Source organism: Amblyomma mixtum, chromosome 3 (genome assembly GCF_055824585.1).
Source record: "Amblyomma mixtum isolate Tamu chromosome 3, ASM5582458v1, whole genome shotgun sequence".
Lineage (NCBI taxonomy): Eukaryota > Metazoa > Arthropoda > Arachnida > Ixodida > Ixodidae > Amblyomma > Amblyomma mixtum.
The window spans coordinates 9,088,720-9,160,808 of NC_143014.1; the positions used below are offsets into that span (position 1 = coordinate 9,088,720).

The following is a 72,089-nucleotide window of genomic DNA, read 5'->3' on the forward strand; positions in this document are numbered from 1 at the left end:
AAAAATCAAATAAGTTTGATTTGATTAAATTTTTGGAATAAAAAAATCACTTTTTTTTATTCGCTCTAGGAATTCACTGCCGCAGTGCGCAGCTGGTGTCTGCTTCATGGAGATCGCGATACAAACGCAAAAGATTAGCGCAAGTGCATTCGCTAAACCGAAATTGTGCTCAGTTTTGGCAACGTCCAGAAACGAAGCAGTCGCCTCGTAATTTCGAATTATGCGTTGCGCTCGTGAAATATTAGGCGGGTGCTTAATAAACGCACGCGGACACGTGCTAAGCGATTCCTACGCTTCCCTACCTCGTGCCCTGTGATCGCGCCTTTCCCGTGTTTTCTGCTTTGCTATTTCCTTCCTTTTCTGCGAATCGTAGTGTTGGAAATTGTTGTTTTTGACCATTTTATTCTTCTGTTGCGTAATTTGCATTGGGGGCAATATAGCTCTTGCTCACGTCCTTGCATATTTACTCGCAAGTTTTTTTTTTTCTTTCGAACATGACCTTTATTGATGAAAACCATCGAAAGTAGTTGCGAACCACAATTCAACATGCCTTTGTTTGTTTTTGCTTTTTTTGCGCGAAACTTCCACACCAACAAACAATTTGAGGATTCTTCGACGACCACTGAATAAATGCACTGACAACTGGCGTTAGACGCATGTTAACCTAGCTTGTTTGGCGTATGTACGGTACATGAAACTATGAAAGAGCGCGCATTCTGCTTGGATATTTTTTTTTTGCTTGATATTTTTGTTATTATGTGGTAACATTTTAAGCTATCTTGAACTAACAGAAGCCATATCATACGGCCCCACAAAATACGCGAGTGTCTGAAGTCGTTTGTTTTGGCGAAATTCATCTTGAAGCTCCAAGTTTTTCACTTCAAAATTTTCAGGTTTTGCTGCAGCTTTGTAGCAATACTTTGACGCTTCCGTGTTTCCCATCCACTTGTTCCTTGCAGGTATTGCTTTCCGTACTGCCTGTGGCCATGTGACTCGTTCTCCAAAAATTCCAAACCCTTTTCACGTGTTTTGGCCCCTTTCCCTCTCTCTTTCAAGTCTTCCCATATCTCCCCACCTGTTCTCCCGGCCGCGCCCTTTTTTTAGGTAGCAGGCTAACCCCCCACCCCGCGAAGCGCTTTTTTTTTCTTTTTGGTCGTCACTTCCTCATTTTCCATCGCCTGCAGCTACGCGCTTTGCTGTTCGTGCACCCTTCCACGATCTCCGTGTCTCCACCTTTCAGCTCGACGACTTTTCTCGGAACCACAAAACCTGTGTAAAGGAAAATGACTCTATCCCCTCCAGCCAACACCTCCCCCCCCCACCATCGTCTCCACTGCTCGTCTTGGAAACGCGCGACGCATCACAATAAGACATTCTTGACTCCACGGCGGAGCCCAACCACATGCACAACCAACACGATGAAAATGCATGCACACTCGAGCTAGCACCGTTCATAGTCTGTGCACGCGAAAAGCCACGCTCATATATTAGGAGAGCTCCGACGCTGTTCGTACCGCTTGCAAGATCTTATTTGTAAGTACTAAAACTATTTTATCTTGATATAGGTCTGGAAGTTAAAGTGGTTTTTGTAGTAAACGTTGCTTTGACTACATGCGCCTTTATTTTTTCGGCAGGAAAACAGAGCGAGCCAAAAAGCACGAGGACGACTTCTGTGTACCCACTCTCATTGCGAAATGGCTTGCTTGACGTCGTGCGCAGTGGAATTGTGGCCTAATGGTGAGAATTTAATTTTTCGTCTTTGGTGAGATGAACTCACTGAAGATTCACTACTTTGGCTAACAGCGGGTTTGAACTTATATGACCTGAGATGGAATGCATTCGGGAATATGTCCTTTACCGCTTATGCACGACGGAAATCAGAACCGCTTAATTAATTTTCCACTGCAGACCAGTTGGTAAGAACATGTGTAATACTTCCATACGGTTTCTTTTTGCCTTCTACACTTTCAGACTCAATAGAAAATCCGCAATTTCTGGTTAAAGCTTTTGCCCAAGTTCTCTCGCAAAGAAAAAGGACATTACTCTGGACTATCAGACTAGTATTTTTGTGTGGTTTGCAAGTCGCAGTTTCGAATCCAATTATAGCATGCATGCGAAGCGACTAAGGTAAAACAAAGGTGCCCTGAGTTCCTTGCGTTCAGCGTATTTCGCAAAAAATCGCAAGCCGTATTTTAACCCTATTAAAAAAAAACTAATCAAAAATGTTGTTTTGACGTCCATGTGGAAGAGACGCTACAACCTGTGCATATTTACTTGAATAAAAAATTAGCTCGCAATTTAGAGATAGGTTATGATATTGTCACGTATCATTGTAGTGTTTGTTCGTTCACGCTCAAGGCTGCAGGAAAGGGTTGTTATCACTTTTGTTCGTGACGCGAGAAGCGACCAGACTAATCTCGATTCATCGCAGCCATGAAAGGCTGCATCTAGGTTTTTCTAGATTACTGTAGATGATCTTGTCCTGTTATCTGGAAGTTTCCTTGCCGCCTTTAAATTGAGCGATGCCGCGAGCAGCGGACATTCGTAGTTCGACGACCGACGAGCACGTTTGTTGCTTACGCCGCCGCCGAGTGATTCAGTTATTTTGCGGGCGCAAGTCAGCCCAAATAAAGAGCTTCGTTTGCAAGCCTTGTTGCTGTATTCCTCACCGCTGGCCTGCCGTCACTGCAACGTGACATCTGGTGGAGGTGCTGGGTAGCCTTCCATGTACCGGACACCCCCTACAAGTCGTGACGCCAGCCCCCTGAGTCATCTACCGCAGGACCTGAGTCCAGTCCACCGCGCAAGCCGACGCCTGCAAGGGGACACACCTGAGTTCGGGATTCTGCCGGACCCTACCCGAAAGCGAAAGCCAGCAGCAACGTCCACCATGAACTTTCCCCAGGCGACGGCTCCAGTCATTATTCAGCAGCCCCGGGTGCCACCAACCCCGACCCGGCCAGCGACCAGCGGAAATCGAGGAGTTTTTGCGTCGGGAAGAATGCTCACCGCCCAACCGCCTATCACGTTCACCGTCGCCATCGTCGCCGCGCTTTGTATTTCCTAGCCGAGGCTACGTAGTGCGTGGACGCTCCCCCAGGCCCCGAAGGTTAAACCGAATGAAGCAGCCTCTGGAGGTGAGGTTGCTTATGAGCGCAAGAACTAAGATCCTCTATGAACGAAAACACAAGACTATGCCTCAACTAGGACGACCCCTAGGATGACGACCCCAACGACAACGACGACCCCAACGACAACGACGACCCCAACGACAACGACGACCCCAACGAGAACGACGACCCCTACGACGACGACCCCTACGACGACCCCTACGACGACGACGACCCCTACGACGACGACGATCCCTGCGACGACGACGATCCCTGCGACGACGACGACTACTACGACGACTACTACGACGACTACTACGACGACTACTACGACGACTACTACGACGACTACTACGACGACAAATACGACGACAAAAACTACGACAACACCGACGACAACACCGACGACGACGACGACACGGCCAGACTAAAGCTTTTACCGCTGCCCTTACACCTTATTAGGAACGCTAAAGGACTCTAAGTTCTCGAAGCATTCTCCGTGTTTAATTTCATTATAAAGCATCGAGACGATGCTTCTTTGGAAGGGGGGTAATGTCACGTATCATTGTAGTGTTTGTTCGTTCACGCTCAAGGCTGCAGGAAAGGGTTGTTATCACTTTTGTTCGTGACGCGAGAAGCGACCAGACTAATCTCGATTGATCGCAGCCATGAAAGGCTGCATCTAGGTTTTTCTAGATTACTGTAGATGATCTTGTCCTGTTATCTGGAAGTTTCCTTGCCGCCTTTAAATTGAGCGATGCCGCGAGCAGCGGACATTCGTAGTTCGACGACCGACGAGCACGTTTGTTGCTTACGCCGCCGCCGAGTGATTCAGTTATTTTGCGGGCGCAAGTCAGCCCAAATAAAGAGCTTCGTTTGCAAGCCTTGTTGCTGTATTCCTCACCGCTGGCCTGCCGTCACTGCAACGTGACAATATTAAAACAAAATAATACAATAATCTGTTTTCAATATCACTTTAATTTGCTTATCTCGCATTGAATATATTTACTGGGAGTGCGACACGACGCATTGGACTAAATTAAACCATTTGGTATAAGAGAAGTTTAGTAAATTAAATTCGACTTTGTGCAACTAATGTGGTGCTGGTTCTTAAGAATAAATTTAAAATTATCCTGTAAAATATGTTGCTAGTGTCTTCACGATGACTGTGTTTCACAAAATTCGGTGTTATTTAATCATTTTTGTTTTTGTTCTGTGATGGCCATAATTCAACTTACCATGACATCATGCATCTCCATCGTTGCAGGCTTGGCGCTTCGTGAGGCCATCGTGCAAGAGCTGGGCGAGGAATTTGTTTGAATGCAGTCCAGCAGCCCTCTTGCAAGTGGAGTGCAACGATTACTTCGGATATGACTGATCAGTTCACTGGAGGACAGCTCCGTTGAGCATTTTATGGATGCCTTAGCCGTGGCGCAGCAGCTTGCCCAGATGCTTTGCCCAACCTGATCGGCACGCACCAAACTTGAAAATAAATTGTTTTCCCACAGCCTCTGCCACCATGCTCTTGGGCCCCCTTTCTTTACTCCCCAGGGTGGCTGGTGGTAGCGCAAACCATCCTGTGCGGGCTAAAAGCGTGATTCTTGTTACTCAAAGCAATAAACGGTTTTTTTTTCTGGAATTCTTTCGCACCCTCTATTATGAATATTTGCCAGGTAGAATGGTATGTACATCCATCCACAGTGCCGGTCATTGGCGAATGGGTTAATTGCATGTGCCAGCGTTCGAAAGGTGGATGCCATTATTCGAAAGCTCGAAACCATTATTCGAAAGCTGGATGCCATTATTCGAAAGCTGGAAACCATTATTCGAAAGCTGGCTACCAATGTTTGAAAGTTGGCTACCAATGTTTGAAAGCTGGCTACCAATGTTTGAAAGTTGGATACCAGTATGAGACCTTTGCTGGCCCATGCTGCAGAACGAACATCGGTACTGCGTTGGCCGCTTGATCGTCCGAACATTGGCCCAAAACTGGCATGAAAGTAGGTCCAATGTGTAAAGTGGTAGCGCTCGGCCCAAATGCCAGTGTAGGACCGATGTTAGTGCCAATTTTTGCCAACAGTTGACCGACCTTCGGCCAATGTTGTTGTGCTGCCTGGGTACACCGCCGCGCTCGACGGGCTGTAGAGTAGCTCTAGTAATATGCTTCGCATAAAACCGAAGAAGAGCGGCAGCTTCGAAAGCAAAGGAAAGACGCATAACTGGCCCGCTGGGAGTTCACACCTCAGTCGTGTTTAAGCTAGTAAACCGAAGAAGGGCGGCAGCTTCGAAAGCAAAGCAGACACATAAATGGCCCGCTTGGAGTGCACACCTCAGTCGTGTTTAAGCTCGGAAACCGAAGAAGGGCGGCTGCTTCGAAAGCAAAGGCACATAACTGGCCCGCTGGGAGTGCACACCTCAGTCGTGTTTAAGCTACGAAACCGAAGAAGAGCGGCAGCTTCGAAAGCAAAGGAAAGACGCATAACTGGCCCGCTGGGAGTGCGCACCTCAGTCGTGTTTAAGCTAGGAAACCGAAGAAGGGCGGAAGCTTCGAAAGCAAAGCAGACACATAAATGGCCCGCTTGGAGTGCACACCTCAGACGTGTTTAAGCTACGAAACCGAAGAAGGACGGCAGCTTTGAAAGCAAAGCAAAGACACATAAGTGGCCCGCTGGGAGTGCACACCTCCGTCGTGTTTAAGCTACGAAACCGAAGCAGGGCGGCAGCTTCGAAAGTAAAGGAAAGACACATCACTGGCCCGCTGGGAGTGCACACCTCAGTCGTGTTTAAGCTACGAAACCGAAGAAGGACGGCAGCTTCGAAAGCAAAGGAAAGACACATCACTCGCCCGCTGGGAGTGTACACTTCAGTCGTGTTTAAGCTACGAAACCGAAGAAGGACGGCAGCTTCGAAAGCAAAGGAAAGACACATAAATGGCCCGCTTGGAGTGCACACCTCAGCCGTGTTTAAGCTACGAAACCGAAGAAGGGCGGCAGGTTCGAAAGCAAAGGAAAGACACATAACTGGCCCGCTGGGAGTGCACACCTCAGTCGTGGTTAAGCTACGAAACCGAACAAGAGCGGCGGCTTCGAAAGCAAAGGAAAGACGCATAACTGACCCGCTGGGAGTGCACAAATCCCAGGCAGCACAAACCGTTGGCCCAATATTGGGAGTCTGTTGGCTATGTGTGGCCCTATACAGGACCAATGTTGCCTTCATTGTCCCCATATTGGCACTGCCACAATGTGCCATTTCCAACATTGGCCCTACTTGTCCGATGTTTTTCCCATATTGGCAAAGCCGCTTAGTTGCACCTCCAACGATGGCCCTACTTGTCCGATGTTTCCCCATATTGGCAATGCCACTTAGTTACACCTCCAACGATGGCCCTAAATGTCCGCTGTCGTCCCCATATTGGCAGTGCCGCCTCATTACACCCGCAACTATGGCCCTACTTGTCCGCTGTTTTCCCTGTATTGGCAGTGCCGCTCCACAACACACCAAAGGATGTCCCTGTGATTATATGTGGTTATTTCTCTCAATCCGTTTTTTTAATATTCGGACATCTTTATTTATTTATTTTTTATGACCAACAACAGCGCTAGCGTCGAACTCTGACGCGAAATTACAATAAAAAGCGCGATGTAATTGATTGCGCGAAAGTGAGCAGAGGTCAGATTCATTCACGAAGGTATACGAATTTTGAAAAGCGGCGTCTTTTGTAATTATGGTATGCAAAAAAAAAGAAAGAGAGAAATAGGTGCCACAATCAAGAAAATGAAATTTCGATTCGAGGAATGGTATAATAACGCACTAATTAACGTACTGCCTCGCATCTCTCGCATACCTCGCATACCACAGCCCCCGATTATAGGTTGCCGGTTCAAATTCGTGTCTCAAGATATAGGCTCAACTTAACTAATAAGTTTATGCTGCACGAAACGCTGAATCGTATTACACAATCCGGAATACAATGCCTCACCCACAGGATGCTCACCCTAGAAAAAAACAAATAAATCGCTTTTTCCACTAGGTCACAAATTATTGCGTGGCGCATTTTGAGAGAAGAAACGATGTGAGTAAAACGGGATTTTGGTTCTATCGCAAATAAACAGTTGACGTGAACAACTTGCTGCGCATTTACTGCGTGAAGAAGCAGCATACGAGAAAGAAAATGTAGATGTATGTTAAATTAAAAAAATAATAATAAGCGAACAAACGGCTCTGCTTCCTGAAGCCGCGAAGCTAAGGTGGCTAGGTTTTTTTAATGTCGCAAATTGTTTTTTTATTCTGCTGTGCTTTTTGGGTATTCTATAACGACGGCTCTAGTATACGTTCTTGCTTTACATTATCACGTTTATCAAATTAAAGATCGGAACTTTTTCCCAGTCGCATTTCCACTAGTTTTTTTTTTGCCTTTTCTTTGCGCGTATCCTTAATACCAATGAGCCATAACAGGTGCATTGCTGATTAGCGCGCCGCGTCATTTCGAGCTAGCGCAGACACGCACGGGTGGGCCGCATGACGGCTTAGACCGACCTGCCTACACTGGTGTGTGTAAAATGTAGGGTATTCGTCGCTCTAGAAGCGAATCATTGGATTATATTGATGAATGGTGTTGCTTGGACGTATGTCATCCTACTTTGTCCGCCACAAGTATCATATATGAAACACTCAAAGAACACGCATTGTTCCCGCTAATTTTATTTATTGTTTTATATTTCCGGTATTTTCATAGTAACACGTTTATCTCAGCTTCAACCAAAGAGGCACACGACCGCAGAGATTACGCTAATGTTTGGAGCCGTTTTGACGAAATTCATGCCCAAGCTCCACGTTTCCACTTCCAACATCTCCGCATTGTCGTTTCCTTGCCCCTTTTCACGTGCTCAACGCCTATGGCGCACCCTCCGGACATTCCGGAATTCTTTCACTCATTTCACCCCCCCCCCCTCTCCACCCCCTTTTTGAAGTCCCATACAGCCGCCTTTTGCCGGGCCGAGCCTCTTTGTTGGAAGAGCGCTGGCCCTCACCATGCTAGGAGTTTTTTTTTTCTTTGTGATTTTAGGTACACTGACCTTCTCTAACCTGTTTTCCCCTCGCGCCCAACTAAGCGCAACGCCGCTCATCCACCCTCCCTAGATTTTCTTCTACCCCTTTTCCAGCTGCCGTTTCTCTTGCTGCAGAAAATTCTCCGAAAAATATAAGAAACCTGTCCCATCGTGGTCTCCTCCTTTCCCGAACACTCGCCCAACGAGTATCGCCTGTAGCTAGCAAGGCGGCGAAAAGCCACACAACCAGCGTGCCGACGAAGCATGCGCGCTCAAGCTGACGCCGTTCGTTGTCGAGAATCCGCACCCGATACGATTTGACAATTATGACGGAATTCAGTAGCCTGGCCTGCAAGATTCTATTTGTGAGTACCACCATACTTTTATATTGAAATGTGTTCGGAAATGAATATGGTTCTTGGCGTAATTGCCGCTTTGAATCAGCGCCGACCTTTTTTTCTCCGGCAGGAAACGAGAAAGCGACAAAGCACTGGCGCCAACTTCTGAATGGCAACTTTCACAGCGAAATGTCTAGCGCAAAGGCATGCACAGAATGGTGAGAACTTTATTTTTCAGCTTTGAAAAAATGGATTTACCGAACGTTGACTATCTCTTCAATCACCGTGGCGGAGTGTCGTGTGGCCCGACTCATGTTGCGTTCATTACGACATTGGTCGTCTATCGTTTGTGCAAGATGAGTACCAGAAGCGCTTATTCTTTCACTGCAGCAGTTTTCTGGCCGCGTGTAATATTCCCGTGCCGGGTGCCCTTGTCTTGGCCAGTTGCAGGCGTACGAGAAAAAGCGGAATTCCTGGTCCCAGCGAACTTTATCCATGTTGTCTCGGAATTAATCACCCATGGACTAACGGAAGAGTGATTTCGTGTGGTTTTCAAGTAAGATTTCCGTCTGCCCCGTTACATGCATGCCAAGGGGCATCGATAATCTGCTTACTTTAAAAAAAGTGTATTCGGTCTCCTGCGTTCAGCGCATTTCGCAAAACTGTGCAAGCCGTCTTTGCATGGAATATTATATTTCATAGCGAAAAAAAAATTGCTCACAGCTGTTCAATAGGGAGGAGCTGCTACCACCTGTGCCATACTTTGCTGGAACAAAAAGGCAAACAACCAGCTCGCAATAGACATATAATTTTGATAGGAAATATAAAAATAGATTGATTTGTATTAAACACTATATTTATCTCTTTTTGTGACTTTTAATATGCATTTGAGGGTGTGACACGGCAAATTGGGATTAGAAATTAGCAATACGGTGGGAAAAAATTGTTAAATTCAATTCAACATTTTGCTATTAGTGTGGGGATTTATATTAAGAGTCATTTAGAAATTATACTTTCAACATATGTTGCGAGTACCTTCTCGCACACTGCGCGCCACTAAGATCAATGTGTTATTTTATTTATTGTCTTTTTTCTGCGATGGTTGTACTTACACTCATGATCACATCATGCACCTCTTTGCAGCTGCGATGTACAGCCAGGTCATCGTGCAAGAGCTTGGTGAGGAATTTGTTTCAAGGCACTGCAAAAGTTCTCTTACAAGAGGAGTGCAACGATTAGTGCCGATATGACTCATCGATTCAGCGGCTCCGACGCAATGCATTTCACGATGTACTGGCACCGTAGATGCAATAAATTTTGTTCTTTGAATCCGTTCTTTATTTTTTGTATGTCTGCTGACTGCTCATATGTAAAATGTTACACATACAAGCTCCGGCTGGTGGAAAACAAGCGGTATATGTCTGCATTGTTGCTGGCCAGCAAGAGGTGTGGTACAAAACTAGGTGGGACCCCCGATCGCGTACAATTTCCCACTGGCCTTGCAATTGATATGCCACCTATAAAAGTTAGATCAAGGGTGGAAAAGTGGGCACAAGTCGGAGCAAACCTGGGGCTATTATTGATAGTGGCGGAATGTGGGCATACTATTGGCGCGAATTTCGGGCCATTATTGACAGATCGACTGAATGTGGGCATACTATTGGCGTGAGATTGGCTGAATATGGGCATAGTATTGGCACGAATGTCGGGCCATAATTAATAGATTGGCTGAACATGGGCATAGTCTTGGCACGAACGTTGGCCATTTGTGGATAGACTGGCTGAATGTTGGGTCAATGCTGGCAGCTAGACTGGCTGAGTATAGGCACAATCTTGGCATGAATGAAGGGCCATTGTTGGAAAAAGTCTCGGATTGCTCAAATGCCAGTGTAGGACCAATATTCATGCCAATTTCCGCCACTCTTTTGCCACTGTTGGACCAATCAATTTGTGCTGCTTGGGATGAGTCGTGTTTAAAGGGAAGCTGAAGAGATTTTCGAATTCATTAAGATGCTCACGTATGGATGAGGAAACCTTAAAAATCATGCGGGTGAAATTTTTTTCCAGATTAATCACTTAGGAGCGACGTAATAGCCGTTTAAAATTGCGCGGTAGCTCCGCCCCCCGCTGTCCGCCGAGCGCTGCTGATGACACTGACGATGCGAGCCCAAACCGGAAACCGTGGGGTGGTGACGTAAACATTGGTGTACCGTCGCCTCGCAGCCTCCGCGACCATGCTTGTTTCTGCGTGCGTGCCATCGTAAGCTGCTTCGATCTGCCGTGTCTTCCTGTATTTGTGCGTTTTTATGTTTGTGGTGACGTACAGAAACGTGTGCAGCATCGAGTGAAGCGGTGGACCACCATGCCGGCGTTCTGCGCAGCCTTCTGCTGCACTAACACCAGCGGCTGCGACGATGTGGACTTTCATTATTTCCTGCGAAATAAGGAGCTTTCAGCGAGGTGGGTCGCTGCTGTGAAGCGAAGGGATTTCAAGCCCTCAAAGACTACAGTGCTATGCTCTGAAAACTTTCGTGATGAAGACTATAACCAGGGCCTGTCGATAATGCGTTCATTGGGCCTGTCAACAAAGTCATCTCGACTGAAACCCGGCGCAATACCGCCTGTCTTCGCGCACAGGAGCTCGTCACCGACACCGAGGCCAGCTTTCGCGAAAAGGAGGAAGCTCGAGGTAAGAATTTGTGTATTAACACTATGAGAATTTGACTGCGCGAACCGGTGTTCTGTGTAGTGTACGGCGTGTAATTTCGTGGATGCAAGAATTTCGGTAGTAGTGAGATGAACGGCGCTGGAATGAGAACGTCAGGACGGCAGCAAACTGCAGCTTACAAAATAAGTGCTTTGCAGTTATGCTTGCAGGAATGCTGTCGTGTCCGGTCGCTGTGTTGAATGCAGCGAAAGACGCACACGGTACTTTAAGACTTCGTTTATTTAAAGCCGATGAGGGTGCGACCAGCGTCGACCGAGGCAGGAGCCGAACTGGCCGCCCGAAGAAAGGAGGGAGCGGAGAAGCGTCCACGGGAGGGAGTGGCTTCCCAAAACAGGAGGAGGATGCGGGGGCGCACCATGGGGGGGCATCTGGCGACAGCGTGCGACGAGGGGCAAGTGGTCGTTAGGAGGAGGATGCGAGTGGTCGTTAGGAGGAGGATGCGAGTGGTCGTTAGGAGGAGGATGCGGGGGCGCACACACACAAATGCAATAAGGGGACACAACACTTCCTTCCCCCTTAGAAAGTTGCCTGGTATCGTGCAGGGGGTCGGCGCTCACGCGTGGAGGCGCGCTGGCTTTGTGCGCTCGGGGGAGAAACACTTGTAGGCTGGCTGTTGTTCGCTGTGTCTCCTAGGTCTGTCCTGGGCGAAGTCTCTTCTTCCGGGAAGAGGTGCCAGGCTATGTGGGAAGATGGTGCACGTGCTCTCTCCGCTGGCGGACAGCTCTCAGACGGCGTCGTAAATCTACGCAGCTGGTTGAGATGTCGGCGTGCTACTGTGCCATGTATGTTGACGAGCCAAGAGCGCAGGCCTATGCGTCTGACAATTGTAGCTTCCTCCCAGCGTGGCTTTTTCAGAAACTGTCGGGCGAGGACGCGCTGCCCCTCATTAAGCGTGCCGCAGCGCGGAATTGCTTTTTCTTCCCGGAACGTCTCTGCCTTTGGCTCGGGGAGGATGGCTGTGAGCTGGGTTCGCATTTCACGCTCGAACATCATTTTCGAGGGGGTCTCGCCTGTTGTGCTCTGAACCGTCGTGTGCTGCTTGAAGAGAAAGCGCGCAAGGCGGCGCTGCAGCGAGCCTGTCTGATCTCTTTCAAGGGCGCGTTTTAGCTCGGCTACGTAGCGCTCGGCTTGTCCGTTTGTCGCTGGGTGGTAGGGGGCCGATGTAACTGATGAGATCCCATTGTCGCGATAAAACTTGAGGATCTCCGCAGACACAAACGGTGTTCCGTTGTCCGACACTACCTTGCGCGGCAGGCCGAACGTTGCAAATAGTGATCGGAGGTTGTCAATGACTGCTGCCGAAGTCGTCTGTCCCATTTGCCTTATCTCAAGCCACTTTGTGTAGGCGTCTACGACCACAAGGAAAGTGCAGCCCTCAATTGGTCCTGCAAAATCAATGTGCAATGTGTGCCATGGTGTGTCTGGCTTTTCCCATTCTGGGACAGGAGCTTTCGGCGGGGCGCTCCGGCTGCTCTGGCAAGGCTTGCATTCTCGCACCACTGTTTCGATGTCGTTGTCAATGCCAGGCCACCACATGTAGCTTCTGGCACACTTTTTCATTGCAACGATGCCCCGATGTCCGGCGTGGATGAGAGACATAGCTTGTGCGCGTAGTTCTCTCGGCATCACAACTCGGGACCCAAATATTATGCAGCCGCGATGGGTGCTCAACTCTGTAGCTCGCCTGAGGTAAGCGTCGAAGTTGTCCCCTTTGAGTTTATGCACGTTGCCTTGTTGAACAGCTGTGTAAACTAGCCGGAGAGCTGCGCACTTCTGCGTAGATGCTGCAACTGTGCCTGCTGTAAGCGGAGGTTCTGGCAGTGCTTCGAACATCAGAACGTCTCCTGGTGGAAATGGTTCGTCAACAGTTGCGTCTAGTGGCAGACGGCTTAGCGCATCGGCGTTTTGATGTTTACTCCCATTGCGGTAGACCAGAGCGTAGTCGTACGCTGAGAGTTTGATGCACCAACGTGTCATTCGCGGAGACAAAGTTGGTGGCATAGGCCTTTGTGGTCCCAGAATGCCCAATAGCGGTCGGTGATCGGTTATAAAGGTCACCTTCCGGCCGGCAATGTACTGGTGAAAATGTGTCGCCGCGTAGACGATGGCTAGCCCTTCTTTGTCAAGTTGCGCGTAGTTGCGTTCTGCTTGCGACAACGTACGTGAGGCGAAGGCGATGGGAGCTTCCCTTCCTTGCTCGTCAGTTTGCGATAGAACCGCGCCGACTCCGTACGGTGATGCGTCGCAAGCCAAAAGCAGAGGCTTCCTTTCGTCGTAGTGGCGGAGGACTGTACATCTTCGAATCAGGTCTTTCAGGGCATCGAATGACTGCTGATGGCGTGGCGACCATGTCCATGTCACATCTTTCCGAAGGAGTTGGTATAAGTCGTTGGCCACGGTAGCTCTTTGTTCCAAGAACCGGTCGTAGAACGTCAAGAGTCCGAGAAAAGCCTGTAGCTCCTGCTTGTTTGTTGGAGCTCGTGCTTCTGTGATCGCTCGCACTTTGTCCTCGGTAGGGTGAATGCCTTCCGCATCAATTCGGTGTCCCAGAAATTGCACCTCTGGCACCGCAAAACAGCACTTCGATTTGCTTATGCACAAATTAGCGTTTGCTAGCCTTTCGAGAACGAGCTCTAGGCGCACTGCATGCTCTTCAGTGGAAGTGCCACTGATGATGACATCGTCAAGGTAGACACAAACTCCGGGGATGCCCTGAAGCACTGTCTCCATGAATTTTTGAAATATGGCCGGGGCTGCAGCTACGCCAAAAGGCAGTCGCTTGACTTTGTACAAGCCTTTCAGTGTGTTAATTGCCAATAATTCAGCAGTTGACTCGCTCACCTTCAGCTGCTGATACGCCTGGGTGAGGTCCAATGTGCTGAAGACTCTTGCGCCACGCAGTACACTGAATACTTCTTCAGGTGTCGGTAGCGGGTAAGAGGACGCTTTAGTCGCAAGATTGACGGTGCTCCGGTAGTCTCCGCAGAGGCGTATGGTTCCGTTCTTCTTGCGAACTACGACAAGTGGTGTGGCCCATTCTGAATGCTGCGTCGGCTCGATGACACCTTGCTGCTCCAGTTTGTCCAACTCTTTTTCAACTGAATCTCGGAGAGCAAATGGCACCGGCCTGGCCTTCAGAAATTTGGGTTGCGCGTTGTCCAACAACTCCAGTGTGACCGGGGGCCCTTCGTTTCCTGGAATCTCTTCCGAGAATACTCTTTCGTATTTCTCTTGCAGTTGCTCAACCATGTTCTGGCTCGGCGTCTGGTGTATGCCGCATATCATCACGCCTAGTGGAGAAAACCAGTTTCTCCCTAGAAGGCTTGATCCTGTGCCCTTCACAACAAGCAGAGGTAGCGTATGGGTCTGGCCGTTGTAGTTAACCTGCACGTTGGCAGAGCCCAATAGTGGCAGATTCTGTCCTGACCACGTTCGCAGGTGCGTGTCGTCTTGTTGCAGGGCGGGTGCGTCAGATGGCCATGAAGTTCGGAACGTGTCCTCACTGATCAGAGTACAGGCTGCGCCGGAGTCCACCTCGAACTTAATCAGCTGGTGATGTACGCTTACTTCTGTAAAAATCTTCGGTCGCGTGCCGAGATTCATGGTGTTCAGGTCGTACAACACAGATGGTGTTGCTGATGTTGTTCCATGGAGATCAGATAGCGGCGTATTCTCTGAGGCGTTGACGCTGTGATTAGGCTGGGAAGGTGACTTTATCTTGGCAAGTCTCCGTTTCGTAATGCATGCTCTTTCGATATGCCCTCGCTTGTGGCAAAAATTACACGTGGCTGACTGGAATCGACATCCCTGGGGGTTGTGTTGGTCGTCACACCGCCAGCAGCGTTGTGCCTTTTTGACCGATTTTACAACAACAGAAGGCTTGCGCACCTGGTTGCTTGTCTGGTGTACCGGCTCGGTGTTCCGGCGAATCCCTCTCTGCTGGGTGACCGGCGCTCTCCGCTCGAACGGCGATGTCGTAAGCTTTGCTGAATGTGAGGTCCTTCTCAGCGAACAGGCGCTGCTGCAGTGACTCGTCACTCAGTCCGCACACAAATCTGTCGCGTAACATCACGTCCAAGGGAAGCATGGTGGTGTTAGCAGAAGAAGCTGCGTCTCCCTCCTGCCCGGTAGCTGTTGTCGACAGCGTTCCAAAATTGCAGTCGGCAGCGAGCTTCTTGAGCGCGGCTACGTAGGCGCTCACAGTTTCTCCTCCCAGTTGATCTCGTCGTTGGAAGCGAGCCCGGCTGTAGACCTCGGATGGCCTTGGGTCGTAGTGCTTTTGCAGCGCTTTTACGATGTCGTCGTAAGACACTGCCGCTGGTGTGCTTGGCTGAATAAGGGCGCAGACAGTATCGTAGGTCTGCTCCCCGCACAGCGTCAGCAGGTTGGCCCTCTTCAAGGCTGGGTCTGTGATGTTGTTAGCTTCAAAGTAGAACTGAAGGCGTCCAACCCACGATGACCACGATGAGCCGTTGAACTCTGGTATCTGATTGGGAAACCCTCGCGTAGCCATGGCTTGTCAATAGCGTTGCGTAGCGCGGGTCGAATCCACTTTCTCGTCGCCACTGTCGTGTCCGGTCGCTGTGTTGAATGCAGCGAAAGACGCACACGGTACTTTAAGACTTCGTTTATTTAAAGCCGATGAGGGTGCGACCAGCGTCGACCGAGGCAGGAGCCGAACTGGCCGCCCGAAGAAAGGAGGGAGCGGAGAAGCGTCCACGGGAGGGAGTGGCTTCCCAAAACAGGAGGAGGATGCGGGGGCGCACCATGGGGGGGCATCTGGCGACAGCGTGCGACGAGGGGCAAGTGGTCGTTAGGAGGAGGATGCGAGTGGTCGTTAGGAGGAGGATGCGAGTGGTCGTTAGGAGGAGGATGCGGGGGCGCACACACACAAAAGCAATAAGGGGACACAACAAATGCATCATGCATCTCGTACAGCATTACTCATATCAGAGCTCGGCCCTAAATTTTTTGGCTGTATAAAAATTTTAAACTGCTACTAATACTGCAAGAGGTGGAGCGACGCGAAGTGCGCCTCACAACCGGAGACTGCGCGCCGCGCGTGAGCAGAGAACATCGTTCGGTAAGCGAGCTCGTGAAAATACGTTATATGCAGCCTCTTTACTCAATTATGTTGGAGCTCAGATATTCTAGGATTCATGCGCAGCCCTCAGTGGCGAGAACATAGGGAGTAGTACGCGGCACATTTTTCTTCGGGCTCGGAGCGCCGAGAAAACTCTTTGCAGATGTTTCTGGTATACGGGCGCGCGGCGTTCCGTTTTCAGTTTGGTTTCGCCTGGAGCCTGGCTGATAGCCGCCTCGTCAGCGCCCAATGTGCGCAGTCATGGCGCTTGCAGTCCGGCCCCAAAGCGTACACTTTTTTTTTTTAGCGATCTACGTCGGACGCGCCCGCTGGCGCTGTGTTAGCGCGTGAAGTTGCCTGTCAGGGTGTAAGTTTTTAAAGAGATCTTTTTGCTTGGCTACAGTATTTGCAGGAGGTGCTCCAAATCTACAAATACAAAAAAATTCAGGGGGCACTTTGACTGTCTAAAGTGGGTAGAGGCAGAAGCGTTTTCCGCACCACCTTCGCTGTTTCTGTGGCACTGGTGGCGTCACATATATTTGAGTACTAATTACTAAGTGATGGCAAATCACTAATTAATTGTTAGTTACTGATTAATGCCTGAATGCTAATTAACTGGTAATTAATGACGCTTAAGCTTCGAATTTAGGAGTGGAACGCGACAGCGCGTTGTAGCGCTGCCAGGGAGTCCACGGAACGCCACCACCCGTTCGGCGCGATGCCCTGCCCTTTGAACGCAACGGTTTTTGAGGAAAGGAAATGGGGCTGTAATTCTCTGTCATCTCGGTGGACACCTGAGCCGCACCGGACAGGAAGGGAGGAAGTGTGAGTGAAAGAAGAAAGAGGAGCCGTAATGAAGAAAATGAAAATTGTATTTGAGGAAAGGAAATTACGCATTAACTGTCTCACATATCTCAGTAGACACTAGTCGGAAATTGTATTTGAGGAAAGGAAGTTGCGCAGTAACTGTCTCACATATTTCGGTGGACACCCGTCAAAATTTGCGCGCAGTGACGTCACGACAGTTTGAACCAATCTGAAACGCGGACAATTACGCCTTGCTCGGCGGTAAATTGGTTTCTGAGGAAAGGAAATGCATCTGTCTTTCATATCTCAGTGGACACCTAAACCTCACCGTAACGGGAAGGGAGGAAGATGGGAGTGAACGAAGACACCGTATTCACTAGACGCACCTTTGTTCATTCCAAACCATCGTGCTGGCATGACGGAGTGGTTGCGTGCTCGACTCGCACTCCGGAGACCGGTGTTCGATTCCCAAGCTCGGCCAATTTCTTACTTGGTTTTATTTATCTGGTCGGACTAGAAAGGTTAATTAGACTAATTGGTTAAGTAAGCAATTAAATAAACTCAAACTTACTTGGAGCATCACTATACGACCCCTTTAATTGGTTGCATGGTTAGTAGCCCAAGTACAATTGGCCCCGTTTGAAATTCGCGCACTGTGACGTGACGACCGTTTCGACGAATTGAAAAGCGTGACATTTCTGTCGACAGCTGCTGCTTACAACGATGAGGCATTAAAGGCTTCCGCCTTAATATGGCTTATGCCTTTCAGGTTCTTGCCGAACTGCTGCAAGATCAAGACTGCACACCAGACGATAGTGCAAATCAAGAGTGCATGGAAAATGACATCACACCTGGAGGCTGCACACCAGACAGTCAAGAATACACACCAAACAGCAGTACAAATCAGGACTGTGCAACAAGTCGAATGCCACTGGCAGATGCTGCTGAGGACCCTGCATCAAACTTTTCTAAAAGTGATGACAAGGCTGACAAGTCTGTTCAAGTTCTAATGCAGCCAATACCAGTAAAGTGTTCTGCCAGGAATACATTTATGATAACACATGTAGTCGTAAAAAATTGCCGAGTGCAGCATGGCTTCATACATTAATAATAATATTATATAATTGTACGCCACGTGTGCTCCAGCCAGCCTTGCGATTCGGCCTGCTCGGTTGCAGCACGAGGCCATCGAGTTAGTGAAAAAAATCACTCTTCGCTTGATCTGAGAACAGCACGATAAAGGCGGGCGCAAACAGATGGAAATATTCCTACAAGCGCTTGCAGTATGAAGCAACTCGCCTAAACAAGGATTTCAATTTACTGCCAGATCCCATCTTGGCACGCAGAACGGGAGGCACACGTTTGTCACCTCGACAAGTTCTGCCGCAAAGCGCCGCGAACTTCAGTTTTACGCGTGCGTTATGAACCCAGCCGGCACGCAGCAACCATGAAGCGATGCCAGCATAAACTTTGTGTGCAAAAAAGAGCCTGATAACTTCTTGCGCATGTCAATGGTCTGTGTGGATTACAAGCAGATTTGCGGCAGCACCGACAAGCTGCAAGACAGCAATGCCGACGATCGCATCGCGCTTACATTGCATTAGGAAAATTTCGTGGAGAAGTGCTATACTACATTTGCTCGCTTCGAAATTAATTTATTGTATCTCTGAATGAAGTTTGGCTAGAAAAGTGTGCTTACCAAAAAACATTTCCAACACATGGAGATGCTGACACTTCGCTTTCGTTCAAGCCAAAAGCACCGCTTGCGCCAGCATCGTTGCTTCCTTGGAGCGGTTTGCTCTTTGCGATTGATTCGTACATGTAGGGGATGACGCCAAGATCCTCCAGGTAATCTTCGATGTGTTCCATCGTGATATAAGCATCAAACCAACAGCGAAACCAACAGCGCCGCGCTTGTTGTACTTCATCAGCGGCGACCGTGCCGAGCTCACCGAGCCAACGCCAGTGTTCGCGTCACGAGGCGCCCAACCAATCACAGGCGGCAACGAGGCGCGCGAGCTGGGCCGATGCTGCTGCTGCACTTTTCGCCAAAATAAAATAGGTTTGCGCTTTCCTTTGCCTAATTTCGAAAAGAAATTCGAATTCCGAGGGTGGAAAACGGTAAAGTGCACCTCTTCACTCAATTTTTTGGGGAAACCTTTCAGCATCCCTAGCTGAAATATTCGAAAGCTGTAATATATGCCGATGACACTGCATTACTTTTTACAGGGGAAAATTTAGAGGCACTTAAATGTATAATTAATGAAGAGCTTAGTGAAGTTTCGCAGTGGTTTAAAAGTAATCGGCTAACCCTTAACACTGAGAAAATAAAGTACACCGTGTTTCACTCGCGCAGGAAGAACATGAACTACGAACATATATCTCTAACAATCGACAACACGACTCTTCTGAGGGTGCCTCAATACAAGTATCTTGGTGTCCTGTTCGCGTCTGATATGCACTGGAAAGAACAAATTAATAATATTTGCTCCAAATTAGCCTATGGTTGTCATATTTTACTAAAGGCCAGGGACTGCTTTGATCTTCCAATTCTACGCATTCTGTATTTCGCCTTTGTGCACAGTCAATTATCTTATTGCCTGGAAGCATGGGGTGGTACATATAAAACATACCTAGATCCTGTTTCTCGCCTTCAAAAACGAGCTATTCGTATGATAACTTATTCAAATAATACATACCCCAACAGGCCACTCTTTCAGCAGCTTCGTATCTTACCCCTATCAATGGCATATAAACTGAAGATAGCTGAAATAGTAAACAATGTAATAAAATCTAACAACCCCCTGCCCCTTAGTTTATTTAGATTACCAATGAAACAAACAAGAGCTGCAACCAACAATCTATTTAATTTACCACCTTGTTACAATATGTACGGCCGGAGACTCCTAGAATACAACGGAGCCCATGTGTGGAATGAAATCCCTAATGAAGTTAAAGAAAAAAATAACTTTTCGGCATCTTTAAAACACTATTTAATTTCCATGGAAATGTAGGAATGAATTCAATTGTGTGTGTTAATCTTGAAGTTTTTTTTTTATTTTACACGTTCTGCAGTAATATTGTACTTGTTTTGTATTTGGACCCCTCACTAGCCGTAAAGGCTATGGGTCCAAACAACAGTTTGTGTACTGTTTCTGAGAATAAATAAAGAAAAAATTCAAAAAAAAATACGAAAACTTAGAAGAGCGGCAGCTTCGAAAGCACAGGAAAGACACATAACTGGCCCGCTGGGAGTGCACACCTCAGTCGTGTTTAAGCTACGAAACCGAAGAAGGGCGGCAGCTTCGAAAGCAAAGGAAAGACACATCACTGGCCCGCTGGGAGTGCACACCTCAGTCGTGTTTAAGCTGCGAGACCGAAGAAGGGCGGCAGCTTCGAAAGCAAATAAAGGCACATAACTGGCCCGCTGGGAGTGCCCACCTCAGTCGTGTTTAAGCTAGGAAACCGAAGAAGGGCGGCAGCTTCGAAAGCAAAGGAAAGACACATAACTGGCCCGCCAGGAGTGCACACCTCAGTCGTGTTTAAGCTACGAAACCGAAGAAGAGCGGCAGCTTCGAAAGTATGTGAGCTGTACTAGCGGTGTCAGGAGGAAATGCTACAGCACAGAAAATGTGCGACTTCCAATGCTCAACCAAAAGTTTTGTTAGAAGCTATTGCTTAATTTTGTTTTGCTTCTGCCGACAGAGAATATTTTGTGTGCATTCTGCATGAACCTTTTGCTGGGTTATTGCTTGAGGTTGTGGTCGGAAAAGTTTTTCACTCACGGCAGCAGGCACTTTGCACTATTCTGGGACAGTGGAAGCTGTGTGCAGATGTGAGAGGGTAATGTCACATTCACGTAACAGCTTTCTCTGCAGCACTAGACATCATTTTAGACTTGCGTATCACTAGTCGGGCATTAGTAATACAAATAAGCCTGTGCTCAGTTCTGTTAATTCCAGCTTCAATAAAATGTGCATATCCCCTGTAATGTATCTAAATCTTTCTAAAGACAAAGGACGAAAATATGTGCTGCAAACTTTTTTATTTTTGCTCCCTGCTGTACTTTCGGGTGACACAAAATAGGCATGCGGACGATTTGGCCTGCGTATACATAGACATTGCTACTCTGGTGTCAGAGAGCGCTTTGAGGGAACATTGAATGCAAACTGAAGTTGACCTTTGTCGAGAGGTTATTGTCTGATTGCAAAGAGACTGAAATGTTGCTTTTATAAGCTGCAGAAAATGAAGAAACAAAGTACAGGTGTTGTCACCATTGCTTCATTTTCTAAGTAGACTGCAATCTCCTGACACGTCAGATTTCTGGGTGCAGATAACAAGGCCCTAAGCAGCCCCGCAACTAACTTCAAAATGTGGTCATGGAGTTCTTTTCGACGTATACGTCAGAATTTGAATTGAGTGATCGGCAAATTTTTAAATTTAGTTTCCTCAGCAATAATCAATTTCTTGCTGCCACACAGACATCAACAAATTGGTTTGATTTGATTTGATTTATTGGAGTTTAACGTCCCAAAGCGACTTAAGCTGTGAGGGACGCCGTAGTGAAGGGCTCCGGAAATTTAGACCACCTGGGGTTCTTTAACGTGCACTGCCATCTCACAGCACTCGGGCCTCTAAAATTACGCCTCCATCGAAAGTCGGCCGCCGCGGCCGGGATCGAACCCGCGTCTTTCGGGTCAGCAGCCGAGCGCCGTAACCACCGAGGCACCACGGCGGGCAACAAATTGGGAAAGTGCAGACAAAATGGATTTTCCCCAGGAACAACAGGTTGCATGCAGCTGTTTTTGCATCCTGTTAAAACCTGGTGATGGAGTTCAGTGAGCAGCTTTCATGCAGGTTACAAATCACTATGGTTGTTAAAAACCTTATTGAAGTGAACATTTAGGAAAGGTTCATTTTGGCTTGAAGTCCGGTCTTGTACTGAATGCTAAAGATTACTGAATATATTCACTTGTGCACGCAATGAAACTGAAATGTGGGCTTCAAAGGAAATAAATTTTGGGGGAGGAGAAGGGTTTGGGTTTTGGGTTTTGGGTTTTGGGGGTTTAACGTCCCAAAGCGACTAAGGCTATGAGAGACGCCGTAGTGGAGGGCTCCGGAAATTTCGACCACCTGGGGTTCTTTAACGTGCACTGACATCGCACAGTACACGGGCCTCTAGAATTTCTCCTCCAAAGAAATTCTAGCCGCCGCGGCCGGGATCGAACCCGCGTCTTTTGGGTCAGCAGCCGAGCACCATAACCACTGAGCCACCGCGGCGGCGGAGGAGAAGGGGCGCAGTCTTCTTGCAATGTCTTTTATTTCTTTGAAGACAATATAGATATGCTCACTGTCCGAGGAGTAACAACGCTCTGTCCTTGTTTCAGGACCATTGCAGCTGTGAATCCTGTCCGGGGAACGAAGGCAGAGCGCTCGAAGAAGAAGCAACACTGCCTCCCTTCAAAAGTTGCTTCCCTCCTCATGCAAGACTTTAACTTTCAACTGTTCTGAAATTTTATAACTTTTTAAGTCAATATTTTTTGTGTACACTGTGATAAAACCAAACAGCCTGTGGCATGCCTATCATGCTGTAGTCACAAGAGTGGATGTAATATTTATGGAGAATCAATGTTATACGGTTATACTTATAAGTTAAACAGCTTGTGGGATGCCTTATGTCCTGTTGCTTGTATCTCACTGCTTCATGCCATGCTAGTGTCAGGGAAGACACAATTTTCTTAAGAGGCCTTATTTATGTGGCTACTTGCTGTTACACTTTAGTGGCTGTTTGTATGAATTGTAGCACTACTTTCTATATTGTGTGTTACCATTTTCATTTCAAAGTTATTGTAGTCTGAAGATAAGACGTACTAACTGGTGTGAAAAAATGTTTTGCATTTACACTGTGATAAGGCAAACAGCCCGTGGCATGCCTTATGTCCTGTTGCTTTCATCTTGCTGCTTAATGCAGCACTAGTCACGAGCAAAGCATATTTTTCCAATACTCTCCTTTTGCGTATGCTTGCCATTAGTTTAGTGACTGGTTGTGTTCATTGTTCAGGTATTATTACTCCGTGTCGTATTCATTGTATTGCATTACTGTTTTAGAGTGAATCATGCCATTCTGTATGACAAAGGCTCAGGTTTCGTTTCTACTTTGCTTGCCATTAGTGCATATTTTGCATGTTTTTACAGTATGCCTGTAATGCAGGCAGGGCAATGTAATTTTCTTTTTTTCTTTGGCCACCCACGTACCGTTTATCTCAATTCAGTGATGCAGAAAGACATTACTGTATAGTAAAATACCAGCCATGATCGCAATGTTTCACACTGCATATTTTCCAATATTTTTTAATTCTAACTTGTCATTGCTTGTGATTGTTTAAAAGCGGTGAAATATTTTATTCTGTTCAAATGTAGCAGCAGTCCTAATGTTCTGTATCTGCTTTTATGTCAGTCATTAAACGATGATGTGAAAGAAATAAAGTGTGAAATGACAGAATATAGAGCTTCACACATAATTTCTCTGAGTAATGAAAAAAAGCTGTTAAATGACATAAAGTATGGTAAGAGAAAATGGAACATCATATAATTTTTCTGTTAGCAGCAAACCGAAAGAAACCTGTGAAATGACAGAAAACAGTAAATACAGAATATTTTTGTCATCCTCACAGACATTTTCTGTTAGTTGCAAACAAAAAACCTGGTGAAATGACAGAAAAAGTAAAAACAGAAAACATGGAATAAAAGAAAATTTCGGTCATCTTAACAGAAATTCTTTGTTAATCGAAAACAGAAAATATCTGTAAAATTACAGAAAAAGTAAAAACCGAAAACTTAGCATAACAGAAAATTTCTGGCAGGCTAGCTGCCAGAAAATTTGTTTTTTTTTCAATAAAACTTTTTTACAGTGTAGGCATGCAAATGATTAGTGAAAGAGGTTAGCTGAGTTTCACAAGAGAAATTTTTACAGAATCCATGCTGCACACTGGAAAAAAAGTTGCTATCTTCAAGAAAGCTAACTAGATGCGTGTATATTATGTGTTCCATAATTTTACACGGTACAGATGTAAGGGAAATGGGCCTGTAGTTGAGCGGATTATGTGTTGGATTTTACTTGTAGATGGGGATTACTATTCCAGTTTTCCAGTCATGAGGTATACTGTCAGAGTTATACGACTGGAATAAAATGCAGTGTAGTATGATTGAACAGTATCCCACGGTATGTTGGAAAAATTTAACATTGCTCCCGTCGACTCCACAAGAGAATTTGGGTTTTAATTTTTTTATTACGGCTTTGATGCCAGTTTCTTCAAATAATATGGGCTCCTTGAGGTGATAATTTGTACCATTTATAGTTGGCATCTGATTGGTAAGCACAAGGGATGAAAATGACTGAACGAATGTGTCGTTAAGTACTTTGGAACAAAGGCGAGGCGGTACTGATTCCCCAGAACTTGTGAGTAGTGATAAGCCGTCCTTATTAGTACTTCCTCGTATAACATTCCAAAATAGTTTTGGATTAGTCTTTAATAACTGTGGGAGAGTATTGTTAAAAAATGAAAATTTAGCAACCCTTAAGGAAGTATTATAAGACTTGGCCGCTTTTTTATACGCTAGCTAAGCTGTTGGTTTTGAAGACTGTTTGGCTGAACGGAATAAACGTTTTTTTTGTTGGATAACTTCTTTAAGTATGTGTTATACCAAGGGTATTTACTGCTGGTGTAGGCAGTTCTAAGGGGGACGTGTCGGCTGATTAATTCTGAATTTTTTTCTTTGAACATGCGCCAGTTAGTTTATATGGGCCGATCCTGACAGAGTGGCAAAAAACATCTAAAAATGAGTAGAGTTCGCTGTTGATGGTGGTGTAACCAGCTTTTTTATAATCACGAAATTTTCTTTTCTGTCGGCTAATTTTTGTTTGAGTCACAGTTATCGTGAAATGTAAGATTTCATGATCGCTCACCCCGGGCAGGTGTGAAACGGCGGATAAGTTATCTGCTGATGACGTAAGAATAAGGTCAAGTAGTGATGATGTGTTTTGCGTTACACGTGTGGGAAGACAAACAATCTGTGATAGGTGAAATCTGAACAAATGGAAAGAAACAAGTTGAATTCAGCGGACGAAGGGGTAGAAAAGGGATTGTTATGTGATCAGACAACATTCGGAAAACTGAAGTCGCCTAAGAGCAAGATTTCAGCTGCAGGGAAACGGGTGACAATGTTATTTAACGAATCGTGTAGGAACATGCACCTAGGATTATTTTTTAAAATTAAGATTGATGCACCACCAGCTTAGCTCTAAATTCGTAGCAATGGGTACTAGACAACAGTCAATACACTCATTAATAGCAATCAGGACACCGCCACCAACTCTGCACGTTCGGTCACTCCGGAAAACAATATACTGGTTTTCAAATTTAAACAATTCATTATTTGTTATTTTGCTATTTAGCCAGGCTTCCATTAATACAATGATATCAGCGTTACAGTAATCGATCATAGTTCATAACTCATCCTTTTCGGGATAAAGGCTGCGAATGTTCGTGTACAAGAGAGAGAAGTCGAAGCTTTTCGAAGCGCCTCCCCTCTGATGGTCCTATCTTTTCGATCACGCGCGACCAGAGCGGAAAGGTCTGCCATAAGCCTCGCTTGAGTTTGCATTTTGTGTTTTCAATTGTGTTTTCAGTTGTGTATTCAGAGGAACTGCCGATTTCATGGATAGTACCCTGATTGTCGTCATATGTGTAGCACTTTCCTTCGACAAAAAGTTTTTTATACCCGAGTTTGCAAGATGTGCTGCCCTTGGATTTACCATACTCTATTATTTTTTTTTGATATTGCGCGTGGCTTGACAGAAGTCTCCACTCATTGCTTTTCCGGTATTCTTCAACAGCTCTCGTTTTGAAAAGACTAGTTTTTTGTTTTGTAGTTTTGAAAACTTGCTATAAGCGGACTGGTTTTCCTTGTTACGAAACGCTCATTTCTATGTGCGCGGGAAATGTCTGACTGACTGATATCAGTTTTCATGGCGTTCTTTAGTAAATCTAGGAGATGTTGCTCCGTCTCGGACCACGTTTCTTCTGCGCTGTCAGATACACCATAGAAAACCAGATTGTTCTGCCGAGATCGGTCTTCTCCGTCATCAAGACGGGATCGAAGTGCGATATTTTCATTCTCGAGGCGCTCTACTGTGGTACGCAAAGCGTTCATGTCCTGCTGCCAGTGCTCGAAAACTGATGTTGTGGTTTGCTGGGTTGTTGCAACTGGAAATTTTTTCCTTAAACCAGTTGCGACTGGAACCAGTTGCAATACCAGATGCAGCTGGCTCCTGTTGCAATTCCAGATGCAACGGGGACCTACTGCATCCCAGTCACAGATTTCCGTATGGAGGCGGCGGGACGTCCAAGCACTCCAGCTTGCTAAAATACAGTCGAGTAAGTGGGTACATGGCCTTCACGGGAGCCCAAAACACTGCGGATGACTTTTCAGTGCGACAGTGTTTTACTGCGCTCGGCGCTTTCAGTGAATCTCGAATCTTCTCGTTCAGCATAATCGTCAGGTAAATATAGCTGCGGTGGCATCAATACTATCTTGCGGAGCCCACTAAGTTAGAGTTGCTGCAAAACAAAGCATACTCGTTCATTTTTATAGGTGACAAACCAAAGAATAGCAAAGCAACCACTACAAACAAGCCCAGTCGTCTACGCCATTTTTACCGACGCAAGTCTATGAGGCGTCAAAGGACGCTCAGCACGACTGCTAAAAAGCTGTCATGCTGAGCGGAGTGTGCTTCCACATGCACTTCGCCACACCATCCGAACGCATGCCCACATTTCGGTAGTAGAGGACAGTTGCATACATTGCCAGCCTTTGTTTCAAAACACAGCGAGTTTGGCAAAAGAGCCAAACGAGTGAGCGTAAAAATATAATGTGCCAATAAATGCGTTAGAATTTTTTCATTACGAACGCAATAGCATAAAATACACTTCAATGAGCGAACTGAGTAAGCAGCTGGAAAGGTCACAATTCCAGCCGGTGAAAAGAACTTTAGTCCTAATTCGCACTGACGGGTCCTCTTCGCCGAGTAGTAAAACCAAGCAAACTGTCTTCCTTCAGCTCCATCAAGGAAATAACTGTTCAACAATCTCGCCAGCAATAACAAGCGAATAATTATTTCTATGCCGAGGTTCTTCAAACACAACGTTCCCACGGAACACGATGAGAAATCGCACACGCCATGCGCCCAACCGCTTACCTCATACCTTACCCTATCCTCATACGGAGGGTGCGATACTGACGCATGTTTTATATTGTCACTTTTTGATACTTAGTAGTCTGCTGCCTGCGACACGAAAAATAATTTAATAATTTTTAAATTGTAACATAATACTTTCTTCACAGCTGTAACCGCCATGCGCATTTTGCGCTATTATTGATAAAATACGATACAAACGTCAACTGGAGGGCGGCGTAGACAATTTCACCGCGCTTTCGGCACCGCCGCCGGTCCGCGGCAGTCACGGTAATGGTATGTCTGTGTAATCACGGTCTCAGCAATAGAAGATCGTTTCGGTGGTTGGGAAGTTATAAATAAATAATTATAATGTTACCCTTCCCGAAACGCCTATGTCACAACGGGCCGAAGATAGAACGAGAGCGGGCTTAATAAAAATAGCATTGCTAATAACGCGGGCACATGATATTGTGACGAAGACGAAGCTGGCAGTGGCGCGGGACGAAGCGCTCGCGCTAGGCCAGCGGCCATTAAAATCATGTCTTCTCCATCGTTCACCACACCTCATTCTTCGGCTGGCCGCCACGTTACATTTGGTGTGAGGTGCTGGGGTCCCTTCATCGACATCCTGGTCACGGAGCTTCGGCGTCCTGCGCCTGCCGTGGACGTCAGCCGTGAGTACCTGGTCCGCCCCGCACGGCCGTGCCCCAGCCCGCCCGACCTGAACCGCCCTCGACGCTCACCCCTGCCCCGTCCCCCGCCCGGACCACAAGACACGACGACGACCCAAGACCGAAGCGACCCAAGACCCGACTGACCCAAGACCCAAGACCCACAAGACCCAAAACCCGACCGTCCCAAGACCCTGCCCACACATGAGGACACCGCCCCCCTGCCCCTGCCGTTCGGTGCGTCCAAGGGTCTCGGCCGTCAGCTCCTGGCACCCTACGGCCCGGATGCTTCGTGGACCGGGACTCATTCTCTCATCTTTCTCATCGTGGCGGCCAGCACTGCACCATCTTCTACATACTGTTCAACCCCCCACTCAAGACCATCGCCATTTCACCGTCTGTTCGTCACCGATCGGGACGATCACTCGGAGGCCCCGGGTAGTGTGACGAAGACTACGCTGGCAGTGGCGCGGGTCGGAGCGCTCGCGCTAGGCCAGCGGCCATTAAAATCATTTCTTCTCCATCGTTCACCACACCTCATTCTTTGGCTGGCCGCCACGTTACAATATGTTCGCTGCAGGCAACCCATGCTAAACACGCAATGGATAGTTTTAAGAGATGTGGCGTTATTGGTCAGGAGAGCGCCTACCGGCATTTTCGCATGCCGTACAAAAAGTGCGATCGGATTGATGTTCGCCCATAAGCAGCTTCAATCTAATTTCACAGTACGTTCATTTCTGTGCCTAATGACTCCTGAGCCACAGCAGCATTTATTTCCTTCTCGTAGTCCCTCCAAGCAGTAAAAACTTCCCATTTGGTTTTTACCCACGGCTAGTTCTGACTCAACTGGGAATTTTCGCTTCCCACTTGGCCCACAAATGGAACCACTTACTTCCCAGCTGGTCCCCAGTTCCTTCCATTTGGCTCTCGACTGGGACACTTAGAAACGATGTTTCCCAGTTGCTGAAAAACTGGTACCATTTGCCTCTCACTCGGCCCCCAACTGGGACCAGTTGAGTACCAACTGAGTTTCAAAGGGGAACGAGTTGGGTTCCAACTGGAACCAGTTGCTCCCATTAGAACCAGTTACTCCCAGTTAAATCTCCAGTTGAATATTTGGCTAAACTACTGCAGTTGTAATATGTGAAAAATTCCGCATTGAAAAAAATTTTTGACAACCTCAACCTAGCGTTCTTTGGGTCATCTCTTGCCTAGAGGCTTTTGCTATAACATGCTATGACAATGCTAACATAATTTATTTATTTATTTATTATTAAAAATAAATAAATGTAAAGAGCATTGTGTTGCATGGACATTACAATGCAGATAGCATTATGTTCACAATGCCAGCGAACTCTCACAGGAAGCAATGCCCAAGGGACAGTGGGATGAAAATATATTTTTGTAATGTAGCACGTGGAACGTGGGTGCTTTCAACAAATGCTTTATGCAATTACGCATGTTTACGAAAAAAACCACAATTGCGTTTTTTCCGTGACCCATGCGGCTTTGTTATTTCAAGTACGATGTTATTAACTTGAGTTAGAACAGCATAGTCAAAATAATAGAACAGGCATATGGGCAGCACATGCAACATGAAGCAAGGTAACCAATTATTTATTTCAAGAAATGCTTCGGCGCGGCAGACAAGGACAAAACGTAGAATAACACCACAGAGCGCCAACTAACAACTGATTTTATTGGAACCCGTGTGAACGAATATATGCTTTGAGCTCATCAATGACAACAGAAAAAAGATAACATGCAGTGAAGACGGCATTAGGCAAAAAAATTCTCAGCACCCATGGCACGTGTGGCACACGCGTACATCGTCGTGCCCCAAATCTAATCATTCTGATAGGAATTCTAATTCTCTCTTGAGAAGCGTCACTGATGGATTGCTCACGCATGTGTTTGTCCCCGAACGAAGGATTACTGCTGCTTCAAAAATTTCTCTTTGAAGCTTGTCTTTTCTGCGGCCTAAAATAACTGTACCGCTGAAGAGCGGGAAACAGCCACATTCTTTGCAGCGCGCCGGCAGGTGCTCCCCAGTGCGGTTCTTAAGAGAGTTTGAGTGTTCTCTTAGTCTGTCATTTATGCACCTGACGGTTTGTCCAACATAAAACTGACCGCAGGTGAACTTGATTTTGTAGATCACTTATTATTTTAGGCCGCAGAAAAGACAAGCTTCAAAGAGAAATTTTTGAAGCAGCAGTCATCCTTCGTTCGGGGACAAACACATGCGTGAGCAAGCCATCAGTGACGCTTCTCAAGAGAGAATTAGAATTCCTATCAGAATGATTAGATTTGGGGCGTGACGATGTACGCGTGTGCCACACGTGCCATGGGTGCTGATCATTTTTTGCCTAATGCTGTCTTCACTGCATGTTATCTTTTTTCTGTTGTCATTGATGAGCGCAAAGCATATATTCGTTGACGCGGGTTCCAATAAAATCAGTTGTTAGTTGCCGCTCTGTGGTGTTATTCTACGTTTTGTCCTTGTCTGCCGCGCCGAAGCATTTCTTGAAATATGTATGACCAACTGGCCTACAAAACAACCCTTCTACACCAATTTTTACCGGGGTAACCGGCTGGATACAGACAGAAAGCAAGCACAACAGAGGGGATCAGGTCAGGTGGGCAGATGAGGTTCGGAAGTTTGCTGGGATAAGGTGGCACAGGATAGGGTTAACAGGAGAAATTTTTGGCCAGCAGTGGACATAGGCTGGTGATGATAAAAAGTGGGGCTCAAGAAGTTTATTCTCAGGAAATATGAGGTCACACATTCAGCTACACAAATGCCAAAGCATTCCGAAGTTCAGAATTCCAGTAGTTAGTTATCATTGGTTGCGCGATTAGGAGATTTAACATATTTTTTAGAAAACTTGTGGGGACGCATTCGTCCTCTGCGTTCGCTTTCCCGCAACGCACTAGTTCTCTGTGGTTAGCTTCCCCGCAACGCACTCCCCTTAGTTGTGTTGCTTTAACTAACAGGGGAGGGCACTCGCGTCGCAGCGACACCAGCGCCACGGATGGCGTTTTGCTGCGCGCGCGCGGGAGAGAGACGGTCTACTCGGCATCGGGGAAGCCCGTGGACGTTCACGCGCAAGGCTCTGCTCTTCGCCGGCGGGTGACCTCGTGTGGTAACATGTTCCCGTCAGCGCGTCCCGTCCGGCCTCGGAGCTTCCCTCGTACCCCAGCGTGGGCGAACGTTCGCTCGTAACCGTGCTGGTGAGTCGGATATCCTCGACTCCTCAGTGTACGAGGTCTGTTAGAAAAGTATCCGACTTTATTAAGGCGGAAGCCTTTAATGCCTCATCGTTGTAAGCAGGAGCTGTCGACAAGAAATGTCACGCTTTTCAGTTGGTCGAAACGGTCGTAAACGTCACAGTGCGCGAATTTCAAACGGGGCCAATTGTACTTTGGCTACTAACCATGCAACCAATTAAAGGGATCGTATAGTGATGCTCCAAGTAAGTTTGAGTTTAGTTAATTGCTTACTTAACCAATTAGTCCAATTAACCTTTCTAGTCAGACCAGAATAATAAATAAAATCGAGTAAGAAATTGGCCGAGCTTGGGAATCGAACCCCGGTCTCCGGAGTGCGAGTCGAGCACGCTACCACTCCGCTATGCCAGCTCGATGGATTGGAATGAACAAAGGTGCGTCTAGTGAATACGGTGTCTTCGTTCACTCCCATCTTCCTTCCTTCCCGTTACGGCGAGGTTCAGGTGTGCACCAAGATATGCGAGACAGATAATTTTCTTTCCTCAAAAAACAATTTACTGACGAGCAAGGCGTATTTGTCCGCGTTTCAGATTGGTCCAAATTGTCGTGATGTCACCACGCGCGAATTTTGACGGGTGTCCACCGAAATATGTGAGACAGTTACTATGCAACTTTCTTTCGTCAAATACAATTTTCGACTAGTGTCTACTGAGATATGCGAGACAGTTAATGCGTAATTTCCTTTCCTCAAATACAATTTTCATTTTCTTCATTACGGCCCCTCTTTCTTCTTTCGCTCCACTTCCTCCCTTCCTGTACAGTGCGGCTCAGGTGTCCACCGAGATGACAGAGAATTACTGCGCCATTTACTTTCCTTAAAAAGCGTTGCGTTCAAAGGGCAAGGCATCGCGCCGAACGGGTGGTGGCGTTCAATGGACTCCGTGGCAGCGCTACAACACGCTGTCGCGTTCCACTCCTAAAGGCGAAGCTTAAACGTCATTAATTGGCAGTTAATTAATGCACCAACAAAATGTGAAGTGAACAATCGTGTAGCATAATGCAGCACTCAGGCTTTCGCCTTTCAGCACTTTAGTCGCTAAAGTTCCTCGTAATTTTTTTTTTTGCGAACACCAGATGGATATGAAACAAGCGCGCTTACAGCAGCCGACCTTGAACCCTCGTGCACATGCAGGAATTTTTTCCCGGCTGCCGATAGCGTCAGTCGCTGGGAAGCAGCGTTTGAGTGAGGGAGTGCGCAGTGCTCTCGTCGGTTTTTTGTTGCAAGGAAAATGGCGGAGCGAGAGGAGCAGCGCTACTACCTCAAATTTTGCCAGAAACTTGGCGATAGCCAAGTGGAAATTATTCGAAATGTTCAGACGGCTTTCGGTGATGATGCTATGAGCAGCACACAGATTAAGCAGTGGTGCAACTGCTTTAAAGACGGCCGCACATCCGTGGAGAGAGAGCCACGCTCCAGTCGGCCATTAACATGCCGAAATGACCAGGTAATTGCCGAAGTGAACGCTGTGGTGATGCGGGACTGTTGTGTGACTATCCGAGAAATTGCGGAAGAGGTGGACATCAGCAATTTTTCTGCACATTCCATTATCACCGAAGATTTGGCCATGGAGAGAGTTGCGGCGAAATTCGTGCCGAAGCTGCTGACGGTGGAGAAAAAGCAGCTTCGTGTTGAAGTCTCACAGTAGATGCTGGATTCCACAAACAGTTACCCTGACTTCACCGACGCCGTAATCACTAGTGACGAGTCTTGGGTGTTCGGGTACGACCCGGAAACCAAATCCCAGTCGTCACAGAGGACGCATTCCACGTCACCAAGACCAAAGAAGGCCCGATAAGTGCGCAGCAATGTCAAAATGATGCTGACTGCTTTTTTGACTCCCTCTGTGTGGCACACCATGAGTACGCACCCCACAGGGTAAAAGAATGACTAAACAGTACTACAGGGATGTCCTCCATCGCCTACGTGGTGCTGTGCGGCGCAAGAGACCGGAATTAAGGTCAACAAGAAATTGGCGCATCCCTCGCGGCATTGCTCCTGCACATTCCTCGCATTTGATTCAGACTTTTCTGGCAAAAAACCAGACTCCTGTAGTTCAACAGGCTCCTTACTCTCCTGATATGTCCCCCTACGACTTCTGGCTGTTTCCTAAAATCAAGAGGTCGTTGAAAGGAGCGCGATTTCAGAAAAGAAAGGACATTATGGCTGCAACGACAGCAGAGCTAAATTCCGTTCCGAAAAGGGTCTTTTTGGAATACTTCCAACAATGGCAGCACCGCTGGGAGATGCATATGGAGCCCCAAGGAAACTACTTTGAAGGTTATTAGGTTTCTAACGCTCCAGTTATGCCAGTTTTTTTTTTCTTCGGCCAAAGGTCGGATACTTTTCTAACAGACCTCGTATTTTGTCGATAGCTGGCGTTATTGTTGCCATAAATGCCTTGTTTGTGTCAGCCAGTGTGTCGTTACTTTGTTCCGGCAGAGCAAGGCCCGCCGTGGTCGGCGTGCGCTCGGTAGCGCTCGAGACCACGGGGTGGGGTCCGCGCGGATTTGAACTGGGTCAGCCGTGGTTAAACGGAGAGAACGTATTTATCTCCTCAATTTAAAACCCCATATCTGGCAGCCCAACGTGGGGCCTGCTCTAGGAACATTGGACGACTGTCTGTTCGGTTCGAAGAACGCTCTTTGTCCGGACTTGACAAATGCTAGGCCTAGAGTGAATTTTGATCGCTAGGACCTGCGGCATGGTTTCTTGAGTGCAAGGTGTATTGCGCTGCAGCATGTTTGAACTTTTCGAAATGCTCAGCTTGTTTTTTTTGTCAAGTTTTCTTCCTGGAGTTCCTTCAAGAACCACTTGGTCCGCATCGACGGAGCTCGAGGCCTAGCGCCCGCGGATTTGCCGATCCCGAAGCGAGTGAGTACGGAAGCCGCGTGGGTGGTCCGAGTTTTCTGTATATACATGTATTTTCTCGCGGTCTCTCTTTCGGCTCTGGGAGTTGCGGCTCCGGGAGCCGGGTGGCCTGGGGCCATGGGTGCCGCTACGAGCTCGCTGGTATTGCAGCTCGGCGCCGGGCGCTCCGACACCATCCAATACGGTGGGCGCCGACCGCTCAGCAGCTGCTTTGTGCAGTGAGCGGGGTAGGACCACCCCACAGAGCTGATGCCTCCTCGCGGCTGCGAGCACGAAACCCGTTTCGGGTCTTTCTTTTGTTGGGGGTCGTTTTCTGACTGGTAGCGAGGCCTAAGGCTTTTAAGAGCTGCCTGAGCCATGTCAAAAGACACACAACCACCGGACCCTGGTGTTGAGAGGGGGCGCACTTTGCTGCCCACCCGTTTTGTAACCTCGCATGAACTGAGCATTCTCGTTCAACTCAAGAAAGGGCCTTGTTCACTCGAACTTTGCGTTGCATAGCCGCCCGACACGTTTTGCTAGCGAGTTGAGCATGGAGCCACGTGGCCCTCGTGGACCGTTTCCTCTCCCGTGACGTACGTTAAAGGCATGCAGAGTGTGTTTCGGAAATCTTGCAGATCCGGTGGAGCCACTTCGGCTTGCTGTCCTGTGCACATCGTCTCGCTGCCGCCTGCTGCGACGGAGCGGCCTGTATCCTGTTCGCCGCATCCATCCGGGACAGCCGTGGCGAGACCAGACAGCAGCCACCTCCAGCTTATGTTACCCTGGCGACTACTGCAGAATCCTAGCCTGCAGGGGTCAACCGGCCCTCCTCTTCGCAGGCCTGCGGACACGTAGTCCGCGGGCCATGCGAGTCGTCCCAGCGGAGACCTTCACGTCGCCTTCGGAATACCGCGGAAGACTGCGTGCACGCTGTCGGCGTGACGTCCGCTGCAAGACCTGCCTCAAGTGCATGAAGACCAGGAGACTCCTCCATAGCATGTAACTTGCAGGCGTGGGGGTCTATTTAAGGTTGTGGGGGGTGTGGGGACGCATTCGGCCCCTGCGTTGGCTTTCCCGCAAGGCACTAGTTCCCTGTGGTTAGCTTCCCCGCAACGCACTCCCCTTAGTTGTGTTACTTTAACTAACAGGGGAGGGCGCTCGCGTCGCAGCGACACCAGCGCCACGGATGGTGTTTTGCTGCGCGCGCGCGGGAGAGAGACGGTCTGCTCGGCATCGGGGAAGCCCGTGGACGTTCACGCGCAAGGCTCCGCTCTTCGCCGGCAAGCGACCTCGTGTGGAAACATGTTCCCGTCAGCGCGTCCCGTCCGGCCTCGGAGCTTCCCTCTTGCCCTAGCGTAGGCGAACGTTCGCTCGTAACCGTGCTGTTGAGTCGGACATCCTCGATTCCTCAGTGTATTTTGTTGCTAGCTGGCGTTATTGTTGTTATAGCAATGAATGCCTTGTTCATGTCAGCCAGAGTGTCGTTCCTTTGTTCCCGCAGAGCAAGGCCCGCCGTCGTCGGCGTGCGCTCGGTAGCGCTCGCGACCACGGGGTGGGGTCCGCGCGGTTTTGAACTGGGTCAGCCGTGGTTAAACGGGGAGTACGTATTTATCTCCCCAATTTAAAACCCCATAAACTTAACTCACAAAAATTGAATATGACTAATTTTTGAACTTAAAATATTAGGATAAGCTGAATAAAGCATGCTTAATCAGAAACAAATGGTTATTATAGTCGTGTCTGCTGAATAAAAAAAAGGGTTTTTCAGTGTGGCCTCACACATTAAGCGGAGATAGCTTGCGTTGTCTCTAGCACAAGGTATTAATTGAAAGTAAGAATAGTAATGAAATAACAGTGCGAATCCTGACCACAGTGACTGGAAGTTTAAACCAAATGCTTACAGTTGAGTCAGAAACCTGATGGGTGTGCATACATATTTGTCTTTACTACTTGCCATATTTTTCATCATTTTAGGTAGGATAATTGCCATGAAGCGAAACGAAGACACACCCGAAAACACATGGAGCGCTGGCCATGCATGCAATTTGTAGTTAACAGCAATTTCCAGCTTCAAAGTAACACGAAATATTTAGTGATTGCAAAATGTGGAAATCTTAAACTATATCTGAGTTTGAGTATGAGTTTATTTCAAACAAGCATGTTTACATACATGTTTGAGGTGTATGGGAGTAAAAGCCGCTCAAGAGCAGCTTCACAAAGCTCCCATTACCCTTCTATACTCGGCAGTGCAGGAAAGAAAACACAGATTACACTAAGAGATAACAGATAGCAAAAATCAGCCAGAAGCAGTACAGTACAACAAGAATTGTCCAAATACAACAATACAAGACTTTATTGTATGTTCACTTTATAATGGTACTCGTGCAATCAATATACAGGTGGATTAGGAAAAAGTTATTTTAAGCTTTTAAAAGAAAAAGAAGAGCTAGTAATATTTTGTTGTGTGACGTTAAATTTATTTAATGTGTATGGCAAAGCATGGTAAAGTGTTTTAAAGCCATAGTTTTTGCGCGGGTGGGGAACGTGCCAGTGTTCGCGGCATCGTGTTGTGTAATTTGAGGGAGTTTCATGCAATTAAGCGTTGTCTCTAAATAACATTTTTTTATTTATTTATTTCTCCTTCGGGCAACATACAGGTATTGCCCACGAGGCAAGACATTGTTTTGTTTAACCTGAACTTTCTAGGACCTAAGAAGGCGATTGATATATTTTTTCGATTTTCATGATGTGGTATGTTGAGAAATGGGAGCTAATGTGTGACATAAAAGATACATTCGCTATGGCTTTCATCGCAGCCTTTTGCAATTTCAGAAGTTTGTTTTTACACGTAGGCGTTGTGGTTCCCCACACCAAATTACAGTAGTTAATATGAGACTCGAATAAAGCATGATATATTGCGATCTTTGTTTTAGTTGGTAATATGCGCTGAAAATTTCTTAATACTCCCACAACACGAGCTAGCTTAGTGTTTATCAGGTCCACATGATTGTTTCACAACATGAATTCGGTAAAATAAACACCTAGTGTTTTTACAGCACTCAATATTGCTATTGTGTTATTAGCAAGTGTTAAGGTGAGGTCAGTCGCAAGATACACATTTTTAGCTGTGAAATTGACAGCTTTAGATTTGTCTGTGTTGGTGAGCAACGCATTTCTTCTGGACCATGGATGCAGTTTCGCCAGTACATCCTTTCCTCTACGTATTAAATATTCTGCATTCGTTTCTGAAATAAATATACTTGTATCATCGGCAAGAATGATATAATTGACTTCATTGTCTATTTGTACCAAGTTATTTATGTAGATGTTGAAAAGCAGGGGCCCCAATATGCTTCCCTAGGTGATACCATGACTAACTGATTTAAACTGCGAGCGATAGTTACCCAAGTGAACAGCCTGAGTGCGGACAGTCAAGTAGCTGGATAATAGATTCAGCCGCACGCCACGAACGCCATATATGGAGAGTATCTGTATCATAGTTAAATGGTGCATCCTATAGAAGGCTTTTGAATAGTCTACGAATACACCGAGGGTGAGTACTTTGTCTTCTATGTTATTTGAAATTAGTTCTTTTTGTCTAAGTAGCGCTATTTCAGTGGTTAAATTCTCTCTAAAGCCCGAACTGCTTAGTTTATAGAATATTATGTTTTTGAAAAAAAAAAAACTGTTGAGGCGGATGAAAAGTATCTTCTCTAGCCCTATGGAGAAGATTGGAAGGATCGACACTGGTCTGTAATTATTGAGCGCATTTTTAGGACCATTTTTATGTATGACAATTACTTTTGCTTTTCCATCGCTGACGGAAAGACTCCTGAGTTTAGCGATAAGTTCAACACATAAGTCAGGGTCGGGGATATGACATCAAGTACATACAAAACAGGTTGTAGTTTTAAACTATATACGTCTTCACTTTCGCTCTTTTTCATGTTGTTAAACACTGATGACACCTCTTCATTGCTTGAAGGAAATAGGCCGATAGAGTCGCGTACATAATTATTGATGTACTGAAGCGCACTATCGTCATATGCACTATCAACTAATGTATTAAATACTAATTCAATTTGTTTGCTAACTTAGCGCCACTATACTGAATTATATCTATTTCAAGAGTTTCGGGTGTTTTATTCGGAGTTCTGTTAGTAGGCGATTAAGCTTTGTCCACACTTGACTTTGATCAGTTATAGCATTGAACATGGAGATGTGGTAACTATCCTTTGCCTTCCTCAAAGCCGGAGTCACTTTGTTGCGCTGCGCTTTGAAAACTGAAAAATCGCCAGGATCGCGACTTTGTAAAAACCGTTGAAATAATTATTTTTTTTGAGATCATATGAAGGATGGTCGACGTGTTCCAGGGCTTACGAGCTTTTTTGGGGGGTTTGACTGAATTATAGGCAATCTTATCACAATATATGGAAATGAATATCTCTAAAAAGGAGTCAAACGCCTGCTCTACGTCTTTTTGTTGGAATACTCGATTCCAGTTTGTATTCATGATGGCAGCCCTAAATGAGTCAAGTGTCTCGGCGATGATGAGTTGAGTCATCATTAAGGTAGTTTTTTTGCGATATGTACTTAGCTAGGGAATTTTACACACTAAAAACACGGGAAGGTGGTCACTCATATGATAGTTTAAAACACCGCGGGATAAGACTTCAGTTTCAGTGCTAGTTATCAAAGGTCTAGAACTGTTGCAGATGTAGGTGTTATTCGGGTGGGCGTATTTACTACATTAGTCAGTAGATACGATTCAAGAAGGACAAAGAATTCTTAAGTTCTATTGGACGCCTCCTGGATATCAATATTAAAATCGCCACCAAGTAGTACATGATAATTGTTTTCACTTGCGAACTGAAATATTTGTTCCAAGTAATTCAAAAATGTCTCCACACATTTCTGCGGTGGACGATAACCAACAACGACCAATAATTTGTTACTTAACATACACAACCCCTCATAATCAGCAGTAACAACACTAAAATGATTCATATAGTCACAATGTAAACAGTCGCGAAAAAAGCAACACACACCACCTCCACGTCTGTTTTTAAGATTCAGAAAGAACGAACTGTAACCGGACAAGCTGAAACACTCAGAATCATCAGAAAGCCATGTTTCAGTTACCATGATAGCCGTGAACTCAAATGTGATTTTTTGTAAAAACACGTGAAAAGCATCTAGTTTGCCACGAATAGACTGGATATTTACATTGAGCAAAGATGAGCACTCAGGAACACGAGCTACTAGGTTAATTAACTCGTTAGTTGTGAAGAACATTCCAGTCTTAGACTTACAAGCTACTTGGAAAGGGGCCACTCTACTCGGTCAGTGCTCGCAAGTCATCGTCTCTCTGAATTACATGAGCAGGCTCTCCGGTTGCCTTCCTCACTAGAACCTTGCCACTTCGACACCACACATACTGATAACCAGAACGGTCCGCCCATTTCTTGGCAGATAAGCAGGTGCCGGTTTAATTGCGTCAGGTTTTCTGTGATTCCTACTTTAGATTCTAACTTTCTCAGGTCCTTATTGATCAGTAGCCATTGATCACTCATGTCTTAGCGAACGAAGCGTACTATGATTCCAGGGATTTTTCTGGTCTTAGCAGGAAGGCTGTGCACAGCGCAAATATCCTTCGGACGTAGATCAGGTAGACCGAACCACTGGGCAATCTCATTGACTTTGCAAAGCAAGTCCAGTCCTCATTTTCAGATTGTTTAATACCGTGAATCACTATGTTCTGTCGCCGACTTCTGTACTCCAAATCATTAATGGCCATTTTCAGCACTTCAACCTCTTCAGTGTTATTACGCGATTCCGTTGCCTCAACACGTTTCCGGAGTTGTTTCAATTCTGCGTCATGCCGCGACATGACCCCTCATCATATTTGTCAGACATCATCGTGATGGAATTCTCAATGTTGTCTACTTTTTCCGGGAGGCTTTCCATCTTCGTTAGTTTATCGTGTACGGCAAGTATCATTGCGTACAAGTCCCCTTCAGTTCGGTCTTTACTTGAACCTCTTAAACGAGAGGAATAGCATTGAGGACATTTCCATGTGTCAAAGAATGTTGCAGCCTTGTTCTTAGCCGCCGCTTCAGTTATACCTGAGTACTTCCCCTGGTGACAGAACCTATCGCATTCCGAGCAATTCATGACCAGGCTGCTCGCAGATAGCTCTTTCAAGCACGTAGGGCATGTCATATCAGATCCTGTCATTTCCCAAGCTCAAAAACAAACAAACACAACAGTAAAACACGCAGAACTTCGGCAGGGAGCGGCAGCAGAATAAAGACGGTAAGGAGTGCGGGTACAATTCAAAAGGACCAATCTGTAAACAGCAGAAACAGAGCGTTGTGAGACCTGTGCCTCCTGCCGCTGCAGCTGCCAAAGTGAGCAAGTTGGGCGTTGGTGACCACAGCAGGGTTGGTTAGAAGAATCACGGCTTCGTGACGCTAGCAACAGAAGATGGAAAGCACGGAAAACCAGGACGAGCGTGTCCGCGAAAAGAACGCGAAAAGAACGACGGGTTCTCAGAAAATTCTTTAGAAGGCCTTGTAATACGGATGAATTCGTGAGCACTGTAAACAATAGAAACAGAGCGTTGTGAGATCTGTGCCTCCTGCCGTTGCAGCTGCCAAAGTCCTTACATTCCCAGGACGTGGGAAGTAATATCTAAGAGGAGTCTAGGTTAAGGCAGATATAATGTCGTGGGTACGTCTCCAGCTTTCCATGAAATAAGGTTGGTAAATAAGACGTCTGAGAGATTTTACATCGGTATGCAGGCGTTTAGACTTAATCTGGACATCTCTAGGAGGTTTGTGGTTTGCTGTGAATGTATCCGTGGTTTATAGCTTACAAGAGAAACACTGACTGAGTGTATGGATTACCTGCATGGCAGTCAGTGGAGCCTTCCCTAGAGCGTGCAAGCCTCGGCTCGTATTTGCACCATTGGCGCGTCTTATGATACGTATGTATGTTTGAGCACAGTTTGCACGTACTAACAAGCTTTAATTGCGGCGCAGCACAATAGAATTCAGTGTCCGGCGCTCGTGCTTAAATCAATGGGAAACCTTGACGGAGAGTTTGATTGCTCCAAATTCTATGTCGCTTTCACTTCAATCCCTTCAAACGGTGCCCAAATTTTGCAGTATAGAAAAGTCAGGTTCTTCCTAAGCTCGTTTCCACTAGGTACGCGTTGATTTGGCGTAACACGCGTACCAGACAGACTGGCATGCCATATGCAGACGATACTCGAAAATAAAGCCACTGGACTTTTTAAATATCCAGCAGTGCAGAAACAAACACAACGGCAACCGCTGCTTCAACCTCAGCTGCCAAACCTGACTCAAAACTTCGCACTAATTCACTGAAGCTGAGACAAGTAACGTTAAGATCACTTGCTGCTGGGCTAGTTGGTTTTGCGCATGTGACGACAAGCTATTAATGTACGTTTCATGCATGCAATAAAATCAGTTGGAAGTTGGCGCTTCATCCTGTTACCTTCCTATGTGTCTCGTTTGTTTTTTGCGCCTAAAAACTATTTAATAGTAACGTTAAGCTCATTGCTACAACTTCCTGCCATCTGAAAAACCGGAAGTCGGATACTTTGCTGGCTGAAGCCTGACCTGAAAAGCGTAACATCGCGCAGGACGTCCTTATATTACCAGAGCCAACGTTTCTAGAAGCGAGCGGAGGCGCTGAGAAGGGAAGTAGGAGGCGCAGCAACCGCTGGTTGCGTCTCGCTTCCCTTGTACTCTCAATAGTCTCCTACCATTTAGAACTTTCTCTTCGGGGAGGCCGCCTTGTGAAGGTCGCTTGAAAAGCTTGAAAGGCAATCAGATTTCATTCATTCGTTTGGCTGCTTCCTGACCCCGCTGCTCGTTCCAGCCCAATTCCATGAAACTAATGCTCTTTGCCCGAGCACATGCCCTTTTATGCGAAGCATACTACTTTAGCTACCACTTCAGCCCTTCACCGTGGTTATGCGCCTCCAAATCACGTGATACATGACGTCACACCACGTGACACGATGACGTCACGACAGTAGAGAAACGGGGGCCCACCTCGCGCCGTCGCTGTGGTTGTGCGCCTCCAAATCACGTGATACATAACGGCACACCACGTGACACGATGACGTCACGACAGTAGAGAAACGGGGGCCCACCTCGCGCCGTCGCTGTGGTTGTGCGCCTCCAAATCACGTGACACGATGATGCCACACCACGTGACACGATGACGTCACGGCAGTGGAGAAACGGGGGCCCACCTCGCGCCGTCGCTGTGGTTGTGCGCCTCCAAATCACGTGATACATGACGTCACACCACGTGACACGATGACGTCACGACAGTGGAGAAACGGGGGCCCACCTCGCGCCGTCGCTGTGGTTGTGCGCCTCCAAATTACGCGACACGATGATGCTTCGCATTCTCCAGGCTTAACCAAGTTAAGCCTCAGCCATTTTTTTTCCCTCTTTCTCACTTTACCTTGCGTTGCTTCAGCGTCACTTCTAGCCGTGGTTTGCTTTTGAACGACGTAAAATTATCCGCTTCGTTTGGCTCACCGCTGTCTGGGGGTGGTGGCTGCAGGACTGGAAAGCTGGAGAGGGAAATCAGTAACCGCAGTCACATACTTGTGCGATAACTTGAAGAAAAAGAAGCAAAGACCGGGTGCAATTACGCGACCGTTTCGCGGGCGCACCGCCGTACAGTTAGGCAGCTGCATGCTTAAACGTGAGATCACCTTTGTTATCTCTAGCAGGCTCTCTGCAACATCAATCAGAATCCAACGATCTCCGAACCTTGACTTTTATAGCTTTTCTCTTATTTGGTCTCTACTGATGAGTGGGCCAATTAATACACCGCAAGCGGGGCGTCTCTCATCTTCTTGTATTTGTCATGCCCCAGGTGAAGCAGACGTATTGCAATTTACCCCAATCGGTGTACTAAATACAATTCCGTGGCTCAGAGATAATCTGCTGAATTGTATTGATGTAGTCTGTGGGGACGCCTTCGTCCCCTGCGTTCGCTTTCCCTCAACGCTCTAGTTCCCTGTAGTTATCTCTCCCGCAACGCACCCTTCTCAGTTTGGTTACTCTAACTAACAGGGGAGGGCGCTCGCGTCGCAGCGACACCAGCGCCACGGATGGCGTTTTGCTGCGAGCGCGCGGGGGATAGCTGGCTCTCTTCTGCTCGGCATCGGGAAGCGTGTTGGACGTTCACGCGCAAAGCTCCGCTCTGTGCCGCGGGCGTCCTCGTGTGGAAACTTGTTCCCCTCAGCTCGTCCCGTCTGGCCTCGGAGATATTCCCTCTGCCCTACCGTGGGCGAACATTCGCTCGTAGCCGTACTGGTGAGTCGGCCATCCTAGATTCCTCAGTGTATTTGTTGCTAGCTGGCGTTATTGTTGTTATAGCAATAAATGCCTTGTTTGTGTCAGCCAGTGTGTCGTTCCTTTGTTCCCGCAGAGCAAGGCCCGCCGTGGTCGGCGTGCGCTCGGTAGCGTACGCGACCACGGGGTGGGGTCCGCGCGGTTTTGAACTGAGTCAGCCGCGCTTAAACGGGGAATACGTGTTTATCCCCCCGATTTAAACCCCACAAGTCAGATTCATTAAACAAACTGCACCAAAAGCTGCCCAAATGTAGGTAGGGGATGCACAGGGCTCGTGAAACCATGCGCCGGAACAGGGCAAAAGCTAAAAGCGCTGGATGCTCAGGATATAATGTTTGCTGCTGAGCGCTGGATGCTCACCATATAAGCATGGGTCACTTGAACAAATGGTTTTGTTCAAGTGACCCATGCTTGATAGTGGTGCCGTGCCCGCGGCTACTGAGTTTTGCATTTTGCGTGACGTCATGTTTGCGAAAGCTACTGCTGCTGGTAGTAGATATAGAAACAAACTCGGGACCGGACATGGCTCAAATAGCCAAGCAACTTAAAGAAATAGCTTCAGACATTAAGGACATAAAGGAAAACAAGCTGGATGATATCGAAAAAAAAACTCGATGCACTGACCTGAATTCAGAATTCTGTTGCCTCCTTCCATCAGCAGCTAGCTGATATGGACTGTGCAATCAAAAAGCTAGAACATAAAATTGATGACCTGGACAACCGCAGTGGACGATCAAACCTTATCCTATATGGCTTACCTGAAAATGATGAGGAAACTAATGACTCTCTTGAAAGCACTGTCAACAAAGAAATAATTCAAGACACCCTAGAGCTAGATCCGGTTGCTATCGAACGAATACATCGTTTAGGTAGACCAGCACCCGATAAAACACGACCGGTCGTTTTTAAGCTCCTTGACACAAGACGGAAATCCGCAATTCTGAAAAACTGTCGAAAGCTAAAGGAAACGGACTACTCGATTGGCGAAGACTTTTCATCAAAAATACGAGAGCTGCGCAAGAAGTTGTGGGAAAAATCTAAGCCACACCGTGGCAAACGTGAGAAGGTTTCGATGGCATTTGATAAACTTTACATCAACAGCCGCATATTTGTATGGGATGACGAAAGAAACGACATAGTTCCATTAGAAAAAACGACGATCTAAACCGGCCGCCGTCGCAGAACACCCGACGCAGGGGGCAATCAAGAACTTAACAATACTAAACATAAATTACCGAAGTATCCTAAACAAAGCTGATCACCTTGAGAATTTGCTACTAGATCACGATCCCGATATAGTAGGCATCACCGAAACGGGGCTGACGACAAACATCTCGAATGATGAAATCGCCCCTCCGAACTATTCAGTAATACGTAAAGATCGTCAGACACGTGGCGGAGGCGTAGCATTATTAATAAAGCAACAATTTTCCTTTGTCATCCTGCCAGATGTAGAAGGAGCCGAGGCCATATTTTGTGCGCATGTTGCGCATATTGTCCAATGGTGCGCATATTGTCGTAGGTTGTGTTTATCGTAGCCCTTCTTCAGGGCACGAGTGCATAACAATCATTCAAGAGTTCATGCAACGTCACATTCGCAATCCCAATACTCGAGTCATACTCATGGGTGATTTTAATCTACTAGAGATGGATTGGACTAATATGCATCTGTCATCCCCTGCGACCTATAGCATCGTCGATTTAATGTTGAACTTTAACCTTCGGCAAACTGTATCACGTACAACACGCACGCAAGACAAAACGGGAACAATACTTGATCTTATATTTCTCAGCGATACATTTCCACTGGACCAGTCACACACTGAGATCATCAAAGGGATGTCTGAACATAATATTCCTATATGAGTACTACCCCTGGGAATCACTATCACGCCTCGAACCGAATTAACAACGGTGTCTAATTTTGAATTTTGATTTTTCTCACGTATCTCGAACATGAATTTAACTCTTTTTCCGCGCTTTCTTACAATACTGATACAGATATTAATGCTCTCTGGCTTATGTTCAAGAACACTGTAGGTCACAGTATAATTCATTTCGTGCCGCTGTTAACAAAACGCCCTCGAACGAAAAATCCTTTGATTACACGTGAGGTTATTCATGCAAAACGACGAGTTAAACGGCTCGGACAGCACAAGAAATCCAAAGGAGTTACCAGACTTGAAACAAGTAGACTGGCGCATGCTATTTAAGACGTTAAACAAAAAGCAAAAAAGGCGAAACAGCAGTACTTTCAGGTTACACTTCCTAATTTCCTCACGAATAATCCGCGACGGTTCTGGAAACATTTTAGCACCAACAAAAATAATACCTCTCATTTGCCAGTTGAAGAAAAGATTAATAAAGCAAACGCTTATAATGATTACTTTCGTTCGGTTTTTACAGTAGATAACTGTGTAATACCCAGAACAAAAATATGAAGTGGTTCGGAAATTGGTCCCCTTAACATTACCGACGCTGGTGTTCTTAATCTTCTGCTCGGTCTGGACAGTAAAAAAGCAAGTGGCCCAGAAGAAAATCCAAACGCATTTCTAAAACGTTATGCTGAACCCTGCAGCAGGTACCTAGGTCTCTAATCTATCGTAAATGTCATGCCATCTCCACACTACCAGAGGACTGGAAAATCGCCAAGGTATTACCGATCCATAAATCAGGCAATACTTCTTCGGTTTCTAACTTCAGGCCTATACCACTCACTAGTACCGCATGTAAACTACTAGAACATATAATTTCAAAGTACCTAACAGAGTTTCAAGAGCACAACAACTTATTATCGCCTCATCAGCATGGATTTCGCCGCGGCTTATCAACAGTTATTCAATTAACTGAAGTTGTTCATGACCTAGCTTTAGGTATTGACAATAACAGCCAAACTGACATCATATTACTCGACTTTGCTAAAGCCTTCGACTGCGTGTGCCATTCCAAACTAATCGTAAAACTACGGGGTTACATCGGTGATGGGTAGCTTTTGGCTTGGATTGAATATTTCTTGCAGCAACGTTCCCAACTCGTTTTGTATCACAACATTCAATCTGAAACGGTACCAGTTACATCCGGAGTTCCTCAAGGCTCTGTCGTTGGGCCACTGTTCTTTCTTATATTTATTAACGACATTACCACCGAGATTACCTGTAACATCAAACTCTTCGCAGACGATTGTACAATCTACAGAGAAATCACAAGTCATGAAGATCATGCCGTACTCTGCAGATCACTGCAAAAACTTTCAGACTGGTGTAATGTCTGGCAAATGTCAATTAACAAGGTGAAATATGTAGCAATTCCAGTAACTAGAAAAAAAACAACCATCAAATTTCTTGTATAACATCAATAGTACTCCACTGGCCTTCGTCAACGAACACAAATACTTAGGAGTTACATTAACTAAAGATCTTAGATGGGGCATGCACATCGACAACATCACTTCAACTGCATTACGAAAGCTGTTTTTTCTTAAAAGGTGTCTTCGTCTTGCGCCAACAGAGACTAAACTTTTAGCTTATAAAACGTTTGTGAGACCTGTTCTAGAATATGCTAACACTGTTTGGTTTCCTCAGTCTGCAACCAATATTTCACGACTTGAAAAAATTCAACGTAAAGCAGTGTGTGATTTATTCACAAGTACAAAAAAACTGACTCACCAACACAACTAGCTGTAATCTCCAGGCTCGGAACGCTATCAACAAGGGCAAAGCGCGCGCGACTAAAATTCATTTATCAGCTTCTTAACAACACTTTTAAGATCGATTCATCAAAGTACATTTCACTGTCACAAAAACGTGCATTAAGAAACCAGCACGCGTATACGCTGTTGGGACTTTGGGCATCCCACCGCTGCCACCACTGTTGGGACTGGGAGTCCGAGCCAGGAAACGGTCGAGGCGACGGTGAGTCAAAATGACTTTTATGTACACTATGTACAAGTGCTTTTACATGATACAAGGGTCCCTGTTGAAAATTCCAGCAAAAGTCACGTTGGAGAAAACGGTGGGCCGAATGGAAGTGTTGGTTTCCACGTTGGAGAAAACGGTGGGCTAATTCGAAGTGTTGGTTTCCACGTTGGGTGTTGGTGGAGCAAATGGGAGAGATGCTGGATGCACTAATGGCGACTTTGGGCCACCCTGGATTGAGTGGAAATTGTGGTGGCTGCACTGGCACTTTCAGTAAACAATATTGGGCTGAATGGAAACCACGCTGGACACTTCAGTGAACACGATGGGACGGGATGGGCTTGGTGGTATCCATCGTGATTATCTCGGTGGGCCTGGCAGGTAACACTGGACTATGTGGAAACCACGGTGGGAGCCTATGGATGTGTACAGTCGCGAGCAAAAAATATTACCACAGATCACTGGCGATCAGAATTCGTATATCTCACCACGCGGCGCTGCGGTACGCAGAACTGCCTAACGGGCCGTTTCCATGTTTGCAGCCTAGGGGGGGGGGGGATGGCAGGAAGTAAGCTTTATCAAGCGTGCACCGCCCGAGCGTTGAAGTGCCGACCCTGCGTGACTGTGCTTGCGGAATTTATTTTGGCTCGGTTATCATGAGCAAAGATGGCTTCTTTTTATTACTGTTTTTTTATGTCCGCGATGGTTTGTCAAAAGGAACTCGCGGGAACAATAGATGATAGCGCTGCTTTTAGTCAGCAATTTTGCTGTCCGTGGCAGTCCGCAGTAATTTTACGGTCCGTGGCAGACCTCCTTAATACTGTAGAATGGGAACGGCCCGGTACTCCCGTTATCAGCCTCTCCGCCACCCGCAGTGCCAGGCGTTGTCATTCCGGCACTCTGGTGTTCCGTCATGTGTGCTAATCTTTTTTACCCACGACTGTACCTACTTGTTTGGCATGGCACAAACCATGGCTGCATTTGAATGGCCGATGCTGGGCAGCAGATACTGCATGCATGTGCCTATATGGTTGACAAAATGAAACTCATCAATGCACTAACAATCTCAGTGGGTCAAATCCATCAAACGTGCAGTCTTTGTCAAAAGTAACCAGGCTGCATGGTTTGCTTCTAGCTCGTACAGTGGATCCCTCACAGCTTCCCTAAAGCTGGAATGGTAGCTAAAGGTAAGGACTGCGGGTCTTATTACCTTCCAACACGTTTTGATCCTTAGGAATAACACAAGGGCTCCACTATACAAGCTAGAAGCAAACCATGCAGCCTGGTTACTTTTGACAAAGACTGTACACTTGGCACTTTATGCTGTTAGAATAAAAACTGCAAGAAAAATTTCTCTTTTTTACACGTGCATTTGTTGACTTGACAGTTTAAGAAAATTTTTTTAAAAAGTAACGACTTATATACTTGGGCTTAGATTATCATTAGCAAAATATTTGAGAAAAAGTTTAACTTCATTGTTCACAAAATAATAAATTGCAGGTTTGCAGAGCCCTGCATGCCTGAATCCGAACACTCAATTTCATTCAGAAAATTTTATTGAGCGTGCATTTCAAGACATTACTAATTCAATTAACAAATTGTTAACTACATAGCTGGCCACACAGCTTCTTTGTAGAAGGGTTACGAATACAAATATATACACAGAATATTTCGACAAGGCTGCACTCTTATACATGCACCTTGGTACACAATTACCAGTACAACACTGTTTTTCAAAATAGAAATGCAGATATATATAAACACAATATGAGGATATAAATTACACAGCATATTTCATACTAAGAATTGATTTGGTTTTCACGTTGGGTAAGAGAACTCCACTATAAAAAATGCACACCTTCACTGTAGTCTCAAGAAAGCATATACCATGGAGGTTGTTCTCTCGACGCGCGTTTCAACGCTGCCGCCTCTCACGTCGTGCTGCCGATCAAACAGCGTCACCATGTTTTTACGACAACCTACTCTCTACGACTGCTACGTTGGGTACTTTGTTAGCCTTGCTGTTCTCCCATCAATATAAAAAAAAAACTTCCCCATACAAACAGAAATCGGCATGTAATTACGTGAATGAGCAAAGCAGCAAGCGATACTGCCGTGAGAACTCATGCATTTTTCAACCGCAGCGCAAGCAACAGGTCGTTAATTCGCGCGTTTCTACCAGTGGTAATTGCTCGCAATCGCTGCAATTTCTGTGGATGCCGATACGGCTGAATACCCAAAAAAATACCAAAAATAAAATAAACAGTAGGATACAAGCTTTTTCACAACGAAACCGAAACAGAAACTGGTTGTCACCGCCAGGTGGCTGCCGGTAGCTGTTTTTCTGTATAATCCTCATGGCGGTTCGGGTGCTGCGTCGCTTGCGTCGCGCTTCGGCGCTTGCTACAATTCGCTACTTTGATTGTGAGCCGTCGTGAACTGTGTTGTGGTTTGCGTGTGTTTCTTCTTGCACAAGGGTGCACAATCGCGCAGTGCTGTCGACGTAGCCTATTCGAGGCAAAGTGTCATTTTTCTGGTCTCTCTAACTTTTCAGTCTGTGCGCTTCTTTGTGTAGTCCAGGATGGGTGTCCAGGCACAAAGACGCGCGGGCACTGTCGCGGTAGAAATGTTCCAAATAAGGCCTGGAATATTTTCTTCTGTGTGACTACGTGGTAGAGAGTGCCGGCTACGTAGCACTCGTGCTGAACTCTCACTGGTTGGTGTAGTGCCCGTGACACGAAGGCAAACAGCGTTCTGCACGACTACGCAATCATCTGAAAAGGTAAGCAGTACTCGTGCATTATCCGAAGCATATAATGCTGGAACGGTGACCTGTCGTACTGCTGCAGTATTCGTGTTCAATGCTATAAAAAGCGTTTAAGGCGCTTTTGTTGTAGCCGCGGTGAGTTGCTCTGCCAAGAATTGTCGCTGTCGGTACTTGTTTTGGCAAAGGGGATGCGACCTTGCGTGCGCTAGCTTTGCATGATTTTGGTATGCGCAGTTTGCGCGTTTTGTTTCTTGTTGAGCACAGATTTGTCCTCGTATATGCCTCGTTCTACGCGTTTCTGCCCATGCTTGTTCACACCACCGCGCACGTTTCAAGGACCGGCACTTTGGCTGTGCGTAAAATGTATGATTGTCTTTCAAGATAGCGTTAGCACTTTGAGGGGGATTGAAACACTTTTTATTCGCCGCGGTTTTTGCTTGGCCCTAGACTGTTGAACCTTAGGTCGTGGGGTCGATCCTGATGGCAGTAGCCGCATTTCGATTTAGGTGAAATTAAAAAAAGAATGCCCCTGTGCTGTGCGTTGTCAGCTCACGTTAAGAAATTCTAGGTGGTCTAAATTAATCCGGAACCCTCCAATACGATCAGTGCCCATTTTCCGCATCTGAATTCAAACCCCACTCTAAAGAAAGCACTGTCTCAGGTTGCAGTTACCAACGAAAGTTAATTTCCGGCCGTCAGGATCTAATTTTTAAATCAGTATGTGAAGATATTTTTTTTAAGATACCGATAGCGTTTCTGGCTACCCAGAGTATAGGATCTTGCATTTCGATCACTCTGCTGTTTGAAAATTGGTTTCTGAGGAAAACAAGTGACGCAATAATTGTCTCAGTTATTACGATGTTTATCTACGCTTTCGAACGCAGATTTGTTTTGCTCATAGCAAGATTCCTTTACTAGTGCTAGGGGAACTGATGCATTTTAAACAGGGTAGTTTTCCTTTGTATTGAGGCGTATACTTGGGCAGGTATATTTTTCCTGATCTTTTTACATTCATGTGATATTCACTGTTGGACCGAGTTCGCATGCTTGTTTTTGTACTCCTGTCATAGTGATAATGGGAAATTGGTATCCGCAGGTGGCACATCTGTCTTCCAGTCCGAGTCAATGGCATGGATTTTGTGGCCACCAGATGAAGTCAAAAGCTGTGTTGTAAGTTGTTACTGCATTGTGCTTTGTTTTTGTGGTTGCCATGAAATGTTCTCTTACTTTCATTGCTCTTTTCCTTAATGCTACTGCTTGGACCAGTTTGGATAGCTCTGGCCTGATATGTTTACATGTTTCTATGAGTAATATTAGTTGGCTGTCAGAATGGGCCGGTTGCAGGCCATTTGAAGTTTTACATTCAATATTGCTCGTCTTTTAACCGTTGCATTCTATGCATGAAGTGCGAAATGTCTGCATGTTTTTGGCTGCATTATGTGATACTATTTGACTAAGAATATTAACATTATGATGCATGTGTGTTAACTTAAATATGTGTTTTTATGCCACTCATCGCAGGTCACAGATGTAAAAGAAAAAGTGCACACATGAGAACTGGTTTCATTACTGCTGCCTTGTTTTTGCTAAGCATGGGGAGCTGAGCTAATTGGTTCTGGGTAGAATTATGAGACATCATTCCAGTGTACAAAAACACATGAACGAAGAGAGTAGACTCCATAGACCCCAGACTTCAACTGAGGTTGATTCCACAACATGAGCTTTTTGCATGCAAAGTGGTACTAGTGCCCCTGTGGCTGAAAAGTGTTTCCTCGATCAGGTAATAATTATTCAAGGTTGCAAAAACAAAAACATAGGCGTAAGGTTAGCTTGTCACTCAAGTTGAATGCATTGGCGTGACTAAACATTGCCTACCTGGCTGACCCAACACACATTTGCGTTGAGATAATCTATTTCTTTTTCTGCCTGCCTGCTCCAGTCGCCTTACTTCGGCATTGACGCTGTCACGACTCTGTGACAGCATCAATGCGCAAGTAAGGAGACTGGAGCAGGCAGTTTTCACAGGAGAAATTGTAGCCTTAGTGGTAGAAAGCCAGGTTCGAGAGATGAAGTGCGCTGGGCAGCGCAAGCCGGAAGAGAACGCACATTCGCAAAAGTGACCTGTCATTGTGCCCTATTGCCATCAGGTGTCACACCGCCTCAAGAAGGCCAGTGACAAACACGATGTACATGTCGTATTTTCAGCTTGGGAAAGCTGGGATGCATGTGCCACCTGATAAATGACGTTACGAAAAAGCCTGCCTACAAAACTAAGCACACCAAACCCCTCGTTAAACATGAGGTTGACATGGTGTACAGCATCCTCCTTGCCTGTGGCAAACATTACATTAGACAGACGAGGCTTGCATCAATGAACGCTTGCTTGAACATTGCAGGACAACTGATTCATTAAGTGGCAGAGGTCATTTAGCTGAGCACATTCGCCTTTGCTCGCACAAGCGAGCATGCAAGGCGTTTTTGAAAGAAACACATGCCTGGTGCAAGTTTAGCACTTGAAAGGGCTGGGAAATTTTTTAAGCCTTTTGTATCTGTGCTGAAAAAAAAGAATTACGTCAGCAGCCCTTCTGCAGCGCTCCAGAAAAAGAAATAGATTATCTGGAGGCAAATATGTTTGTTGGGTCAGCCAGGTAGGTGATGCATAGGCGTGCCGGTGTGTTGAATGTGAGTGGCAAGATACCTTTACCCCTATGTTTTTTTGTGTTTTGGTTTTTGCCGTCCTGAATAATTGTTATCTGGTGGCGGAAATACTTTTGAGCCCCAGGGATCACTAGTACCCCTTTGCACATAAAAAGCCTGTGTTGTGGAATAAACCTCAGTTGAAATATGGTGTCCATGGAGTCTACTCTCTTCATCCGTGTGATTTTGTGTGCCGGAATGATGTCTCATAATTCTCCCTTGTTTTCAGTGAATAAGGAGGGCTTCTGGTGTCTCTTTTTTGTATGTGATGGTTATAACAAAGTGGCTACCGATAAACTGTCATGTTGGGCTTAATTGATAGGATCCTTGGAAATTTGTTTGACAGCATATTCCATGGGCACTTTCTTGAGAAAAATCAGTTATTTGTTACCCATTTCACTGCATTTACCATTGCTTCTCATCATGTCTCGAAAGTCATTGATAAGCACAAGCTTTCGAGTCCTGAGGGCTGTGTGAGAAGCCTTCTGACATAATTTAAACTACTGAGGATATCTGAAGACAGATTTTACCAATAATTGTTAGCCAATCCAAACCTCTTGGTTCTATCCCTGACAACCTGAAGCTGACCTGTCAATAATTAAGGCTGGAAACCGTTCTGATCCCCAAACTGTTCTCCTATTTTATTGATGTGCATTTTGCATGAACTGTTAGAGCACGAAATGAGTCCGCATATTACTTGCCACAAACTAATATTTCTATACCAGTCATCACGGCTCCCATTCTCTTTACTCATGTGCAATCCAACTTTTTGAATTCACAACAGATTTTCACCCAAATTTAGATTCTTTATTTTAGGCAAGTGTCATCGACTTGAATTTCTCCAAAGCTTTTCATGTTTGTCATTATAACCTTTTAGCTACACTCTCATGCTTGAGCCTTCATTCTTTGATATTAGTGTAGATACATTGCTTCCTGTTCTACGGCTAGCCTTAAAAAACTATTGTACTTCTTGTCTTATGAAGCCCAGCATATCAATATGCAAAATCATAAGGCGTCCCTCATCCTGAGTCACTTTAGGATGTTAAACCCCCATAAACCAAACCAAGAACATTACTAAAGTACATTAATATTAGCCATTCAATAACAGTCCTTGTCTTTACAACCTTGTCTTTATGACTGCATTATTCAGAAGGATGCCCCAACTATCTCAGCTACTCTGACTGTATTGACTTTTGCAAGACGGATGAATGGGCTTGTTTGTAATTCATCGTGTCAAAACAGCGCAAAGAAGAGAAAGATGAGGAAGGAATGCGTCGGTGCGAGTGCTGACTTTCAAGAAAGTTTATTGGAAAGCACATCAAAATATATACATTGTGGCCTAAAAAAGAATGAAGAAAGGGCGCCTTGTAACATTCACATTGGATCTGTCAAAAACAAAACGAAAGTTGAATATGAAGCATTTAAGAGCATGAACTCTATCTTAGGGAGCGATAAAGAAGGTGTGTTAACACATTGATTGCGTTTTTTCTACAATTTCAGTGGCCTCGATCATCTCATGCACAAACTTTTCTGTGTCTGTCTAGCACAATGCAGCACAAGAAATTACGCCTCACAGCAATCAGGATGTGGCAGACGATCGCAGTCGCGACAGTGAAACATCAGATTCCCCCTGCTAGCTTTGTTCACATCGTAACGGTGGTCTTTTGACCTCTCATTGGCACCTCTGCTAGTTTCTTGCTGAAGTTGATGCATTAGCCAGATGGTTCAACTTTAGATTATTACATAGTTTCTTGGCTCTGGACATTGCTATTAACAAATCAGCTGCTGTGTGACACTTGAACTCAGAATTAACTGCCTCCGTTGCCTTGGACAGAAAGACGCCTTTAGACATGACCACAAAACCACCTTCTTTATCACCAGTTGAATGCGATAGGGCCCACCGTCTTAAACCCGTTACAGTTCAGCCTGCGGGCAAGTTCCTGGCATGGTTCATACCACGACACCCCATCAACCAACGCCCCCTGAAACACACCTGTCACGCTCAGGTCCAGGCACAGGAAGGCAAGACGTCAAAGTATGGCAAGCAGCTCCAGAATAGTCCTCTTCGAAGGAACAATGGCAAATTTTGGCCCGTATATGCTTCAAGCAGCAGACGAGGCAGCAACTCAGCGTCGACATTATGCACCTTGTTTTCAGACACTCGTGCCTTGGCTTCTCTGCTCCGGGCTAGTGAGCGCAAAGTGGCTGCAAAGTGGCATTCCAGATGGCTTTCACCTGGTCAACGGTGCGTGACACCGTCAACCAGCCACTCCCTGGCTTGTTTTCAGGCACAAGAGTTTGACAACAAGGTGCACACCTTCAGCTTTGAGTCGCTGCCTCGTCTGGTCCTTGAAGTGCTTATGGACCAAAATTTTCCGTTCCTCCGAAGAGAACTATTGTGGAGATGCTTGCCATGGTTTGACGAGTTGCCTTTTCCACGCCCAGACCTGAGTGTGACAGGTGTGTTTCGGGGTGTTTTGATGTAGTGTCACGGTTTGAACCCTCTTTAGGAACTTGCCCACAGGCCGAACTGTGTCGTATTTAAGAGGGTGGGCCCTCTTGCTTTCAACTGCTGATAAACGGTGGTTTTGTGGTCGTATCGAAAGGCGCCTTTCACTCCAAGGCCACAGATGCAGTGTATTCTGAGTTTGAGTGCCACTTACTATCTGATTTGTTAAAAGCAAAGTCCAGTGCCAAGAAACATTAACAATCTAGAGTTTAACCATCAGGCTAATGCCATCAACTTCAGTAAGAAAAATTGTCCAGCTATCTTCTTTACCGCAAAGACCCATGAAGGTGACTGCTCCTTCAGGGTTGTAGTTTAAGAGAATGGAACCTGTCAGGAACAAATCACCTTCTCTTTGCGACATAAAATTAAGTTGCTCAGCATTGATGACTCCTCTCGTGTAAGATCTGCAGAGAAAGTAACGCAGTTTCTACACAATAACTCTCGCACCAGTTTCATGGGGTGCTATGTTGACATCAAGGATTTATATTACATCATCCCTCAATCAGGATCAATAATGTGTTGAAGAATTCATTAACCTAAATGGAGCAGTGGCATTCCAAACGTCTCAGGCGTTTTGGTGAATAATTTTGTCACACTTTTAAGCTCATACCTTCAGTCCACCTTTATTACATTTCAGAATAGCTTGTTTTTGCAAAAAAACTGTATTAGCGCCGCTGTTACGTGGCTTATTGCAATATCTCCAATCCTGACGAAGCATTGTCTAAGGTGAGAGAGGAGTTCAGTCAAAGCCTCAGTCCACTTTGAATCACCACTGAAATTATAGAGGATATGTCATCACATTTATTGGATCTCAATCTTGGGTGGCTACACTTGTTGGGCTTACGAGCCAAGGTAAAACAAGCTACTTTTACCATTTTCTTCGGTTCAGTCTAAGCTGGTCAAGAGGTGTCACTAACCTGTGCTTCAAAAATTCCTTATTGAAATCCTGTTTGATTGCCATGGCATCCAGTTTTGCCCAGCTCATATGCCGTTTGTCCTTTACTGGATATTCAGAACATTTGTCAGTGTCTTTAGCCGATTGCTTTAAGCAGAAGTTGAAACATTCCTTTTGTGCCCCCGTCGAGACTGTAACTCCCAAAAGGAAGTTTGTACGTACCTGTTCCCTACATCCACAATTGGTCGCACCGGTTAAATAGGCAGTCGAGTTGGCGTTGATATTGTTTTTCTAACCCTATGAAGTTTCAGTACCTGTAGTCAACCGAGATTATCCATCAGAGTCTCTTCGTGCACTGCACAGAAGACATAGTGTGTTCGAACGCCTTGAAATGCGGCTATGTTTACATTGGGAAAACAGGCAAGTGTGTCACTGAGAGGTTTAAAAGACCACCACGACGATGTGAACAAAGCTTGCGGGAGAACTTTGATGATTCACTGTCGCAATTGCAATTGTTTGCCAGATCCTAAACGCTGTGAACCGGAATTCATGTTCTGCATTTTGCCTGACAGACACAGAAAAGTTTGTGCGTGAGATAATCGAGGCCGCTGAAATTTAAAAAAAAACCGCAATCACTGTGTTAGCGCACCTTCTTTATCGCTTCCTAAGGAAGAGTTCATGCTCTTAAATGCTTCTTTGTCAGTTTTTGTTTTATTTTACACTCATGCAATGTGGTTGACACAAGGTGCCCTTTGTTCGTTGTTTTTTTAGGCCACAGTGCATATATCTTGACGTGGTTTCCAATACACATTGGTGATAGTCAGCACTCATGCCATCATATTTATTCCTTCCTTGTCCTTGTCTTGTCTGCATTGTTTTGTCACAACGTATTCACCTCCTTTCCCACCTCTAGGGTTAATGGTATGGAGAAACCTTAACCAGATGCAGCCCCACATACTTGGAGCATGTCACGATACATGCTGCTGGCACCACAAGGGCACTCGGGTTTATCAGGAGATGTCATGATCTGTGTGCTCTTGCCGTGCTTCCCAGTTTATGCATAAAAATTTTATTGATTCCAAACTGAAGTATTCCCTAGCTCTTTCAATTTTGCACCAAACTGTTTGAAGCTACGCCACCAACTCCCTTTAATCCAACAGCGAAACTTGGTACAGCATATGTGTAATCAGTCATCTCATTTGACCGCCAGACATCACTGCATAAAAGGGGAAATCGCTCGTTTAGGTGTGTTCCATATACTCTACAATACTTTTCCACAACTTAATGTTAAATGTTGCTGCCCCGCTTCAGACCAGGATGCCATCACAACTAAATCAAGAAATTTTTCCTGTTCCCATTGAAGAATAAATTGGCTACCTCACCACATTTTCATTGCATGTGGTCCCTCAAAATTATGGAAATAAGTGATATCGCTTGGAGCATTGACACTGGTTTGTTTTACCTTTTGTTTGCTGCTGTTTTTATTTTTTGCAGCTGATGTATCAATGGATTGTATGCCTCTTTTCTTAGTGTATCGTCTGCGACATCTCAGCTGTGCTACTGCAGTCACCCTTCTGATGTTACCTTTATATTGTCCCTCTTATTAATACCCCACTAAAAGCCTTCAGAGGACAAAAAAACGATGGCTTTTTTATTTTGCTCATTATGGCACACGTCAGGCTTATGTTTAGGGATATAGGAGAGGCCTCTGTCTTGCAGTGGTGCTAGTTATGCTGCTGATGATGGTACTTAATGACGAGCATATGATATATTGAATAAGAACCTCAAATTATTTTTCTTTTTGAGTGCGAATAGCTTGAGTGGTTCTTGATTTCGGCTCACTTTATTCCTGTGGCCACAATACGGAGTTTACTTTTTTAGCACTCTAATACTGGCAAGAATAAAACTTGTCGATCCTAATTCTTTCATTTCAATCTTTTCTGCAGAGTGCATCGCCCAGTTTTCCCAAGCCCTCATGCACCGGTGGTACATCAACAAGGCTGTTTCATGGGGCCCAGCTGCATTGACAAGTGGCTAAAGAAGAGCAAGAGGAGCATGAACACAAAATAAAACTGGCTATAGGAGCTTCATCTATTTTGAAATTTGCTGTCTCATTGCGACAGACATAACATTGTGGCATGGCCCCTGCCCCAACATCTCCCAGTCATTCCAATGTACCCAATCATTCCAACGTGCCTAGTCATTCCAACCTGCCCAGTCATTCCAAGGTGCCCCAGTCATTCCAACATGCCCAGTCATTCCAACATGCCCAGTCATTCCAATGTGCCCAGTCATTCCAACGTGCCTAGTCATTCCAACCTGCCCAGTCATTCCAAGGTGCCCCAGTCATTCCAACATGCCCAGTCATTCCAACATGCCCAGTCATTCCAATGTGCCCAGTCATTCCAATGTGCCCAGTCATTCCAACATGTGCAGTCATTCCAACCTATTTGCCATTACCATAATCCACCAAGGTTTCCAGTGTTGGTTTCCAATATTTACATCATTGCCTTTTTTTCCAATAGGGAAGAGCACCACGGGCTAGAACAAGGAAGAAGGGCGGCCCCGGCGGCGAGCGTAGCTCCGGCGTGATGGCTCTTCTGCTGCCCGTCTGCTGCGCGGGTTCAGCGCGGCTCCGTTCTTATAGCCGCCCACTAACGGTTGCGGCAGCCAGCGGTTCAAATCCTCCAATCAGGTCACAGCACTGGCCACCGTTCAAATTAGACCAATGGTCGAGTGGCGCTGGCCGGCGACGCGTCGGAGGAGCCCGCACCGACGGAAAGGAGGGAAGGAGGAAGGGTCCGTGTCGGCGCCGGCGTGGCTGGATGAGTCACGCTGCACGTCGCGACATGTCCGAGAGTGTGGGCCTGCTTTGAGCGCCGGCGGGTGCGCAGCGCTGGTCTAGACAGGCCCGCCAGCGAAATGTGGGCGCCGGCAGTACAACGCTAACCGAATATCCTTATCACAGTAACACTTTCAAAGATTCTTTCTTCCCGCTAGCAACAAGGGAATGGAGCCGTCGAGACGCATCTATAACTAACGCTGATTCATTTTCAAATTTTTGTTCTGAACTAGAAGTCGCGTTTTAAAACTAGAGTTGTGGTTAGAAAGCTTTTTTTTAAACTTCAAGGATTATACGATGTGTTATGCCCATGTTTATATTATGTTTATGTTTCTGAACTAGCATGCTTTTTCTTTGGATTGCTTGTGGAAATCTGTCAAACATCTTTTCAGTTTTTCTGAGCTATGAATTGTCTAGATTATTCTTGTCCTTTGCACAGCCGCTTTTTGAAATGTTTATCCTTTACCCTGCATTATACATGTGATGCCCACCTGATAAGGTCTCAACCAGCGACTGGCAGTATTTCAAATAAAGAAATAAATAAAACAAATATACTTACCGACGCATTTCCTGGAAGAAGTTTTGGGAAGATTACGAAGACCCGGCTCGCGCCATTTTTTGGCGGTTTCCCGCGCGGCACACGCAAAATTTTCATGCCACACAGGATTTTTGCTGTTGACGTATGCTGCGCCATAAAACGATGCAGCATAGTCTAAGGCCCTGAGGGGTCCTAGAGCTCCCAATACAGATTGTCATCTGGGAACTTCGTGATTCCGTGGCATCTAAAGCCAGCCTAGGTCTAAAAATAATTCAGAAAGGATAAAGAGATGGAAATCAAAGAATTGTTACAGAACAAGAATGTCGACCAGCAGTAAAAAAGCGAGCATGCACGCTTCTGCCCTTACAAAAAAATTTAGTAATATTCTTTAGGAAGTCTTCAGGCAAACGTTAGTACAGCCTATCAGCACTGAATATAAAGTCTTCTGAATGTCTTTATACTTTGTTGTAACAACCTCTCAACCGAATTTCGACAATTGGCCACCGTTATCTGGAAGATTCAAATACGAAGAAAATCTTTATAATCCCTACTATCTACTTATCAACGTTTGGAAACGTGTGTGTAAACTGTATGACATTTTTATCTACAATGTTTTATCACTTCAAAACCATTTGTGAACACTGTATCCTAGACTCTTAAAAGAATGATAGAAGCAGAATGCAAATTATTGCATTCATTTATTGTGCACAAGCTCTCACATGCTACATAAGCGCTAAAGACGTGCATAACACCACAAAATATTTTGCGGAGAACAGTAGAGGAACAGAATATTGCTTTCGGCACAGAAGCCTTAGCCCCCTCAGTTCCCTCTTGCGGCCAGTGATCAATGAGTGACACACAGAAATTGTCTAGAGATTTTATATGATTTATGCAAAGTCCTCATTATCATTTGTTTGTTTGTTTGTTTATTGATACTGTTAACCCTACTGAAGGGTCATTACAGGAGTGCTGCGAAAAAAAGAAAGCAAAAATTCAAACAAATTCTTCATCTAGCGCATTGTACACGTAACAAGTCATTAAAGAGGACGAGAGAAGTGTACACACTGCCCTATTACATTGTAGAAGAGAGCAACAAAAAACATAATCACGCACACTCAAAAGCATCTACACAGTAAAACACTATATAAAGACACGAAACACAATACACGGACTTAACCCAGCCATATTAGCACACTGCGCTCCCGGAATAAATGAAAGAGTCTAAATTAACCAAAAATGCACTGAGCGAAGAAGATTGAACTACGGAATCGGAAAGCATGTTCCATTCGTTTATTGCTCTGGGGAAGAAACTATATATGAATGCATCGTTACGAGTTACTGGAGGCGGAATATACATGCTATGGCGATGTATAGATGATTCATTAGAACGAATGTCGAAATAATGGGTCCGATTGATTTTAATTGCGTTACTGATAATAAGGAACAGAAACTTGAGCCTGTAGAATTTGGTCCTTAATTCTAACTTGGGAAGGTCTGCAAGGTGACACAACTCTTAGGGGGAGTGAACTCGGTGGTATTTATTAAATAGGAATCGAGACGCTAACCTCTGACTCCTTTCAAGTTTGTTACAGTTTTTTTGCGTTTGAGGATCCCAGATAATTTTAGCGTATTCAATTATTGGTCTAACTAGTGTTCTATAAGCCAAGTTATTAATTTCAGGAGTTGTACTATGTAAGTTGCGCCTCAGACTCCACAGCACTTTATTAGCCTTATTGCATGTTTCCTCTACGTGCCTATTCCATCTAAATTTGCTTGTAAATATTAGTCCCAAATACTTGTGTTCATCTACCCTTCCGAGCCCATTATCACGAATACGGTAAGGAAATTCTCAGGTAGTTTTCTTCCTAGTGGTAGACATACAAACAGATTTCGAGGGATTAATGGTCATTTGCCAGTCATCGCACCATTTAGTAATATTGTCTAGGCTGTGTTGTATGTTCATTTGATCACTGGGAGAATTTATTCTACTGTAAATGACACAATCGTCGGCGAATAATCTTATAGGAACAGAAACAAGGCTTGGCAAGTCATTAATAAAAATAAGAAATAAAAGCGTTCCAAGGACACTGCCCTGTGGTACACCAGATAAAACCAGTGATAAGCTGGACGTATGTCCGTCTATTTCAACGTACTGGTGGCGGCACTCTAAATACGAAGTAAACCATGCCGTTAGTTTGGAATTTTTAAACATAGGATTGATTTTAAGCAGAAGTTTACGGTGGGAAACTTTATCAAAAGCTTTGGCGAAATCTAGGTAAATTAAGTCCATCTGTCAGCGGGAATTAATCGTTTGTGAAATATCATGAACTAGCTCAACTAACTGTGTAATCGTAGAAAAACCTTTGCGGAAACCATGCTGCAGTGGTGATAACAAGTTCTACGTTTCTAAATAGTTCGATAAATGTTTGGTCATGATATGTTCTAGTAGCTTAGAACACGTACTCGTGAGAAAAATTGGTGTGTAATTGCTAAAGTATGAAGTGTTGCCGGTTTTATGGATTGGCACTATTCTGGCTAGTTTCCATGCGGAAGGGAAGTAACCATTGCTAACAGAGGAAATAAATATTTTCGTAAGGAACTTAGACACCCACTCAGCATACCTGAATAAAAATTCATTAGATATACCATCTGGTCCGGGGCTTTTTAAGGCGGAAGCCTTTAATGTCTCATCGTTGTAAGCAGCAGTTGTCGACAGAAAATGTCACGCTTTTCAATTGGTGGAAACGGTCGTGACGTCACAGTGCGCGAATTCCAAACGGGGCCAATTTTACTTTGGCTAGTAACCATGCAACCAATTGAAGAGATCGTATAGTGATGCTCCAAGTAAGTGGGACTGAGCTTAGTTAATTGCTTAATTACCCAATTAGCCTAATTAGCTTTACTAGTGAGGGCATATAAATAAATAAAACCGATTAAGGAATTCGTTGAGCTCAGGAATAGAACCCCGGTCTTCGGCGTGAGAGACGAGCATTCTATCCACTCCGCCATGCCAGCTCGATGGTTTGAAATGAACAAAGGCACGTCTAGTGAATACGGTGTCTTCACTCACTCTCATCCTCCTCGATTCCCTTCCGGCGAGGTTTAGGTGTCCACCGACAAATGAGAGACAGATACATTTCCTTTCCTCAAAAACCAATTTACCGACGAGCGAGGCGTAGAACCGAATGGGCGATGGCGTTCTATGGACTCCTTGGCAGCGTTGCAAGACGCTGTCGCGTTCCACTCTTAGGGGCGAAGCTTAACATCTTAACCACACATCAGTGACCAATTCTGGAGGCCCGTGTACTGTGCGATGTCAGTGCACGAAGAACCCCAGGTGGTCGAAATTTCCGGAGCCCTCCACTACGGCGTCTCTCATAGCCTGAGTCGCTTTGGGACGTTAAACCCCATAAAGCAAACCAAACACTTCAGGTCAAAAAAGTGCCCCCCTGAATTTTGTGAGACAGTTACTGCGTAATTTCCTTTCCTCAAATACAATTTTCATTTTCTTCATTACGGCTCCTCTTCATCTATCTCCTTTCACTCCCACTTCCTCCCTTCCTCTACGGTGCGGTTCAGGTGTCCACCGAGATGACAGAGAATTACTGCGCGATTTCCTTTCCTCAAAAAGCGTTGCGTTCAAAGGGCAAGGCATCGCGCTGAACGGGTGGTGTTCCGTGGACTCCCTGGCAGCGCTACAACGCGCTGTCGCGTTCCACTCCTAAAGGCGAAGCTTAAGCGTCATTAATTAGCAGTTAATTAGTATTCAGACATTAATCAGTAATTAACCATTAATTAGTGATTTGTCATCACTTAGTAATTAGTACTCAATTATATGTGACGCCACCAGTGCCACAGAAACAGCGAAGGTGGTGCGGAAAACGCTTCTGCCTCTACCCACTTTAGACAGTCAAAGTGCCCCCTGAATTTTTTTTGTGTTAATATTGAGTGACAGGTTCAGAACACTTTCTTCGGTTATCACAATAGCTGAAATGGGAGGACGGGTAGAAAAGTCATAATGGCGTGGCAATGTGTCATCATCCTTCGTAAAAACAGAGGAAAACTGAAGGTTGAATTGTTCAGTGCTTTCTTGAGTGTTAACCTCAGCATTTTAACAGTGTTGCTTGGTTGATGAATTAACATACCTCCAAAATTTCTCCGGTGCCTCGCAAAGAAACTTCCTCAGTGTAACATTAAATAAACGTTTTTTTGACTCTCTAATTTGGCGTTTCAAGTCATGTCTCATGCGGCGAATACAAGCTGTCACCCACATTGCAATTTTGGGAACATGCTTTTCGTTTGCGCTGAATTTTCCTTTTCGAATGGATAATTTCTCTGTTAATCTATGGATTCCTGCGCCTGCTCTTCTTTTTATTCTTTGGTATAAAGTGCTCGATACAATGGGTTGCGGCATTGGAAAGGAAACTTCACAAAGCATCAGTGCTCAGTTCTGAGTGATAGAGGTACATGAATTCATCGAAAGAAGATTCAAGATAATCTAGCACACTGACATCTGTGATCTGAAAATTCAAAACCTCTCTTATTGGTTCAGATGATGAGATAGATGGTGACATATTGAATGAATCTATTGCCATTTTATGATCTGATAATCCGTCCTCTACATGACAATCTGTCAAGAGCCTTATTAAGCCATGCGACACAAAAATTAAATCAAAAATAGATGATGTATCACACAGTCTTGTGAATCCGGTTACTATTTGCACTAAATCATAACAAAATACCAAGTCCGAAAGTTGTTCAGAGCTTGCCACATCCATCTCCCCGGGTGCGTAGGAGCTCCAATTAAATCCCGGTCAATTGGTTTGGTTTGGTTTATGGGGTTTAACGTCCCAAAGTGACTAAGGCTATGAGAGACGCCGTAGTGGAGGACTCCGGAAATTTCGACCACCTGGGGTTCTTTAACGTGCACTCACATCGCACAGTACACGGGCCTCGAATTTCTCCTCCAAAGAAATTCAACCGCCGCGGCCGGGATCGAACCCGAGTCTTAATTAAAATTCAATTAAAATCCCGGTAAATTAAAATCGCCTAGGACAATTACTCCGTCTCCTCCTCTAATATTTCTTTCCATAAATTCCCTTATATTGGTAATTACTTCAAGTGAGGAATTTGGTGGTCTATATACCCCTCCAATATAAACGGTTCGATCGGTAAGCTTAGTTTTGATTCATACCGCTTCATTATCGCCCGATTGATGCAGGACAGTACACAAAACATTTTGCTTGACCAGTATGGCTACGCCACCACCTCTTCCTTCTCGGTCCTTTCTGAATGCTTTATATCCAGCTGGCACGAACTTGGAGTCCTTTATATTCTTATGTAACCATGTCTCCGTTATAACAATAACGTCTTGTTCATGTTCCATAGCTATTACTTCCAGTGAGTCGGATTGGTTTAATATGCTCCGTGCATTTATATTCACTATCTTAAACTCATTCTGCTTGCTTTGTTCGTGTCACTTGTTGCCACTTCCGGTGGTGCTGGCAATTCTGTATCTCTCATTCTTAACTTCGTTCCAGCCATACAGCACGTCCTCTCATCTAGATAGTCCAACTCGTTGCATATTAACGCAATGGACAGCACACTCACAGATTTGTCACCGAGTCATAAGATTTCATTTCATTTCATTTTATTACTCTCAAGGCCGGACAGGCGTTAAAGAGAGGAGTAGGCAAAAAAAATAAATACAAAGTTAGTTAGTTAGTTAGTTAGTTATATTGATTTTTATGGCGCAAAAGCATCTGAGGCTATGCTGCGCCAAACACAAGGTTAGAGTTTTTGTTAATGGTGAAGCTTTTTAAAAGTACTTAGAGTTTGTTTAAAACGTTGGCTTCCTTGAGAAACCTAAAAATACATGAAATGTCAACCAGTGCTCGATCACCTAAGAGTAGCATGGGGTGTAATGGGATGCTTTCCCTGTAAAATGTTGTGAAATATTTCTTTCTTAGTTCTTCTAGTTTTATGCATGAAATTAAAATGTGGTTCACTGTGAGTTCAGCACCACACATTTCACAGAGAGGTTTGTTTTGTTTGGCTAGCAGAAAGTTGTGCGTGAGGTGGGTGTGTCCAATGCGGAGCCGACATAAAATAACTTCGGTAAAACGTTCTTGATGCCTACATGATTGCCATTCCTCTAAAATTGGTTTCACAGAATGTAATTTGTTGTTTACGTGATCTTTCCATGCGGCCTGCCACTTATTTCTGAGTTTACTGTTGATAAACTTTAAGCAATCCCTGTGCGGTATGCTCACTTGTTTTATTTGGCCATTCCGGGCTTGTGCAGCGCACACATCTGCTTTTTCATTACCTACGATTCCAACATGACTAGGAACCCAGCAGAATTTAATGTTATGTTTTTGTTTTGTGATTTTAACTATGCTATGTATGATGTTTCCTATTATAGGTTCAGCTGCATTTCTGGAGTGCAGTGCTTTAAGCATACTCAGGGAATCGGTGTAAATGATGCTATTTTTGATATTCTCTCTTACTATTTTTTCCACAGCTACAAAGATGGCATACCACTCAGCAGTAAAAACCGATGCGAATTCTGGTAGTCGCATTATCTGTTTGTTTTTTCCTTGGATTACTGCACTTCCAACGTGACTTTCTGTTTTTGAGCCATCGGTATAAAATTCAATGTAAGTGTCATACTTTTCTTGTAGTGCAAAGAATTCCTGTAATATGTACTCATTTGGCGTTTGCTTTTTATCTAAATGTGTCATTGTGAGGTCACATACTGAAGGCAGGCTGTACCATGGTGGTAAATATTCATTCCTTTGTGCAATATTCGGTAGGGCATCTAGTACTGTTAGCTCTTCGCATTTATCTTCAAAGCGCAGTAGTAATGGTCTGATAGAGTGTGGTTTGTTGATGAATAATCTTTTAGATGGGCACTTGGTTACAACTGGATGGCAGAGATGTTTCGGAAGAGAACGGATTTTTAAGACATATGAGCATATAAGGGCGATTCTTCGATCCTCAAGAGCGGCTTCATTAGTTTCAACGTAAAGGCTAACTACTGGTGATGTTCTGTATGCTCCGGATGATAGGCGCAGACCAAGATTATGAATGGGGTCTAATCTTTTTAAGTAGGATGCTCTTGCCGAACCATATACTATGGACCCGTAGTCCAGCTTGGAGCGCACCAGAGAGCGATATATTTGTAAAAGGCTTGCTCTATCGGACCCCCACCGCTTCCGTGAGAGAACTTTTAAGATATTGAGGGCTTGAGAAGCTTTCTTTTTAAGGTTGTTAATATGTGGTAGAAATGTGAGTTTCTTGTCGAAAGTTACGCCTAAAAATTTGTGTTCTAGTTTAATTGGTAGCGCAGTGTGATTCAAGTATAGATTGGGATCAACCTGTAGGCCTCGTCGCAATGAAAAAAGAACAGCTACTGTTTTTTGAGGAGAAAATTTAAACCCATTTATGTCTGCCCAAGCACCTAGTTTATTTAGTGTGATTTGTATTTGTCTCTCACAGGTTGATATGCTGGAGGACGTGCATGCTATTTGTAGGTCATCTACATAGACTGAATACATTATGGACTTGGGTATTACTTTAGCTAAGGAATTCATTTTTACTATGAAGAGTGTCGTGCTTAGAATGCACCCCTGGGGTACGCCGTTCTCTTGGGTGAAAGTCATGGAGAGAGTTGCTCCTAGGCGGACTCGGAATGTACGGTTAGCCAGGAAGTCGTTCAAGCAGTTCAACATCCTGCCGCGGATACCTAGCTCTGCTAGGTCACGGAGGATGCCGAACTTCCACGTAGTATCGTAGGCCTTCTCCAAGTCGAAGAAGACCCCAATACAGTGCTGCTTGTGGATGAACGCCTCCCGGATGGTGTTTTCTAGACGGACAAGATGATCTGTGGTTGAGCATGCTTTCTTAAACCCACATTGGTGTGTATCTAATAGTTGCCGAGATTCAAGTATGAAGGTCAATCTAATGTTTATTACACTTTCGAAAGATTTAGCAATGCAGCTGGTGAGGGCTATTGGTCTGTAACTGCTAGGACTTGTTGGTGGTTTTCCGGGTTTGAGAAAAGGTATTATGACTGCTTTTTTCCACTCGTCAGGTATATTGCCAGTTATCCAGATTTTATTAAAGAATTTTAACAGTGCCTCTACAGCAGCCTCGGAGATATGTGCAAGCATAGCGTAATGCACGTTGTCTGGTCCCGGTGCTGTCTTTTTGCCAGAAGATAGTACCTTATTTAATTCTTCTAGTGTGAGAGGCTGGTTATAATCCTCATGAACACCTGCTCCAGATGGGAATCTTTGTTTCTCAGCTATTGCTTTGTGTTTTTGAAATGTGTTTGTGTAGTTGGATGAGCTTGAGATCTCAGCAAAATGCTCGCCCAGTATGTTGGCCTGTTCTTCTAAAGATGTTTGTGTCCCGGGTGCTGTCAAGAGAGGAAGTGTGAAAGGGGTATGGTCACCAGTAAATTTACGCACTTTTTCCCACATTTTCTTTGATGTTATTGAACTATTTATTGAGGAGACATATTTCTGCCAAGAGGTTTTCTCTGCATTTCTTCGCACATACCGCGCTCTGGCTTTTGCCTTCTTAAAGGTGAGTAGGTTCTCTGCAGTGGGATATCGACGCAGAGTGCTCCAGGCTTTCTTTTGTTGTTTTTTTGCTAATGTGCATTCTTTTGTCCACCACACTTTGTGTTTCTTTTGTGCAAGTCCTGTTGTTTGTGGTATAGCGAGTGTTGCGGCCGATATTATGCATTCAGTAAACTTCTCATTAATTTCATCTGTGCTAAGGTCGTCACAAAATTCCTTTTCCAGAGTGGCACTTTTTGTAAAAAGTGACCAGTCGGCGAGCTGAATTTTCCAGCGCCGTGGCCTTGTGGGGATGATTGGAGTGGACGATGAGAGCCTGATGATGGTAGGTAAGTGATCGCTGCCCATGGGGTCATTTAAAACATCCCATTTAAAATCGTTAAAAAGTAATGGTGATGCGAAAGCTAAATCGAGAGAGCTCATTTTTGCTGTGCTTGGACAGCAATATGTGGCTTTTCCCGTATTTAAAAGACAGACATTATTAGAAAGTATAAAATCTTCGATTATTTGTCCTCTAGAGTCACAGCGTTCGCTTCCCCAAAACGGAGAGTGAGCGTTAAAATCGCCAACTACCAGAAATGGCTCCGGCAGTTCATCGATCAGGCCTTCTAGATCTTGGCATGTTAATGTGATGTGTGGGGGAAGATATACGGAACATATTGTTATGGTTTTGTAGCTGATGACGCTAACCGCAACCGCCTCAAGTTTCGTTTTCAGTTTGATTTCTTGAGCCGGGACGCCGCTTTGGGTGATGATTGCGACGCCTCCCGACAGTCTATTTGCATGTTCGCGATCACGTCTAAAAGTTTTATAATGTTTTAAGATATTTGAATGTTGTGGACCAAGATTGGTCTCCTGGAGACATAGAGCTAGAGGCATCACTGACCCTAGAATATGTGTTATATCACTGTAGTTCCTCAACATTCCTCTACAGTTCCATTGTATTATGAAAGCCATCTTAGTTTTGTGTTTGTACTGATTGAAAAAACTAGATCAAGTTGTTTATGGCCCCGTGACTCGGGGCCTGTCTCTTTTAGACCGATCCAGGGAGCTCCGCCGACCATCCGACGTGGACGGCGAGGGGCTGCCCGGGGTCGTGTCCATCGCCTCTGCGGAGGCACTGGACGACCGTGCAGGAGGCACATTGATTTTCGAATTTGACCTCGACCTGTGGGAAGAGGTCTTTGGGCCCGCCGACCCGGGGGTCTGCGTCCCCTCCTTTGGGGTAGGCGGAGTAGCGTGAGCTACTCCACCAGACGGCGCGGATGGCCCCACCACAGGCTCACTACGTGTGGCCTGGACAGGTGCCGAAGCCTGGTGTGGTGCGCCGCGCCCACGCACCACATCGGCGAAGTTTGTTTTTGCAGTGAAGGTGAATTTGTTTGTTTGAGAGTATTGCCTTCTTGCTTCTTTGAAAGAAATGTTTTGCGTAGTCTTGAGAGTAATGATTTCTTTCTCTTTTTTCCAGGACGGACAAGCCCTGGAGTAGGCAGCATGGTCGCCATCACAGTTTGCACACCGTAGGTTAGCAACACATTCTTCGGATTGGTGGTCCTTCGAAGAGCATTTTGCGCAAGTTTTGCGGCCGCGACAACTCTGGGAGCCGTGGCCAAATCTCTGGCAGTTGAAACATCTGCGTGGGTTGGGAATATACGGTCTTACATTTATTTTCAGGTAGCCTACTTCAATGGATTCGGGTAATGTGCTCATGTTGAATGTCAAGATCAGGTGTTTGGTGTCCACTTCTTTGCCATCCTTCCGGATCTTGATCCGGTGGACATCTATAACTTCTTGGTCAGTAAGTCCTTCGAGCATTTCCTTTTCAGAAAGGTGGACAAAATCTATTTCAGAGATGACGCCTCGTACAGTATTCAGAGACCGATGTGGGGTCACAGAGACAGGGATGTCCCCAATGGATACAATTGTTGCAACTTTTGAGTGTTGTATGCTGTCGCGCAGTTCAAGAAGTAAGTCGCCACTGGCCATTTTTGACACCTTGTAGCCAAGGCCTAAGGCATTCGTCAAGCGTTTTGAGACTTGGAATGGGGATATTATCCTTGCTTGTGTTTCTTCTGCTTTACTGTGAATGACATGAAATTTTGGAAAGGATACTTTTCTTTTCTGGAAAAAGTCATCTGCTTCGGTCCGCCCTCTCTTGAGAGAGCGATCAAGTTTTGAAAGGGGGGGAGCCATAAAAAATGTAGTTTTTCGGTCATGGTGCCAGCCACCCACCATGGAGTCCAACAAGGGGACGCGACAGGTACTTGAAAGAAAGTCCTGCCCACGCCAGCTGTACACCTTAACTATAACCTAATATGACTCAACTCAGGGTAGTTGGTCACACACGGTTAACCCTCGCCGCCAGGAAAAAGAAAAAAACAAAGAAGAGAGGAGGATACAGGAAAGTTGTAAGAAAGGAAATAGGAAAGTGAAAGGTAGAGGGGAGGACAGGAAAAGGCGACTGCCGATTTCCCCCGGTCGGGTCAGGCCGGAGGTGCCGTCTACAGGAAGCTGGGGCCAAAGTGGTGTGTTGCCTCCGCCGAGGGGCCTTAAGGGTCCAAACGCTCGGCATCGGCTCAACCACCAGGATCCCCTTTTCCCCGGACACGGCGATGCCACGCACGGCTAAGCGCGGATGCTCGGGTCCGTGGTGACGCATTGTTCACCATCATCCCCCTGAGGGGATGTCCCTGCGGATGCTCGGGTTAACCCCATGGTGTCGCCACTCACCAACGTCTGCATGCTGCAGACGCCTCCCTGCGGGGAAATAAATACAAAGAAACAAACAAATAAACAGTTACAATTCATAAGCATTAACAGTATCCTTGAATTTCTGAGAATCATTGATGACGACGACGGTGGAGGGCAGGTGATTCCAGTCCGAGGCTGTACTGGGGACGAAGGAATTTAGATATTGGACAGTCCTGCACTGTGGAATGTGCACCTTTAGTTGATGATCTCTGCGGGACGATATGTGCACCGGAAGAGTAAAGAAGGACTGCTTTAAGGTTTCGTTCCCGTAATATATTTTGTGAAATGTGCAGAGGCGCGAAATGCGGCGCCGTATGGCAAGATCCGGAAGACTAAGCGTTCTTTTCATTTCTGAAACACTGGCATGGCGGGAGTAATTTGACATTATGAACCTTGCAGAGCGATTTTGGATGGATTCAAGCAACCCAATGAGAGAGTTAGTGTATGGGTCCCCCACTGGAGCAGCGCACTCAATTTTTGAACGGACGAGTGTTTTGTAGAGCAGTAGTTTCACAGGGATAGGGGCAAGGGAAAAGTTACGACGGATGAAGCCAAGCATGCGGTTGGCCTCGTTAGTAATATATTCAATGTGAGCCTTCCAGGCCAGATCATCTGTTATTTGAACTCCAAGGTACTTATACTTGTTAACTTGGGTCAGTGGGGTGTCGTCGAGAGAGTATGAGCACGGAATGTTGTGATTAGTCGCGCGCGTAATTCTCATTAATTTACATTTGTTAACGTTTAGTTTCATAAGCCAGGTATTAGACCAACTTCCAATTATGTTCAGATCATTTTGAAGAGCGCATACATCATCTTGGTTAGTAACTTCTCTATATAAAACACAGTCATCAGCGAAAAGTCTTATTTTGGAAGTAACTGAGGAAGGAAGATCATTAATATAGATAAGGAAAAGAAGAGGTCCTAGAACTGATCCTTGAGGAACGCCAGAGGTTACGGGGGAAATGGGGGAGTCATGATCGTTAGCATTTACATACTGACTTCGATTGCTTAAAAAACACG

At 45.6% G+C, this 72,089-nt stretch overlaps 1 long non-coding RNA gene across 1 annotated transcript; it reads left to right on the forward strand.

Annotated features, from left to right (window-relative positions):
- The first annotated feature begins 49,910 nt into the window (after positions 1–49,910).
- On the forward strand, positions 49,911–58,435 carry LOC149349184 (uncharacterized). Its single transcript, XR_016289388.1, has 3 exons — positions 49,911–50,264; positions 51,346–51,419; positions 58,297–58,435. It is a non-coding gene; the product is annotated as an uncharacterized LOC149349184 (long non-coding RNA).
- The last annotated feature ends 13,654 nt before the right edge of the window (positions 58,436–72,089 follow it).